Source organism: Cherax quadricarinatus, chromosome 87, assembly GCF_038502225.1.
Source record: "Cherax quadricarinatus isolate ZL_2023a chromosome 87, ASM3850222v1, whole genome shotgun sequence".
Lineage (NCBI taxonomy): Eukaryota > Metazoa > Arthropoda > Malacostraca > Decapoda > Parastacidae > Cherax > Cherax quadricarinatus.
The window spans coordinates 2,013,500-2,085,588 of record NC_091378.1 but is presented as its reverse complement, the minus strand read 5'-3'; the positions used below and the strand labels follow the sequence as shown (position 1 = coordinate 2,085,588).

The window sequence follows — 72,089 nt, the reverse complement described above, 5'->3', positions numbered from 1 at the left end:
ATACGTCAGTGTTCATCTACCCACTTACTCTGACCACTGTACGTGCATCAACAGCCGCCCGAATTGGCACACTCCAATGCCTCTTTCAACCATAATTTGACAAATATACATGGAGCCAGCCCAAACATACCCACACCCATCTCTCTCTCAACCTGGAGAAGAGTTTAGCTCCATGGACGTGAACTCTTCTCCAGGCTGAGGAACTGACCGCCTCAAATACTGTTTCTCCAAGGTTGAAGGACTGACTACATCATCTTCATTTTATTACTACTATTGTCTGTATATCTGACTGAAGAAGTCTACTGTGTAGGCGAAACGTTTCAACAATAAAGATACCCAACTGTTGCACATGTGTCTTAATCTTCAACTTGTCAGTATTTTATACCATTTTCAACAATTCTGTTTTTGTTATTCAGAAAATAACATCACTAGAGGGTCATGCTGCGAAGTATTAATCAATTCTTTCGATTGACACTCCCCACCATCAACACATAACACTCACTACACAATCTTAACTACACCTTATGTTAAACCATTAATATTGGTAGAATTAACGACAATATGTTAAGTAACAGCTTGACAAAGTTCCTGGAGAGCGAAACGTTGCCACAATAAAATGTCACATTAGTTGCACTTGTGTCCTTTTACTTCAAAATGTTAAACCATCTTATTTTTTGTATTTTTTTCCAAAGGCTAATGTTGTTCCAGCACCTGGAAGCTTCTACCGGGTAATGTACACTAAACTGGAACGCGAATTTCACAGTATTGTGATAGCAGCACACTGTAGATGAATGGTTCAAAGAACCGACACGTTGTTAAATTAGACACATGTGCAACTCTTGGGTATCTTTATTGAGGAAACGTTTCGCCACACAGTGGCTACATCAGTCCGTACAAATGATAAACTTGAAGAACAGGAGGAGAATGAGGTAATCAATCCCTCAACCTTGAGTCGATGTGGTCAGTCCATCAATCTTGAATAGAATGGAGTTGCACATGTGTCTAATTTAACAGCAACAAACTCTATAACAGCATTAATTTTTGCGAACAATTGCGGTTTTAAACCAAGTATTAATAACCGAATCACTTATTAACCCTATAAAATGAAAATTTGATCTCTCTCTCTCTCCCTCCCTCTCTCTCTCTCTCTCTCTCTCTCTCTCTCTCTCTCTCTCTCTCTCTCTCTCTCTCTCTCTCTCTCTGCAACCAGATAATTCGGATATGAACAGTTTAGGATAGAGATAAATGGTATAAAATACCAACACAACGGAAAAATAAACACAAATGCTATTCTTTATTGACTACGTTTCGCCCACACAGTGGACTTTATCAAGTCACAAACACATCTGTTTGCCAATAAAGAATCGCATTATACTGCATCTATTTATTTTTCCACTTCGGGATATCGGGATATTTATTAAAGGAAACGTTTCGCCACGAATGGCTTCAGTCCTAATTAAGAGTGAAGAAGTCACTCGTGTCGAAACGTTTCCTGTAATAAATGTCCTGAACTTGTACAAGTCTTTTTCCACATCTTGTCGGTATCACCAGAATACTTTTCGACTCAAAAGAAACGTCCCCAGACTCTTCCAAAAACGCAAAAAAAAAAAAATCCCTAAATGGCCAATACTGAGGTAAAAGGCGACAGCCTCGTGCAGTAAATAGGGCGAAACAGAGAACAATCATCTGTGCTACGGAAAGATGAAATTTTATTAATGTCGCCTCAGCATGAGACCCACACCAGTCAGCTAATGCCAGGTACCTACTTACTGTATGAATTAGTGAAGGCTCGATTCTCCGTCCACTATCTACGGGTATAACCGGAGGTAGCACACGGGAGTACGGACCCTCCACAACTTACCATGTGTTGTGCCACTGTCAATCTTTCCCCAGACTAGTCTTGCTTCTTGGAACTGACTCGAAGTTGCTGCCTGTCCCAGCGATTAGAATATGAAAGAGAGGAGTCAGTACGAAGCTCGATTCACTGACACGTGGGTTGTTTGCTTCATGTCACTGACACGTGGGTTGTTTGCTTCATGTCACTGACACGTGGGTTGTTTGCTTCATGTCACTGACACGTGGGTTGTTTGCTTCATGTCACTGACACGTGGGTTGTTTGCTTCATCTCACTGACACGTGGGTTGTTTGCTTCATGTCACTGACACGTGGGTTGCTTGCTTCATGTCACTGACACGTGGGTTGCTTGCTTCATGTCACTGACACGTGGGTTGTTTGCTTCATCTCACTGACACGTGGGTTGTTTGCTTCATGTCACTGACACGTGGGTTGTTTGCTTCATCTCACTGACACGTGGGTTGTTTGCTTCATGTCACTGACACGTGGGCTGTTTGCTTCATGTCACTGACACGTGGGTTGTTTGCTTCATGTCACTGACACGTGGGTTGTTTGCTTCATGTCACTGACACGTGGGTTGCTTGCTTCATGTCACTGACACGTGGGTTGTTTGCTTCATGTCACTGACACGTGGGTTGTTTGCTTCATGTCACTGACACGTGGGTTGCTTGCTTCATGTCACTGACACGTGGGTTGTTTGCTTCATGTCACTGACACGTGGGTTGTTTGCTTCATGTCACTGACACGTGGGTTGTTTGCTTCCTGTCACTGACACGTGGGTTGCTTGCTTCATCTCACTGACACGTGGGTTGTTTGCTTCATGTCACTGACACGTGGGTTGTTTGCTTCATGTCACTGACACGTGGGTTGCTTGCTTTATCTCACTGACACGTGGGTTGTTTGCTTCCTGTCACTGACACGTGGGTTGTTTGCTTCCTGTCACTGACACGTGGGTTGTTTGCTTCATGTCACTGACACGTGGGTTGTTTGCTTCATGTCACTGACACGTGGGTTGTTTGCTTCATGTCACTGACACGTGGGTTGCTTGCTTCATGTCACTGACACGTGGGTTGCTTGCTTCATGTCACTGACACGGGTTGTTTGCTTCATGTCACTGACACGTGGGTTGTTTGCTTCATGTCACTGACACGTGGGTTGCTTGCTTCATGTCACTGACACGTGGGTTGCTTGCTTCATGTCACTGACACGTGGGTTGTTTGCTTCATGTCACTGACACGTGGGTTGTTTGCTTCATGTCACTGACACGTGGGTTGTTTGCTTCATGTCACTGACACATGGGTTATTTGCTTCATGTCACTGACACGTGGGTTGTTTGCTTCATGTCACTGACACGTGGGTTGTTTGCTTCATGTCACTGACACGTGGGTTGTTTGCTTCATGTCACTGACACGTGGGTTGCTTGCTTCATGTCACTGACACGGGTTGTTTGCTTCATGTCACTGACACGTGGGTTGTTTGCTTCATGTCACTGACACGTGGGTTGTTTGCTTCATGTCACTGACACGTGGGTTGCTTGCTTCATGTCACTGACACGTGGGTTGCTTGCTTCATGTCACTGACACGTGGGTTGTTTGCTTCATGTCACTGACACGTGGGTTGTTTGCTTCATGTCACTGACACGTGGGTTGCTTGCTTCATGTCACTGACACGTGGGTTGCTTGCTTCATGTCACTGACACGTGGGTTGTTTGCTTCATGTCACTGACACGTGGGTTGTTTGCTTCATGTCACTGACACGTGGGTTGTTTGCTTCATGTCACTGACACGTGGGTTGTTTGCTTTCTGTCACTGACACATGGGTTATTTGCTTCATGTCACTGACACGTGGGTTGTTTGCTTCATGTCACTGACACGTGGGTTGTTTGCTTCATGTCACTGACACGTGGGTTGTTTGCTTCATGTCACTGACACGTGGGTTGTTTGCTTCATGTCACTGACACGTGGGTTGTTTGCTTCATGTCACTGACACGTGGGTTGTTTGCTTCATGTCACTGACACGTGGGTTGCTTTTTAAGTGATTCGCTAACCAACAGGCTGAATTGCATTGCAATAATAATTACATACAATAAGGACATGCAACACTAATATCTTCACGGACCAAACGTTTCGCCTACACAGTAAACCTTGTCCGTTGTTATAGTTAAGAATTTTAATATTGTTTTAATTAATATTAATATAATTTCCTTTATAATTATTAATATTAATATTTAAGAAAAATGAATTAACTAATACAAAGACATACAAACAATTAGCTTGTACCAGAATAAAAAAAATTGACTTCCAGCAAGAGTCATCAGCTAGGCTGTGATGATGCTATGTTGGCCTACCACTTGCTAGCACCCACAGCCTGGTGAATCAGGTGAACAATGAAGAATAAACAAAGGTGTGGCTGTGAAGATGGAACCCTTGAAACTGGTCACAGGTATTTCCAAGACATATTTGGTTAGGTTATATAAGCCTATCGGTAAAAATATTGAATTAACGACAGTAAAAGACAAGGATGGTGACGACATGTCTGGCAACGCTGTGGCTGAGCGTTGAACAATGAACGTTGAAATATACACGCTTGTCAGGTAGTGTTGCAGATCTGTGTTGCATCAAGTGTTCTGAATAATAGTTGAATAAGTGGTGCACAACACCTGCTACCACCACCACCACTACCACCTTTACACCACTACCACCCCCACCACCACTCTTACACGAGCACCACCACCACCACCACTCTTACACGAGCACCACCACCACCACCACTCTTACACGAGCACCACCACCACCACCACTCTTACACGAGCACCACCACCACCACCACTCTTACACGAGCACCACCACCACCACCACTCTTACACGAGCACCACCACCACCGTCACCACCACCACCACTCTTACACGAGCACCATCACCACTCTCACACGAGCACCACCACCACTCACACGAGCACCACCACCACTCACACGAGCACCACCACCACTCACACGAGCACCACCACCACTCACACGAGCACCACCACCACTCACACGAGCACCACCACCACTCACACGAGCACCACCACCACTCACACGAGCACCACCACCACTCACACGAGCACCACCACCATCACTAGTGCTTGACAAAAGGCCGGACAACTGTTCCATCATTCTTGATTCTTATGTATTGCAATACATGAAGTAAATGTTAAGTGAGGGATGAGGGAGGTAGTGGAGGAGGTAGGTTGTAGTGTTGTAGGTAGTGGTGGAGGAGGTAGGTTGTAGTGTTGTAGGTAGTGGTGGAGGAGGTAGGTTGTAGTGTTGTAGGTAGTGGTGGAGGAGGTAGGTTGTAGTGTTGTAGGTAGTGGTGGAGGAGGTAGGTTGTAGTGTTGTAGGTAGTGGTGGAGGAGGTAGGTTGTAGTGTTGTAGGTAGTGGTGGAGGAGGTAGGTTGTAGTGTTGTAGGTAGTGGTGGAGGAGGTAGGTTGTAGTGTTGTAGGTAGTGGTGGAGGAGGTAGGTTGTAGTGTTGTAGGTAGTGGTGGAGGAGGTAGGTTGTAGTGTTGTAGGTAGTGGTGGAGGAGGTAGGTTGTAGTGTTGTAGGTAGTGGTGGAGGAGGTAGGTTGTAGTGTTGTAGGTAGTGGTGGAGGAGGTAGGTTGTAGTGTTGTAGGTAGTGGTGGAGGAGGTAGGTTGTAGTGTTGTAGGTAGTGGTGGAGGAGGTACGTTGTAGTGTTGTAGGTAGTGGTGGAGGAGGTAGGTTGTAGTGTTGTAGGTAGTGGTGGAGGAGGTACGTTGTAGTGTTGTAGGTAGTGGTGGAGGAGGTAGGTTGTAGTGTTGTAGGTAGTGGTGGAGGAGGTAGGTTGTAGTGTTGTAGGTAGTGGTGGAGGAGGTAGGTTGTAGTGTTGTAGGTAGTGGTGGAGGAGGTAGGTTGTAGTGTTGTAGGTAGTGGTGGAGGAGGTAGGTTGTAGTGTTGTAGGTAGTGGTGGAGGAGGTAGGTTGTAGTGTTGTAGGTAGTGGTGGAGGAGGTAGGTTGTAGTGTTGTAGGTAGTGGTGGAGGAGGTAGGTTGTAGTGTTGTAGGTAGTGGTGGAGGAGGTAGGTTGTAGTGTTGTAGGTAGTGGTGGAGGAGGTAGGTTGTAGTGTTGTAGGTAGTGGTGGAGGAGGTAGGTTGTAGTGTTGTAGGTAGTGGTGGAGGAGGTAGGTTGTAGTGTTGTAGGTAGTGGTGGAGGAGGTAGGTTGTAGTGTTGTAGGTAGTGGTGGAGGAGGTAGGTTGTAGTGTTGTAGGTAGTGGTGGAGGAGGTAGGTTGTAGTGTTGTAGGTAGTGGTGGAGGAGGTAGGCTGAAGTGATGTACCTGTACCTAAGTACCTGTACCTGTACTGTACTTGTACCTAACTAAACTTATTACTATGCTGTAATATATATTAGAACATACTTCCCTCAGACTCTCACATGATAAAACCCTAAGGGCCAAGAAAACTCCATGGCGAGCAAGATACGTGTGCAGCGTTTTGGCACTTTCATTCCGAAACGTTTCGCCCACTCTCTAGGCTGGAATACTGCTGTACATTAACATCTCCATTCAAAGCAGGTGAAATCGCAGATCTAGAGAGTGTACAGAGATCCTTTACTGCACGTATAAGTTCTGTCAAGCACCTTAACTACTGGGAACGCTTGGAAGCACTTGACTTGTACTCGTTGGAACGCAGGAGGGAGAGATATATCATAATCTACACTTGGAAAATCTTGGAAGGAATGGTCCCAAATCTGCACACAGAAATCACTCCCTACGAAAGTAAAAGACTGGGCAGGCGATACAAAATACCCCCAATAAAAAGTAGGGGCGCCATTGGTACACTAAGGGAAAACACCATATGTGTCCGGGGCCCAAGACTGTTCAACAGCCTCCCATCAAGCATTAGGGGAATTGCCAATAAACCCCTGGCTGCCTTCAAGAGAGAGCTGGACAGATACCTAAAGTCAGTGCCGGATCAGCCGGGCTGTAGCTCGTACGTCGGACTGCGTGCGGCCAGCAGTAACAGTCTAGTTGATCAGGCCCTGATCCATCGGGAGGCCTGGTCATGGACCGGGCCGCGGGGGCGTTGATCCCCGGAATAACCTCCAGGTAACCTCCAGGTAACCCAGATGAATACAGAGGTTACTGAAGAAGTCTACTGTGTAGGCGAAACGTTTCGGAATAAAGACATCAAAACGTTGCACATGTGCTTCACTGATCAACTTGTCGCTATTGTATACCATTATTTACATAATAACTCCTCCATTTCTGACGTCCTGTACTTAGTGTTAAGTTTATTTAGGCACAGGTACACATCAGCACAATTATCATACATAGTTTAACATGTTGCAATAAGATTTTGATTCTGCCACCGAAGTGGCTAGTTTATTGTGCACCTCACATCCATCCTGTGGATGGTAGTGCAAGAACATGTGGATACACAATAGGCCTAGGAACTAGGATCCCAAATTTTGCGGTAAGATCACAGTAAACAGGTGATATCACAATATGCAGAACAAGAACTTTGAAAAATTAGTGGATTATTTCCCCTGTAGCTGCCTTTCCACTGTCTGTGTTTACTAGTAATGTCGTATAGAGGGAGCCAGGTTAGGTAACTTTGTCAGGAAACAGGACAAGTGTTTCCTGACGCGGGTCTTAGTCATACGATGACCCACATCTGGAGCTTTTGGTCATCTGACCGAGGCCTTCCACTGGCTTACCCCTCTACCCCTTTAAAAGTTATGGTTATTATAACCATTCCTTCTTTAGGGAGCCAGGAGCAGTAGCTCAACTGTGGGTGACACAGCTTGGTGTATGGACTTGTATGAAGTACATACCAGTAAGTTACCCACCCGGAGCTGTGATGGGTTACATACCAGGGCATGAGGAGGGTGACAACCAACCACCGTCAGGAAGGTCGGTACTCCCATTGAGGTACGGTGGCACTAACGACCTCCCAGCATCCAGACGTCACTCCCTCCAGGGTGCAGACGGAGATGGCCAATTGTGATAACGAGCACTCTGTCAATCACAGAACAAAACCAACCACCAGTCCCCTCTCTCTACCCGTCTCCTGTCCACCCGTTCCCCTCTCTATCCGTCCCCTCTCCACAAGTCCCTAGAACAGCCCTAGTCCTGCCCTCCTGCATCAACAAGCCTCTAAATTCATTTATATGAAACGGTAAACCTGTGTGGGTCATTCACCGCAAGGACTGGTAGAGGCTCGAACCTTCTTATACGAATCCAGACACAGACACACAACCTAGTTGCAATCACAAGTCTCTGTTGGTCTATTAGGTTCGAAGTCTCTCTACCAAACGAGGGTCATTAAGGCTGCATGTCAAACCATACCACGGACGGGGATAGAACCCGCGATCCGAGAGTCTCAAAACTCCAGACCGTCACCTACCAGACAACACTACAATCCCTAAAACGGGGACTAAACTACAGAGTATATAAACTGAGAGATACAGTTTTCGGTATACATACCTTTCTTGCAAGCCTAGTGAGTTTATTTAGACACTGACAAATTATCATACAAATTATCATACGCAAATTATCATACAAAGTAAAGTGTAAATTACGTAAGATAATCCAGAAATGTCAAAGTAACTTATTTTCAGTGTGGTAATTGTAATATCTTATTCTTTAAACCTTAATTAAAAGTTAAAATAGCTAACTACCTGGAGTCTACCTGGAGGGTATTCCGGGGATCAACGCCCCCGCGGCCCGGTCCACCACCAGGCCTCCCAGTGGATCAGGGCCTGATCAACCAGGCTGTTACTGCTGAACTCAACTGTGTGAAAATCAGCTACGATATATTCTATCCGAAGAAGTATATCATTCACACCCCGCTTACAGCCTACCAAATAAGCCCGTTATATTAACACCACTGTAGCTGGTGTTAACACCACTGTAGCTGGTGTTAACACCACTGTAGCTGGTGTTAAAACCACTGTAGCTGGTGTTAAAACCACTGTAGCTGGTGTTAACACCACTGTAGCTGGTGTTAACACCACTGTAGCTGGTGTTAAAACCACTGTAGCTGGTGTTTAAGAACATACCAGTTATAGTGAGTCATTTTACACACACAAAACCATAAAAAATACCATCACCACAACTACTAAGACAACTGAAAAACGGGAGAAATGTTGTATGACTTAAAAAAAGAGGGAATGATGATGATGATAATGATGATGATGATGATGATGATGATGATGATGATGATGATGATGATGATGATGATGATGATATCTTTATTTCTACCAGTACATGTACAAGGTATACAGACCATAGCTGACATCAGTAACATACTACTATATAGAAAGTCACTTGTTATGTTGAGCATTTCCCGCAAATTAGGTCAATTTTGTCCCAGGATGCGACCCACACCAGTCCACTAACACCCAGGTACCTATTTTACTGCTAGGTGAACAGGGACAGCAGGTGTCTTAAGGAAAGACACCCAATGTTTCCACTCGTACCGGGCATCGAACTACAGATCCTCAGTGTGGGAAGCGAGAACGTTGCCTACCAGGCCACGGAACACCAAAACCAGAGCTGTAATATCAGAGGCAGCAGCCACAGTAACCTTAACACATCCTGACACTATAATATTAATACAAATAATAATAATAATAATAATAATAATCATAATAAAAATTATGAATAAAAAAATGTTATAATATTAATAATCATAAAATAAAAATAATGATAAATATTATTAATCAAAATCATGGTAAGCGGTAATTCCGTAAGGTCATCAGGTATAATCCAAGGCAGAGGAGCACAGCCCCCACCCCCTCCCTTCCGCCAGTGTAGTAGATAGGCTTGAAACCTAACACAGCGACCATCGTCACTTCAAGACTGACAAATTTTTCGCCTCTCTATTATATTCGAGTTTTTTTTCAAATTCATATAATATCTATAATTTTTTTACTGGAGTGTATTGAGATTTGTTAGTAAAATATTCTTATCTGAGATTATTACTGGGATTATGAATTAAGATTAGAAAACGCAAACTGAATGATGACCTCTGGTGCGTCCATTACTGTGTTGTTGTGAGGTGGGAGAGGTGGTGGCAGTGTTGTTGTGAGGTGGGAGAGGTGGTGGCAGTGTTGTTGTGAGGTGGGAGAGGTGGTGGCAGTGGTGTTGTGAGGTGGGAGAGGTGGTGGCAGTGTTGTTGTGAGGTGGGAGAGGTGGTGGCAGTGGTGTTGTGAGGTGGGGGAGGTGGTGGCAGTGGTGTTGTGAGGTGGGAGAGGTGGTGGCAGTGTTGTTATAAGGTGGGAGAGGTGGTGGCAGTGTTGTTGTGAGGTGGGGGAGGTGGTGGCAGTGTTGTTATAAGGTGGGAGAGGTGGTGGCAGTGTTGTTGTGAGGTGGGGGAGGTGGTGGCAGTGGTGTTGTGAGGTGGGAGAGGTGGTGGCAGTGTTGTTGTGAGGTGGGTTAGGTGGTGGCAGTGTTGTTGTGAGGTGGGGGAGGTGGTGGCAGTGGTGTTGTGAGGTGGGAGAGGTGGTGGCAGTGGTGTTGTGAGGTGGGGGAGGTGGTGGCAGTGTTGTTATAAGGTGGGAGAGGTGGTGGCAGTGTTGTTGTGAGGTGGGAGAGGTGGTGGCAGTGGTGTTGTGAGGTGGGGGAGGTGGTGGCAGTATTGTTGTGAGGTGGGGGAGGTGGTGGCAGTGTTGTTATAAGGTGGGAGAGGTGGTGGCAGTGTTGTTGTGAGGTGGGAGAGGTGGTGGCAGTGGTGTTGTGAGGTGGGAGAGGTGGTGGCAGTGTTGTTGTGAGGTGGGGGAGGTGGTGGCAGTGTTGTTGTGAGGTGGGGGAGGTGGTGGCAGTGTTGTTATAAGGTGGGAGAGGTGGTGGCAGTGTTGTTATAAGGTGGGAGAGGTGGTGGCAGTGTTGTTGTGAGGTGGGAGAGGTGGTGGCAGTGGTGTTGTGAGGTGGGAGAGGTGGTGGCAGTGGTGTTGTGAGGTGGGGGAGGTGGTGGCAGTGTTGTTATAAGGTGGGAGAGGTGGTGGCAGTGTTGTTGTGAGGTGGGAGAGGTGGTGGCAGTGGTGTTGTGAGGTGGGGGAGGTGGTGGCAGTGTTGTTGTGAGGTGGGGGAGGTGGTGGCAGTGTTGTTATAAGGTGGGAGAGGTGGTGGCAGTGTTGTTGTGAGGTGGGAGAGGTGGTGGCAGTGGTGTTGTGAGGTGGGAGAGGTGGTGGCAGTGTTGTTGTGAGGTGGGAGAGGTGGTGGCAGTGTTGTTGTGAGGTGGGGAGTGTTGTTGTGAGGTGGGGGAGGTGGTGGCAGTGTTGTTGTGAGGTGGGGGAGGTGGTGGCAGTGGTGGTGGCAGTGTTGTTGTGAGGTGGGAGAGGTGGTGGCAGTGTTGTTATAAGGTGGGAGAGGTGGTGGCAGTGTTGTTGTGAGGTGGGGGAGGTAATGGCAGTGTTGTTATAAGGTGGGAGAGGTGGTGGCAGTGTTGTTGTGAGGTGGGAGAGGTGGTGGCAGTGTTGTTGTGAGGTGGGGGAGGTGGTGGCAGTGTTGTTATAAGGTGGGAGAGGTGGTGGCAGTGGTGTTGTGAGGCGGGAGAGGTGGTGGCAGTGTTGTTATAAGGTGGGAGAGGTGGTGGCAGTGGTGTTGTGAGGTGGGGGAGGTGGTGGCAGTGTTGTTGTGAGGTGGGAGAGGTGGTGGCAGTGTTGTTGTGAGGTGGGAGAGGTGGTGGCAGTGTTGTTGTGAGGTGGGAGAGGTGGTGGCAGTGGTGTTGTAAGGTGGGAGAGGTGGTGGCAGTGTTGTTGTAAGGTGGGAGAGGTGGTGGCAGTGTTGTTGTGAGGTGGGGGAGGTGGTGGCAGTGTTGTTGTGAGGTGGGGGAGGTGGTGGCAGTGGTGTTGTAAGGTGGGAGAGGTGGTGGCAGTGTTGTTGTGAGGTGGGGGAGGTGGTGGCAGTGGTGTTGTAAGGTGGGAGAGGTGGTGGCAGTGTTGTGGTGAGGTCGGGGAGGTGGTGGCAGTGTTGTTGTGAGGTGGGGGAGGTGGTGGCAGTGGTGTTGTAAGGTGGGAGAGGTGGTGGCAGTGTTGTTGTAAGGTGGGAGAGGTGGTGGCAGTGTTGTTGTGAGGTGGGGGAGGTGGTGGCAGTGTTGTTGTGAGGTGGGGGAGGTGGTGGCAGTGGTGTTGTAAGGTGGGAGAGGTGGTGGCAGTGGTGTTGTAAGGTGGGAGAGGTGGTGGCAGTGGTGTTGTGATGTGGGAGAGGTGGTGGCAGTGTTGTTGTGAGGTGGGGGAGGTGGTGGCAGTGTTGTTGTGAGGTGGGAGAGGTGGTGGCAGTGGTGTTGTGAGGTGGGAGAGGTGGTGGCAGTGTTGTTATAAGGTGGGAGAGGTGGTGGCAGTGGTGTTGTGAGGTGGGGGAGGTGGTGGCAGTGTTGTTGTGAGGTGGGAGAGGTGGTGGCAGTGTTGTTGTGAGGTGGGGGAGGTGGTGGCAGTGGTGTTGTGAGGTAGGAGGTGGTGGCAGTGTTGTTGTGAGGTGGGAGAGGTGGTGGCAGTGTTGTTGTAAGGTGGGGGCAGTGTTGTTGTGCGGTGGGGGAGGTGGTGGCAGTGGTGGGGTGATGTGGGGGAGGTGGTGGCAGTGTTGTTGTGATGTGGGGGAGGTGGTGGCAGTGGTGTTGTGAGGTGGGAGAGGTGGTGGCAGTGTTGTTGTGAGGTGGGGGAGGTGGTGGCAGTGTTGTTGTGAGGTGGGGGAGGTGGTGGCAGTGTTGTTGTGAGGTGGGGGAGGTGGTGGCAGTGTTGTTGTGAGGTGGGAGAGGTGGTGGCAGTGTTGTTGTGAGGTGGGGGAGGTGGTGGCAGTGTTGTTGTGAGGTGGGGGAGGTGGTGGCAGTGTTGTTGTGAGGTGGGGGAGGTGGTGGCAGTGTTGTTGTGAGGTGGGGGAGGTGGTGGCAGTGGTGTTGTGAGGTGGGGGAGGTGGTGGCAGTGTTGTTGTGAGGTGGGAGAGGTGGTGGCAGTGTTGTTGTGAGGTGGGAGAGGTGGTGGCAGTGGTGTTGTGAGGTGGGAGAGGTGGTGGCAGTGTTGTTGTAAGGTGGGAGAGGTGGTGGCAGTGGTGTTGTAAGGTGGGAGAGGTGGTGGCAGTGGTGTTGTAAGGTGGGAGAGGTGGTGGCAGTGGTGTTGTAAGGTGGGAGGGGTGGTGGCAGTGGTGTTGTAAGGTGGGAGGGGTGGTGGCAGTGGTGTTGTAAGGTGGGAGAGGTGGTGGCAGTGGTGTTGTAAGGTGGGAGGGGTGGTGGCAGTGGTGTTGTAAGGTGGGAGAGGTGGTGGCAGTGGTGTTGTAAGGTGGGAGAGGTGGTGGCAGTGGTGTTGTAAGGTGGGAGAGGTGGTGGCAGTGGTGTTGTAAGGTGGGAGAGGTGGTGGCAGTGGTGTTGTAAGGTGGGAGAGGTGGTGGCAGTGGTGTTGTAAGGTGGGAGAGGTGGTGGCAGTGGTGTTGTAAGGTGGGAGAGGTGGTGGCAGTGGTGTTGTAAGGTGGGAGGGTGGTGGCAGTTGTGTTGTAAGGTGGGAGAGGTGGTGGCAGTGGTGTTGTAAGGTGGGGGAGGGTTGTGAGGTGGGGGAGGTGGTGGCAGTGGTGTTGTAGGTGGGGGAGGTGGTGGCAGTGTTGTTGTGAGGTGGGAGAGGTGGTGGCAGTGTGGTGAGGTGGGGGAGGTGGTGGCAGTGTTGTTGTGAGGTGGGGGAGGTGGGGGGGTGGTGGCAGTGGTGTTGTGAGGTGGGGGGGTGGTGGCAGTGGTGTTGTAAGGTGGGAGAGGTGGTGGCAGTGTTGTTGTGAAGGTGGTGGCAGTGGTTGTGAGTGGGGGAGGTGGTGGCAGTGGTGTTGTAAGGTGGGGGAGGGGTGATGTTGTTGTGAGGTGGGGGAGGTGGTGGCAGTGTTGTTGTTGTAGTGTTGTTGTGAGGTGGGGGAGGTGGTGGCAGTGGTTGTGAGGTGGGGGAGGTGGTGGCAGTGGTGTTGTAAGGTGAAAGGGGTGGTAGCAGTGGTGTTGTAAGGTGGGAGGGGTGGTGGCAGTGGTGTTGTAAGGTGGGAGGGGTGGTGGCAGTGGTGTTGTAAGGTGGGAGGGGTGGTGGCAGTGGTGTTGTAAGGTGGGAGAGGTGGTGGCAGTGGTGTTGTAAGGTGGGAGAGGTGGTGGCAGTGGTGTTGTAAGGTGGGAGAGGTGGTGGCAGTGGTGTTGTAAGGTGGGAGAGGTGGTGGCAGTGGTGTTGTAAGGTGGGAGAGGTGGTGGCAGTGGTGTTGTAAGGTGGGAGGGGTGGTGGCAGTGGTGTTGTAAGGTGGGAGAGGTGGTGGCAGTGGTGTTGTAAGGTGGGAGAGGTGGTGGCAGTGGTGTTGTAAGGTGGGAGGGGTGGTGGCAGTGGTGTTGTAAGGTGGGAGAGGTGGTGGCAGTGGTGTTGTAAGGTGGGAGAGGTGGTGGCAGTGGTGTTGTAAGGTGGGAGAGGTGGTGGCAGTGGTGTTGTAAGGTGGGAGAGGTGGTGGCAGTGGTGTTGTAAGGTGGGAGAGGTGGTGGCAGTGGTGTTGTAAGGTGGGAGAGGTGGTGGCAGTGGTGTTGTAAGGTGGGAGAGGTGGTGGCAGTGGTGTTGTAAGGTGGGAGGGGTGGTGGCAGTGGTGTTGTAAGGTGGGAGAGGTGGTGGCAGTGGTGTTGTAAGGTGGGAGGGGTGGTGGCAGTGGTGTTGTAAGGTGGGAGAGGTGGTGGCAGTGGTGTTGTAAGGTGGGAGAGGTGGTGGCAGTGGTGTTGTAAGGTGGGAGAGGTGGTGGCAGTGGTGTTGTAAGGTGGGAGGGGTGGTGGCAGTGGTGTTGTAAGGTGGGAGGGGTGGTGGCAGTGGTGTTGTAAGGTGGGAGGGGTGGTGGCAGTGGTGTTGTAAGGTGGGAGGGGTGGTGGCAGTGGTGTTGTAAGGTGGGAGGGGTGATGGCAGTGGTGTTGTAAGGTGGGAGGGGTGGTGGCAGTGGTGTTGTAAGGTGGGAGGGGTGGTGGCAGTGGTGTTGTAAGGTGGGAGGGGTGGTGGCAGTGGTGTTGTAAGGTGGGAGGGGTGGTGGCAGTGGTGTTGTAAGGGGAGAGGGGTGGTGGCCGTGGTGTTGTAAGGGGGAGGGGTGGTGGCAGTGGTGTTGTAAGGGGGAAGGGTGGTGGCAGTGGTGTTGTAAGGTGGGAGGGGCGGTGGCAGTGGTGTTGTAAGGTGGGAGGGGTGGTGGCAGTGGTGTTGTAAGGTGGGAGGGGTGGTGGCAGTGGTGTTGTAAGGTGGGAGGGGTGGTGGCAGTGGTGTTGTAAGGTGGGAGGGGTGGTGGCAGTGGTGTTGTAAGGGGGGAGGGGTGGTGGCAGTGGTGTTGTAAGGTGGGAGGGGTGGTGGCAGTGGTGTTGTAAGGTGGGAGGGGTGGTGGCAGTGGTGTTGTAAGGTGGGAGGGGTGGTGGCAGTGGTGTTGTAAGGTGGGAGGGGTGGTGGCAGTGGTGTTGTAAGGTGGGAGGGGTGGTGGCAGTGGTGTTGTAAGGTGGGAGGGGTGGTGGCAGTGGTGTTGTAAGGTGGGAGAGTGGGTGGTGGGAGGGGTGCAGTGGTGTTGTAAGGGGGAGGGGTGGTGGCAGTGGTGTTGTAAGGTGGGAGGGGGTGGCAGTGGTGTTGTAGTGGTGTTGTAAGGTGGGAGGGGTGGTGGCAGTGGTGTTGTAAGGTGGGAGAGGTGGTGCCAGTGGTGTTGTAAGGTGGGAGGGGTGGTGGCAGTGGTGTTGTAAGGGGGAGGGGTGGTGGCAGTGGTGTTGTAAGGGGAGAGGGGTGGTGGCAGTGGTGTTGTAAGGTGGGAGGAGTGGTGGCAGTGGTGTTGTAAGGGGGAGGGGTGGTGGCTGTGGTGTTGTAAGGTGGGAGAGGTGGTGCCAGTGGTGTTGTAAGGTGGGAGGGGTGGTGGCAGTGGTGTTGTAAGGGGGAGGGGTGGTGGCAGTGGTGTTGTAAGGGGGAGGGGTGGTGGCAGTGGTGGCAGTGGTGTTGTAAGGTGGGAGGGGTGGTGACAGTGGTGTTGTAAGGTGGGAGAGGTGGTGGCAGTGGTGGTAAGGTGGGAGGGGTGGTGGCAGTGGTGTTGTAAGGTGGGAGGGGTGGTGGCAGTGGTGTTGTAAGGTGGATGGGTGGTGGCAGTGGTGTTGTAAGGTGGGAGGGGTGGTGGCAGTGGTGTTGTAAGGGGGAGGGGTGGTGGCAGTGGTGTTGTAAGGTGGGAGAGGTGGTGGCAGTGGTGTTGTAAGGTGGGAGGGGTGGTGGCAGTGGTGTTGTAAGGTGGGAGAGGTGGTGGCAGTGGTGTTGTAAGGTGGGAGGGGTGGTGGCAGTGGTGTTGTAAGGTGGGAGGGGTGGTGGCAGTGGTGTTGTAAGGTGGGAGGGGTGGTGGCAGTGGTGTTGTAAGGGGGAGGGGTGGTGGCAGTGGTGTTGTAAGGGGTGGTGGTGGCAGTGGTGTTGTAAGGTGGGAGGGGTGGTGGCAGTGGTGTTGTAAGGTGGGAGGAGTGGTGGCAGTGGTGTTGTAAGGTGGGAGGGGTTGTGGGGGAGGGGTGGCAGTGGTGTTGTAAGGGGGAGGGGTGGTGGCAGTGGTGTTGTAAGGGGGAGGGGTGGTGGCAATGGTGTTGTAAGGTGGGAGTGGGTTGTAAGGGGCAGTGGTGTTGTAAGGTGGGAGGGGTAACCCAAGAAAGTGGCGTCATCGTGGTGTTGTAATTGGGGGTCCCCCAGGGGACCCACACCAGCCGACTGGTGGCAGTGGTGTTGTAAGGGGGGAAGGGTGGTGGCATTGGTGTTGTAAGGGGGAGGGGTGGTGGCATTGGTGTTGTAAAGTGGGAGGGGTGGTGGCAGTGGTGTTGTAAGGGGAGAGGGGTGGTGGCAGTGGTGTTGTAAGGGGGAGGGGTGGTGGCAGTGGTGTTGTAAGGTGGGAGGGGTGGTGGCAGTGGTGTTGTAAGGGGAGAGGGGTGGTGGCAGTGGTGTCGTCAGGGGGGAGGGGTGGTGGCAGTGGTGTTGTAAGGTGGGAGGGGTGGTGGCAGTGGTGTTGTAAGGGGGAGGGGTGGTGGCAGTGGTGTTGTAAGGTGGGAGGGGTGGTGGCAGTGGTGTTGTAAGGTGGGAGGGGTGGTGGCAGTCACACCATCTAGGGGTGACACCATCTAGGGGTGACACCATCTAAGGGTGACACCATCTATGGGTGGCACCATCTAGGGGTGACACCATCTAAGGGTGACACCATCTAGGGGTGACACCATCTAAGGGTGACACCATCTAAGGGTGACACCATCTAGGGGTGACACCATCTAAGGGTGACACCATCTAAGGGTGACACCATCTAGGGGTGACACCATCTAGGGGTGATACCATCTAGGGGTGACACCATCTAGGGATGACACCATCTAGGGGTGACACCATCTAGGGGTGACACCATCTAGGGGTGACACCATCTAGGGGTGGCACCATCTAGGGGTGGCACCATCTAGGGATGACACCATCTAAGGGTGACACCATCTAAGGGTGACACCATCTAGGGGTGACACCATCTAAGGGTGACACCATCTGAGGGTGACACCATCTAGGGGTGACACCATCTAGGGGTGACACCATCTAGGGGTGACACCATCTAAGGGTGACACCATCTAGGGGTGACACCATCTAGGGGTGACACCATCTAGGGGTGACACCATCTAGGGATGACACCATCTAGGGGTGACACCATCTAGGGATGACACCATCTAAGGGTGACACCATCTAGGGATGACACCATCTAAGGGTGACACCATCTAGGGGTGACACCATCTAAGGGTGACACCATCTACGGGTGACACTATCTAGGGGTGACACCATCTAAGTGTGACACCATCTAAGGGTGGCACCATCTAAGTGTGACACCATCTAAGGGTGGCACCATCTAGGGGTGACACCATCTAGGGGTGACACCATCTAGGGGTGACACCATCTAAGGGTGACACCATCTAGGGATGACACCATCTAGGGGTGACACCATCTAGGGGTGACACCATCTAGGGGTGACACCATCTAAGGGTGACACCATCTAGGGGTGACACCATCTAGGGGTGACACCATCTAGGGTTGACACCATCTAGGGATGACACCATCTAGGGGTGACACCATCTAGGGATGACACCATCTAAGGGTGACACCATCTAGGGATGACACCATCTAAGGGTGACACCATCTAGGGGTGACACCATCTAGGGGTGACACCATCTAGGGGTGACACCATCTAGGGGTGACACTATCTAGGGGTGACACCATCTAAGTGTGACACCATCTAAGGGTGGCACCATCTAGGGGTGACACCATCTAGGGGTGACACCATCTAGGGGTGACACCATCTAAGGGTGACACCATCTAGGGATGACACCATCTAGGGGTGACACCATCTATGGGTGACACCATCTAGGGGTGACACCATCTAGGGGTGACACCATCTAAGGGTGACACCATCTAGGGGTGACACCATCTAGGGGTGACACCATTTAGGGGTGACACCATCTAGGGATGACACCATCTAGGGGTGACACCATCTAGGGATGACACCATCTAAGGGTGACACCATCTAGGGATGACACCATCTAAGGGTGACACCATCTAGGGGTGACACCATCTAGGGGTGACACCATCTAGGGGTGACACCATCTGAGGGTGACACCATCTAGGGGTGACACTATCTAGGGGTGACACCATCTAAGTGTGACACCATCTAAGGGTGGCACCATCTAGGGGTGACACCATCTAGGGGTGACACCATCTAGGGGTGACACCATCTAAGGGTGACACCATCTAGGGGTGACACCATCTAGGGGTGACACCATCTAGGGGTGACACCATATAGGGGTGACACCATCTAGGGGTGACATCATCTAGGGGTGACACCATCTAAGGGTGACACCATCTAGGGGTGACACCATCTAGGGGTGACACCATCTAGGGGTGACACCATCTAGGGGTGACACCATCTAGGGATGACACCATCTAGGGGTGACACCATCTAGGGGTGACACCATCTAGGGGTGACACCATCTAAGGGTGACACCATCTAAGGGTGACACCATCTAAGGGTGACACCATCTAGGGGTGACACCATCTAGGGGTGACACCATCTAGGGGTGACACCATCTAGGGGTGACACCATCTAAGGGTGACACCATCTAGGGGTGACACCATCTAGGGGTGACACCATCTAGGGGTGACACCATCTAGGGATGACACTATCTAGGGGTGACACCATCTAGGGATGACACCATCTAAGGGTGACACCATCTAGGGATGACACCATCTAAGGGTGACACCATCTAGGGGTGACACCATCTAGGGGTGACACCATCTAGGGGTGACACCATCTGAGGGTGACACCATCTAGGGGTGACACTATCTAGGGGTGACACCATCTAAGTTTGACACCATCTAAGGGTGGCACCATCTAGGGGTGACACCATCTAGGGGTGACACCATCTAGGGGTGACACCATCTAAGGGTGACACCATCTAGGGGTGACACCATCTAGGGGTGACACCATCTAGGGGTGACACCATATAGGGGTGACACCATCTAGGGGTGACAACATCTAGGGGTGACACCATCTAAGGGTGACACCATCTAGGGGTGACACCATCTAGGGGTGACACCATCTAGGGGTGACACCATCTAGGGATGACACCATCTAGGGGTGACACCATCTAGGGGTGACACCATCTAGGGGTGACACCATCTAAGGGTGACACCATCTAAGGGTGACACCATCTAAGGGTGACACCATCTAAGGGTGACACCATCTAGGGGTGACACCATCTAGGGGTGACACCATCTAGGGATGACACCATCTAGGGGTGACACCATCTAGGGATGACACCATCTAAGGGTGACACCATTTAGGGATGACACCAACTAAGGGTGACACCATCTAGGGGTGACACCATCTAGGGGTGACACCATCTAGGGGTGACACCATCTAAGGGTGACACCATCTAGGGGTGACACTATCTAGGGGTGACACCATCTAAGTGTGACACCATCTAAGGGTGGCACCATCTAGGGGTGACACCATCTAGGGGTGACACCATCTAGGGGTGACACCATCTAAGGGTGACACCATCTAGGGGTGACACCATCTAGGGGTGACACCATCTAGGGGTGACACCATATAGGGGTGACACCATCTAGGGGTGACACCATCTAGGGGTGACACCATCTAGGGGTGACACCATCTAGGGGTGACACCATCTAGGGGTGACACCATCTAGGGATGACACCATCTAGGGGTGACACCATCTAGGGGTGACACCATCTAGGGGTGACACCATCTAAGGGTGACACCATCTAAGGGTGACACCATCTAAGGGTGACACCATCTAAGGGTGACACCATCTAGGGGTGACACCATCTAGGGGTGACACTATCTAGGGGTGACACCATCTAAGTGTGACACCATCTAAGGGTGACACCATCTAGGGATGACACTATCTAGGGGTGACACCATCTAAGTGTGACACCATCTAAGGGTGGCACCATCTAGGGGTGACACCATCTAGGGGTGACACCATCTAGGGGTGACACCATCTAAGGGTGACACCATCTAAGGGTGACACCATCTAAGGGTGACACCATCTAGGAGTGATACCATCTAAGGGTGACACCATCTAGGAGTGACACCATCTAAGGGTGACACCATCTAAGGGTGACACCATCTAGGAGTGACACCATCTGAGGGTGACACCATCTGAGAGTGACACCATCTAGGAGTGACACCATCTGAGAGTGACACCATCTAAGGGTGACACCATCTGAGAGTGACACCATCTAAGGGTGACACCATCTAAGGGTGACACCATCTAAGGGTGACACCATCTAGGAGTGACACCATCTGAGGGTGACACCATCTAAGGGTGACACCATCTAGGAGTGACACCATCTGAGGGTGACACCATCTAGGAGTGACACCATCTGAGGGTGACACCATCTAGGAGTGACACCATCTGAGAGTGACACCATCTAAGGGTGACACCATCTGAGAGTGACACCATCTAAGGGTGACACCATCTAAGGGTGACACCATCTAAGGGTGACACCATCTAGGAGTGACACCATCTGAGGGTGACACCATCTAAGGGTGACACCATCTAGGAGTGACACCATCTGAGGGTGACACCATCTAGGAGTGACACCATCTGAGGGTGACACCATCTAGGAGTGACACCATCTAAGGGTGACACCATCTAGGAGTGACACCATCTAAGGGTGACACCATCTAGGAGTGACACCATCTGAGAGTGACACCATCTGAGGGTGACACCATCTAAGGGTGACACCATCTAGGAGTGACACCATCTAAGGGTGACACCATCTAGGAGTGACACCATCTGAGGGTGACACCATCTAGGAGTGACACCATCTAAGGGTGACACCATCTAGGAGTGACACCATCTAAGGGTGACACCATCTAGGAGTGACACCATCTGAGAGTGACACCATCTGAGGGTGACACCATCTAAGGGTGACACCATCTAGGAGTGACACCATCTAAGGGTGACACCATCTAGGAGTGACACCATCTGAGAGTGACACCATCTGAGAGTGACACCATCTGAGAGTGACACCATAGAGCCACTAAAGAAGGTGACACTAATACACAAAACACTGCTGCAGCAATCTAAGAGAAAAATCCTGCCTATTATATGATTTCAGAGTATAAATAGGCCTATTTAGGGAAAATCATTGATTTTGATTATGTGATAGATGATTTTGCAGGACTGAAGGCAAGGAAATGTAAGATCAGATTCACTGAGATGTTACCTGTACTCAAGGTCAAATGTAAGATCAGATTCACTGAGACGTTACCTGTACTCAAGGTCAAATGTTAGATCAGATTCACTGAGATGTTACCTGTACTCAAGGTCAAATGTTAGATCAGATTCACTGAGACGTTACCTGTACTCAAGGTCAAATGTAAGATCAGATTCACTGAGATGTTACCTGTACTCAAGGTCAAATGTAAGATCAGATTCACTGAGACGTTACCTGTACTCAAGGTCAAATGTAAGATCAGAGTCACTGAGATGTTACCTGTACTCAAGGTCAAATGTTAGATCAGAGTCACTGAGATGTTACCTGTACTCAAGGTCAAATGTTAGATCAGAGTCACTGAGATGTTACCTGTACTCAAGGTCCAGTGTAAGATCAGAGTCACTGAGATGTTACCTGTACTCAAGGTCCAGTGTAAGATCAGAGTCACTGAGATGTTACCTGTACTCAAGGTCCAGTGTAAGATCAGAGTCACTGAGATGTTACCTGTACTCAAGGTCCAATGTAAGATCAGATTCACTGAGATGTTACCTGTACTCAAGGTCAAATGTTAGATCAGATTCACTGAGATGTTACCTGTACTCAAGGTCAAATCGGAACTAGTGTTTCTTTGATATTGCAATGTTTTTCTTCATTTTTTTTTGTATTGTTGGAGATAAATAAATGTAGGATGTGTTGGTGTACTCAAAGTGGTATTTAAATTTGTTTCCTCAATATTACTACGATTATATATTTTATCATTAATAAAGTTGAGAAGTATTCTCCTGTACAGTTTATGGCTCTGTAACATTCTCATTGCTAAACATTAGTCATTTGTCATGCAGTAGTGACGTAACTGGTCATGCAGTAGTGACGTAACTGGTCATGCAGTAGTGACGTAACTGGTCATGCAGTAGTGACGTAACTGGTCATGCAGTAGTGACGTAACTGGTCATTCAGTAGTGACGTAACTGGTCATGCAGTAGTGACGTAACTGGTCATGCAGTAGTGACGTAACTGGTCATGCAGTAGTGACGTAACTGGTCATGCAGTAGTGACGTAACTGGTCATTCAGTAGTGACGTAACTGGTCATTCAGTAGTGACGTAACTGGTCATTCAGTAGTGACGTAACTGGTCATGCAGTAGTGGCGTAACTGGTCATGCAGTAGTGGCGTAACTGGTCATGCAGTAGTGGCGTAACTGGTCATGCAGTAGTGACGTAAATGGTCATTCAGTAGTGACGTAAATGGTCATGCAGTAGTGACGTAACTGGTCATGCAGTAGTGACGTAACTGGTCATTCAGTAGTGACGTAAATGGTCATGCAGTAGTGACGTAACTGGTCATTCAGTAGTGACGTAAATGGTCATGCAGTAGTGACGTAACTGGTCATGCAGTAGTGACGTAACTGGTCATTCAGTAGTGACGTAAATGGTCATGCAGTAGTGACGTAACTGGAGTTTACTTCCCCCATCCCCCCGCCCTTGGATTTCATGGGGGTGACACCAAAGATGCCGCCCTGGCTGACAACAACCCTAGCAACTCTACTGGGTGGCGGTGGCTGGTTGGTGGTAGTGGTGGTGGTGGCTGGTTGGCGGTAGTGGTGGTGGTGGCTGGTTGGTGGTAGTTGTGGTGGTGGTGGCTGGTTGGTGGTAGTGGTAGTGGTGGTGGTGGCTGGTTGGTGGTAGTGGTGATGCTGGTGTGGTGTTGCTGGTGGTGTGGTGCTGTTTGCTGGTTGGTAGTAGTGGTGGTGGCTGGTTGGTGGTAGTGGTGGTGTAGTGGGGGTGGTTTGGTGTTGCAGGTGGTGTGGTGGTGGTGGTGGCTGGTTGGTGATAGTGGTGGTTGGTTGGTGGTAGTGGTGGTGGTGTGGTGTGGTTTTGCTGGTGGAGCGACGGCGGTGGGGGTTGTGGTATAGTGGTGTTGGTCGCGATGGTGGTCGTGGTGTACTTATGGTGGTGGTCGTGGTGGTAGACGTGGTGTAATGATGGTCGTGGTTGTGTAGTGGCAGTCGTAGTGTGGTGGTGGTCGTGGTGTAGTGGTGGCCGTGGTAGTGTGGTTGTGGTCATGGTGTGGTTGTTTTGTAGTGGTAGTGATGGTTGTCGTGATGTGGTGGTGGAGGCTGTCGTGGTGTAGTGGTTGTCGTGGTGTAGTGGTTGTCGTGGTGTGGTGGTTGTCGTGGGGTGGTAGTGGTGTTTATACTATTGCCACAACACCAACATTACCACCACCATAAAGTTCTGTGTTGCAAGTACTACTATAACAAAGCTCTGTGTTGCAAGTACTACTATAACAAAGTTCTGTGTTGCAAGTACTACTATAACAAAGCTCTGTGTTGCAGGTACTACTATAACAAAGCTCTGTGTTGCAGGTACAACTATAACAAAGTTCTGTGTTGCAGGTACTACTATAACAAAGCTCTGTGTTGCAGGTACTACTATAACAAAGTTCTGTGTTGCAGGTACTGCCGTAATAAAGTCCTGTGCTGCAAGAAAAGCCAAAGACTCACCCTCCAAGAATTTCGCCCTGACTGCGAGCAGTTCCGAACACAACAACATGGCTCCGCTCTACGCTCGCATCTCTCCAGCAAAAAAATTAATTCCCTGCCAATGAGTGTGTCTGTAACAGTGCCATCTGAGGGGGGGGGGAAGGGTATGGCTGGCACTGGAGATGGCAGTGCCTCTTACTTCAACAGCTCATTCTTTCTACTGAGTCGGATCATTATGGCACAAAAAATTCCTTCCCTCTGCAACAGAGCACTTACTCTGCAACAAAGCTTGCGTGTCTACCAGAGCTGATGGTATGTTGAGCAATGGTCAGATGTCTTAGTGAAAGAGTGTTCGGTTCGGTTGTCCCGTAGCTGGATCACTAGCGCACTCAGCTCACACACTGAGGTTCGGGGTTCGAATCTTCTCCAGTGCGGCTGGAAAACATTAGGGACGTGTTTCCATAAGACACCTGCTGTCCCTGTCCCTGTTCACCCATCAGCTCAAAATGGGTACCTGGGTGTTAGTGGACTGGTGTGGGTCGCATCCCGGGACGAAAATGATTTAATTTACGGGAAATGCTCAGCATAACAAGGGACTTTCTATATAGTAGTATGTCATTGATGTCTGCTATGGTCTGTATACCTTGTACATGTACTGGTAACAAATAAAAATGTTATATTATTATAGAGCAGGTTAGGTAAGGTTTGTCAGGAAATAGGACAAGTGTTTCCTGACGTGGGTCTTAGACTTATGACGAACCACAACTGGAGCTTTTGATCATCTGACCGAGGCCTTCCACTGGCTTATCGGTCCACCCCTTTATAAATTATGGTTGTAACTATGAGGATTTTCATCACAGGGAACTAAGGTTTGTCAGGTCGTAAGGAGACGTCCTGGACGGCCTAATTAATATCAATACAAATCAATTATCCACACAGTGGCGAATTAATGACATGGAACACCTGGGTATCTTCAAGACTTTTCGCCATCTAGTGGCTTTCTGAAAAGCCTCTGCTAGGGCGAAACGTTCTCAAAGATGTTCACACATTGTACAGGAGAGTCCAGAACTCTTCATTCTATATATTTTTAACTACGCTATATTTTCCTTGCATTTAAATATTTGTTATACACTCCAGGTTGAGTACAGGGATGTATTATATAAACATGACACTTCGTAAAGAAGAAAATTTGTACGAGTCCAAGTTTGGGGATCATGTTTAAAGGAAATAGAGAATATTATACTTTTTCATATGTTTTATATCTGTGTTAAAACAATATAGAATCTCAATACACAGCTATTTATTATATTTTCTTTCCCCTTTCTTCGTCTTCTTCAAATACATTTATTGTACAGCAATAAAGGAATGGAATAGACTGCCTACAGAGGTCTAAGCCTGTCACAGCATGAGTCAGCGCAAGACGACAGCCAAATATGGCTACAGAAAGGGAGGAAGAGTGATATCTTCAATATTTAACATACATGTACAGTGATCTGATACTATATTTAATACCAATGTAAGTAACCGAATTTACTTTACTCCTGGTATATCTCCTTTTATTATAACTGCTTCTCACATAGTTACTATACCTGTTTTTAGCTTTTAAATATAATTAATTCCTATCACAAGAACCCCAACGGGAATGTCACTCTGATTTTTTGGGGTTATGCTAGGTAATCTACATATATACTGCTATGTATGATAATCTATGTAACTGTATTTATGTGTACCTGTGAGTAGAAGAGAAAGGTATTCTCTTCGACTCTAAGCTAATAGTATTCGTGTACAGGTACACATGTGTACCTGTACATGAATAAAGCTGACTGGTACTGTAGCATGAGTCTTGTGGTAATAAACAGTAACATGTGAACTCTCTTAAACACTGAACTTCTTATATTGAACATTATAAGGTGAAACATGGTAACACTGAAGGGACTGCACTGTATTGTATCCTCTGTAACATTGAACTCTTGTGGAGTCATTCAAGGAGTGGTAATGGCTCGATACTGTCACTTAAACTGTGACGTAGCTTCTGACCTGTAAGGCGCGAGTTCTTGAGATTTTGGACCATGCTGGTCCACAGTTATGTTTAGCCTGGGCCATGGTGAATCAAACCTGACCATGATGATACAGTGACCTGGCACCCATGATGGTTTAAAGTGTTATCAGCTGTCATCTTCACCTCCACCTGCTGCCACAATGACACACTCTAGTGTACAAATAAAATATTCTTCCATTTTTGGAATCATTCTCGGTCGTCATCAACAAATTAAAGTGTATTTTTTGCTGTTTATTTCTCAAGAAACAACTTATAAGGGACTTTGTCTCAAGATTATTTTTACAACATTAACGGAGAAGAGCTAAACTCATATGGGTCATACAGAGCCTGAGGAATGGACATAATCAGGATTGATCCAAGGACGCAGAAGGTATTTAGAGTTCATTAGCATCGGTACCATCATCACTGCTGTAATTAGTATCAATACCGGCGTTTCGTGATTTCGTAGGGAGTGATTTTTGTGTGCAGATTAGGAACTAGTTCCTCTAGGATTTTCCAGTTGTAGATTATGATGTATCTCTCTCGCCTGCACTCCAGTGAGTTCAGGTCAAGTGCTTCCAAGCGTTCCCAGTCGTTAGGTGTTTGACGGAACTTGTATGTGCATTAAAGGTTCTCTGTACATTCTCTAGATCTGCGATTTCACCTACCTTGAATATTGATGTTAATGTACAGCGGTATTCCAGCCTAGGAGAGAACAAGTGATTTAAAAAGGATCATCATTGGCTTGGTATCTCTTGTTTTGAATGTTCTCATTATCCATCCTATCATTTTATTTGCAGACGTGATAGTGGCACTGTTGTGATCCTTGAAGGTGAGATCCTCAGACATTACCACTCCCAGGTCCCCTACATTACTTTTCCGTTCTATTGTGTGATTAGAGTTAGTAAGTTTATTCAGGTATACACAAATATAGTTACACAGATTATCATACATAGCAGCATATGTGTAGAGACCTAGGATAACCCAAAAAAGTCCAAGTAACTTATTTCCATTGGAGTATACTCATTTCTAGTTATTATTTCCTCCAGTTTTCCATAACGGAGTAGCTGGAATTTATCTTTATTGAACATCATGTTGTTGCCCACTGGAAAACTTGGTTTATCTCCTTGGAGATTTGCTGTGTCCTCAGTAGCTGACAGCCTCATGCAGATCCTATTATCGTCTGCAAAGGATGATATGGTGCTATGGTTTACATCTCTGTCTGTGTCTGATATGAGGATGAGGAACAGAATGGGGGCCAGTACTGTGCCTTGTGGAACAGTGCTCTTCACCATAGTAGCTTCCGATTTAACTCTGTTTACCACTACTCTTTGTGTTTGATTCGTTACAAAGTTGACGATCCATCTGCCCACTTTGCCAGTTATCTCTTTAGCACGCATTTTGTGTGCTATTACACCATGATCGCATGAAGGCTTTTCCAAAATCTGTGTAAACTACATCTGCATTCTGTTGGTTTTCCAGTTCATCCAAGACCATATCATAGTGATCCAGTAGTTGCGAGAGCCAGGAGCGACCTGCCCTGAATCCATGTTGCCCTGGATTGTGCAACTGTTGGGAATCCAAGTGGTTTGCAACAGCCTAGCAAAACCCCAACAACAGCTTAGCAACAACCTAACAGTAGCCTAGCAACACCCTAACAAACGCGTAGCAACAATCTAACAAGTCTAGCAACAGTCTAACAGCTTAGCAACAACCTACCAACAGCTTAGCAACAATTACAACAGTCTAACAGTAGTTTAGCAACAGTCTAGGAGCTTTACATTTTAAAATCATCATTACGTTCACGAAGAAGCGGTAAAACCGTAAGGGAATCAATACCACGGGAATGGGAAGCATTCAGCTTTGATCTGAAGGAGACGGCTAGCTCTGATTTCCTGGATCAAGAGCCCTTCACATCCCCCCTTACTCATGAAGGGTAACCTGAGATAAATTATCGTCACTGTAGTTTCTGTAATTATACACTGTGGTAATTGTTTAAATAGACGAGTCATTCCTATTTTTTCAACACAACACCAACCTCCCGTTTTCTTTATCTCACTTACATTGTTGATGATTCTACAAATGTTTGTTAATGTTAATAATGTTTATGTTAATGATAGTGTTTGTTAGTAATGTTTATGTTAGTGTTAGTAATGTTTATGTTAGTGTTAGTAATGTTTAGGTTAGTGTTTGTTAGTAATGTTTATGTTAGTGTTAGTAATGTTAATGTTAGTGTTTGTTAGTAATGTTTGTTAGTGTTTGTTAATGTTTATGTTAGTGTTTGTTAGTAATGTTTATGTTAGTGTTTGTTAGTAATGTTTATGTTAGTGTTTGTTAGTAATGTTTATGTTAGTGTTTGTTAGTAATGTTTATGTTAGTGTTTGTTAGTAATGTTTATGTTAGTGTTAGTAATGTTATGTTAGTGTTTGTTAGTAATGTTTATGTTAGTGTTTGTTAGTAATGTTTATGTTAGTGTTTGTTAGTAATGTTTATGTTAGTGTTTGTTAGTAATGTTTATGTTAGTGTTTGTTAGTAATGTTAATGTTAGTGTTTGTTAGTAATGTTTATGTTAGTGTTTGTTAGTAATGTTTATGTTAGTGTTTGTTAGTAATGTTTATGTTAATAAGGTTTATTAGCATTATGTTAGTAGTGTTTATGTTTGCAATGTTTATGTTAATGTTTATTTTAGTAACGTTTGTGCTAGCATGTGTTAAGTGTGTTAGTAATGTTTGTTTGCAATGTTTATGTTATTAATGTTTATTATAATCAAGGGAGAAGCGCTAAACCCGTAGGATTACACATTGCCTATGGGGGGATGTGGAAGGTATTCATGGAACTGGAGCATTGTATACTAAGGGTATACAATGCACTGTATACCTCTGGTATATAATGAGGTAACCGGAAAAAACCCACAGAAAACATCCAGTTTTGCACGTTTTAACGTTGGTGTTACCGTCTGGAACACAACAAAAGCAAGAACAATAGGCTAGCTTTTATTTAAGTTTTGCATATATAGATATATATATATATATATATATATATATATATATATATATATATATATATATATATATATATATATAAAATTCATTTTTGTAGTGGTTTTAGGGGCGCTAGAAACCCTACATTATGTAGATTTAACCCAGAGAGAGAGATGGTGGATAACATAAACAATTTTCAATGTATATTTTGGGGAAAGAAAAAATATACGATAATATATATATATATATATATATATATATATATATATATATATATATATATATATATATATATATATATATATATATATATAATATATATATGCAATAAGATCACAGTAAACAGGTGATTTCAAAATATGCAAAACCACTCTGAAAGAATAGAGAAATTCCAAGCGCTTTCGTGACTACTCACATTATCAAGGATAATGATAATGTGAGTAGTCACGAAAGCGCTTGGAATTTCTCTATTCTTTCAGAGTGGTTGTTTTGCATATATATATATATATATATATATATATATATATATATATATATATATATATATATATATATATATATATATATATATATATATATGGGTTAGTGAGAGGGAAGCTGTTGGTTTGTGAGAGGGAAGCTGTTGGTTAGTGAGAGGGAAGCCGTGGGTTAGTGAGAGGGAAGCTGTGGGTTTGTGAGAGGGAAGCTGTGGGTTAGTGAGAGGGAAGCTGTGGGTTAGTGAGAGGGAAGCTGTGGGTTAGTGAGAGGGAAGCTGTGGGTTAGTGAGAGGGAAGCTGTGGGTTAGTGAGAGGGAAGCCGTGGGTTAGTGAGAGGGAAGCTGTGGGTTTGTGAGAGGGAAGCTGTGGGTTAGTGAGAGGGAAGCTGTGGGTTTGTGAGAGGGAAGCTGTGGGTTAGTGAGAGGGAAGCTGTGGGTTAGTGAGAGGGAAGCTGTGGGTTTGTGAGAGGGAAGCTGTGGGTTTGTGAGAGGGAAGCTGTGGGTTAGTGAGAGGGAAGCTGTGGGTTAGTGAGAGGGAAGCCGTGGGTTAGTGAGAGGGAAGCTGTGGGTTTGTGAGAGGGAAGCTGTGGGTTAGTGAGAGGGAAGCCGTGGGTTAGTGAGAGGGAAGCTGTGGGTTAGTGAGAGGGAAGCTGTGGGTTAGTGAGAGGGAAGCTGTGGGTTAGTGAGAGGGAAGCTGTGGGTTTGTGAGAGGGAAGCTGTGGGTTAGTGAGAGGGAAGCCGTGGGTTAGTGAGAGGGAAGCTGTGGGTTAGTGAGAGGGAAGCTGTGGGTTAGTGAGAGGGAAGCTGTGGGTTAGTGAGAGGGAAGCTGTGGGTTAGTGAGAGGGAAGCTGTGGGTTAGTGAGAGGGAAGCTGTGGGTTAGTGAGAGGGAAGCTGTGGGTTAGTGAGAGGGAAGCTGTTGGTTTGTGAGAGGGAAGCTGTGGGTTAGTGAGAGGGAAGCTGTGGGTTAGTGAGAGGGAAGCTGTGGGTTAGTGAGAGGGAAGCTGTTGGTTAGTGAGAGGGAAGCTGTGGGTTAGTGAGAGGGAAGCTGTGGGTTAGTGAGAGGGAAGCTGTGGGTTACAATGTTACCTTGTATAAATGCTGTGGTAGACGTGGTCGAGGGTTCTACGTAGATGATGCTAATCTGGTGTAGTCCTTGTGGAGGCCTATTGCTACCTTTGCCTTCAGCTGTCTCTTGATTTTACCTTCTACACAAACACACACGGGGCCAGGAGCTGTGTGAATCAACCTCTGCAACCACAAGTAGGTCAGTACACCACTACACTCTTGGCTGTATCGCAGCTAAGGCAGTGAAAATCCTTGTATTATGATCCATTCTTCACAATTAAGTATAGACATACCTTCCTCAAGCCTCGTTCTCCCTTATATATATATACACTAAACTAAGCCTGCAATGCCGTATATACACATTAATCGGAATATACAAATCTCCATCACATCTTTTTTTTTCATTTCGAAAATATACCACTTTTAAGGGAATTGTGTAATTTCCATGACTACCGCAATTAATTTAGAACGTTAAATCACTTAATTAAGCTCCATAATATAGTGATACACACCAGGAGCCAGGGGTTCAACCCCCACCAACGTGAGAAAGGTAATTACACAGCCACACACTACACCGTCGTCCACTACACTGGTGTTCTCAGACTGGTGGTGGTGGGCATGAGGCACTTGTGATGGGCAGTGCCACCCCACCCAGGTGGGGAGTGCCCACCACCCACATGTCTGCTTGCCCGCCCATCCACGAAATTCCCTACAAACTCACCCACTTCCTTGCTGCTCATTTCCCTCCACACCCACCCATCTACTTTCCAGCCCAATTATCCACTTCCTACCCACCCTCTTTTATACTCACTAATTCATAGGATGGGTGTGTGTGGGGTGACTACCACCCATTAGATGGGTATGGGATATCATCCACAGGATGGGTATGGGGTAATTATCATCCACAGGATGGGTATGGGGTAACCATCATCCACAAGATGGGTATGAGGTAACCATTCACGAGATGGGTATGGGGTAACCATCACTCACAGGATGGTTATGGGGTAACCATCGTCCACAGGATGGGTATGGGGTAACCATCATCCACAGGATGGGTATGGGGTAACCATCATCCACAGGATGGGTATGGGGTAACTATCATCCACAAGATGGGTATGGGGTAACCATCCACAGGATGGGTATGAGGTAACCAGCACCCACAGGATGGGTATGGGGTAACCATCACCCACAGGATGGGTATAGGATAACCATCATCCACAGGATGGGTATGGGGTAACCATCACCCACAGGATGGGTATGGGGTAACCATCACCCACAGGATGGGTATGGGGTAACCATCACCCACAGGATGGGTATGGGGTAACCATCACCCACAGGATGGGTATGGGGTAACCATCACCCACAGGATGGGTATGGGGTAACCATCACCCACAGGATGGGTATGGGGTAACCATCACCCACAGGATGGGTATGGGGTAACCATCACCCACAGGATGGGTATGGGGTAACCATCACCCACAGGATGGGTATAGGATAACCATCATCCACAGGATGGGTATGGGGTAACCATCACCCACAGGATGGGTATGGGGTAACCATCACCCACAGGATGGGTATGGGGTAACCATCACCCACAGGATGGGTATGGGGTAACCATCACCCACAGGATGGGTATGGGGTAACCATCACCCACAGGATGGGTATGGGGTAACCATCACCCACAGGATGGGTATAGGATAACCATCATCCACAGGATGGGTATGGGGTAACCATCATCCACAGGATGGGTATGGGGTAACCATCACCCACAGGATGGGTATGGGATAACCATCACCCACAGGATGGGTATAGGATAACCATCACCCACAGGATGGGTATAGGATAACCATCACCCACAGGATGGGTATAGGATAACCATCATCCACAGGATGGGTATGGGGTAACCATCACCCACAGGATGGGTATGGGGTAACCATCACCCACAGGATGGGTATGGGGTAACCATCACCCACAGGATGGGTATAGGATAACCATCATCCACAGGATGGGTATGGGGTAACCATCATCCACAGGATGGGTATAGGATAACCATCATCCACAGGATGGGTATGGGGTAACCATCATCCACAGGATGGGTATGGGTTAACCATCACCCACAGGATGGGTATAGGATAACCATCATCCACAGGATGGGTATGGGGTAACCATCACCCACAGGATGGGTATGGGGTAACCATCACCCACAGGATGGGTATGGGGTAACCATCACCCACAGGATGGGTATGGGGTAACCATCACCCACAGGATGGGTATGGGGTAACCATCACCCACAGGATGGGTTACCCCATCACCCACAGGATGGGTATGGGGGTGAACAATAAATAGCAACTTGTAGGACCTTGGGAATGGGGGGCCTGAGTAAATATTTGGTTTTCCACCCTTTGTAAATATAAGTTAGTTAAAAAACACCTGTATGGTGTACACCAGACCTAGCTTAATGATGATAATAATGATGACTTTGATGTTGATGATGATAACCTTGATGTTCATGGTGACCACCTTGATATTGATGATGATCTTGACAATTGTGGATAGATTTCCACACGACTGAAGGGGCGAGAGAAACTTTCCTGCCTTAAATTATTGTTATTATATTTAGGGAAGCAATACAACCACAGCACCTCGGGAGGACAGTTCTAAGCCCTTGAATCAAGAGCCCTTCACCAGCATCAAGTCTTGATGGGCCTGACCTTATTATGGGATGCACCAGTCTGACTCAGAGGTCATGATGACAGCCTCCATGTCAGTTTTGAGATGTAAACAATAATTTACAAGCTATTACACATGGTAACTCTTATCTGTAATTAAATAGTATAATTTAAATAAGCTACTTTGTCTGACTTCTGGGCTATCCTGGGTAATTTTTTTAATCGAAGCAGGGTGACCTCCCCCTAAAAAAAAAAAACACCATCATTCACACTATCAGTCTTTGCAGAGGTGCACTGATATGACAGTTTATATGTGACTCTAAACAGCAAATATACCAAACCCCTTCTTTAAAGTGCAGGCCTTGTACTTCCTAGGTAATTTGCACTATGTATAATTATTATTATTATAATAAAAAAGAAGCGCTAAGCCACAAGGGCTATACAGCGCTATGTATAATAATTGTACTTATATGTACCTATGCCTAAATAAACTTACTAATGATAGTAATGTTACCTGGAGTTTACCTGGAGAGAGTTTCGGGGGTCAACGCCCCCGCGGCCCGGTCTGTGACCAGGCCTCCTGGTGGATCAGCGCCTGATCAACCAGGCTGTTGCTGCTGGCTGCACGCAAACCAACGTACGAGCCACAGCCCGGCTGATCAGGAACTGACTTTAGGTGCTTGTCCAGTGCCAGCTTGAAGACTGCCAGGGGTCTGTTGGTAATCCCCCTTATGTGTGCTGGGAGGCAGTTGAACAGTCTCGGGCCCCTGACACTTATTGTATGGTCTCTTAACGTGCTAGTGACACCCCTGCTTTTCATTGGGGGGATGGTGCATCGTCTGCCAAGTCTTTTGCTTTCGTAGTGAGTGATTTTCGTGTGCAAGTTCGGTACTAGTCCCTCTAGGATTTTCCAGGTGTATATAATCATGTATCTCTCCCTCCTGCGTTCCAGGGAATACAGGTTTAGAAACCTCAAGCGCTCCCAGTAATTGAGGTGTTTTATCTCCGTTATGCGCGCCGTGAAAGTTCTCTGTACATTTTCTAGGTCGGCAATTTCACCTGCCTTGAAAGGTGCTGTTAGAGTGCAGCAATATTCCAGCCTAGATAGAACAAGTGACCTGAAGAGTGTCATCATGGGCTTGGCCTCCCTAGTTTTGAAGGTTCTCATTATCCATCCTGTCATTTTTCTAGCAGATGCGATTGATACAATGTTATGGTCCTTGAAGGTGAGATCCTCCGACATAATCACTCCCAGGTCTTTGACGTTGGTGTTTCGCTCTATTTTGTGGCCAGAATTTGTTTTGTACTCTGATGAAGATTTAATTTCCTCATGTTTACCATATCTGAGTAATTGAAATTTCTCATCGTTGAACTTCATATTGTTTTCTGCAGCCCACTGAAAGATTTGGTTGATGTCCGCCTGGAGCCTTGCAGTGTCTGCAATGGAAGACACTGTCATGCAACATCCTATAATTACAGGCTTTACATAGCCTGCAATTTTTTTTCATTAGAAATATTTTTGCTAGTACACACGTTTCACATTAATGTGGGTGTCAACATAGTGTAAATATTGATAACTTAAAACTTTCATCTTAACTTATACAATCAAACAATTTTTTTTATTTTGCTCAAGTAATTTTATAGTCTCATGAAATCGTAATAACGTGATTGCAAACAAACCACTGTATGGGCAGGGATTGAAGTCGTGTTGAGTCGTAAAATTCCCGACCAACGTGTTAGGCACTGGGCCAGCTGGGTACAATAAGATTCATCCAACTAGGTATATCTCTACACCATAGGAAGGTTATCATAAGCACCACTGTGACCACAAATGCAAGCTTTTACAGATGGATCTCCTGCCAGCCAGCCCAGTGGCTAATGCATCAGTCTGGAGTATTATGATTCACTAGACATGAGTTGAATCCCTGCCTATACCGTGGTTTAGTACTGTATCATGATTTTCTAAATACAGCACCAAATAATCCACAAGGGTTTAGTGCAATTTTGCAAGCACCATATAGATTAAAACTGTTTTAAACTTAAAACCTAAAAACATTTTATTAGTAGCTATTAATGAAAATTTATATAAAAAATTTCAAAATATCACATCTAGAATTTCATGTAATGTATAGTACAGTACTAGATTTTTATAAAATCCTTCTTATACATTTTTCTGTGATATAAACTTTTATATAAATACTGTTGGGCTAAATTTTTTTTTTTTATCCTTTGTTTAAAGCATAAAACCTCTTCAAAATTAGCATACTGATGTCATTTAAGGGTTCATGATCCAAGTAATTGAAGCTGTCCTCCTCTTCCTTGGATCTAACCTTACTATCTTCCATTCTCCATGTTCTATATTACCCTTTCAGGTTTAGTGCTTCCCAGTATAATCACAAACCATTAACCATTTTCAAGATTTAGTCACATATGTAATCACCAGTAAAAATAACTAGAGGATATTGTTCCATAACAGAGAGAAAGAATTTATTTTATTTTGCATTTCTAAAATTAAGAATATTCTGCTTAATATTTTTTTCAAAAGCTTAATAAAACATGCATAACAAAGTACATTATACAATATAGCCTGTCCTTCCTTCACAAAGACTGGCACTTTGAAATTTCTGTCATACGAACTTTTATAATGAAGCGCACAATCTCTGCTTGGTTCATCCATACACAAATTTGTTTGTCCAAAATCTCATCCTAATAAAACAAGCATGTGCAGACGAACACAATACTGCCCAGACAGTTTGGCTTAGGCTTTTGTGAGGAGCTTGTGACAGAGTTTGCTGTTTGTTCAAAATTTTGTGGTTTACAGCTGATTAATTATGGCTGTTAAGAGGAAAAGTTTAAAAAATGGTGATACTTCCACCAAAAAATTACTGGTAAGAATCGTATGACACTAAAAATAAAGACTGAAATACAGCCTCTCCTCACTTGGTGACGTACTTGCTTACTGATGACTCGGACTTACGACGGACTCTCTGACCAGTATGCATAGCTAAATAATGTATATTACAGCTGATTTCCTCTATTCTGTTTATACAATATACAGTACACTACAGTATAAACATTTAAAAATATATTAAAAAAGTTATAAATGGTGCAAAGGTGACATTAAAACAATACCAAAGATGGCTGACAAGCCCATTACCATTATAGTATGCCCTTTGCTTAGTGACGAATTTGTTTACCGACGTGGTCTTAGGAACGGAACTCCGTCGTTAAGAGAGGAGAGGCTGTAATAAAAGCATAATAGGGTCTCTAGTGGTTATAATATAATTTAATACATTTCTAATGCTTATGTTTCACTTCAAGGAGTAAAACTGGTGATTTTTTATTTTTTGAAGGAAATTTTATGTCATTCTGGAATGTCACCCAGAACTATAACACAGCACCTTGAAAAATAACTCTAGAACTCTGAACATCATGGAACAATACAAAAATTCTGTAATATAATTTAAAGTTTGGCTTTGAGTCCATCTTGCAGTAATATATTCTGCATATCTCTAAGGCTTTGTTCGAGAGCCTCACGAAAAGTGGCTGAGTCTGTTTCTGGTGAAGAGTTAAAAGCTGAGGTGCCAAAGAAAACAGCATCATCTCTAGGATTGTAGCAACAACCATAACCATCTGGCACTAGTGGCCCAAAGCACATGAAGGCATCACAGCGAGCAGGAACCTGAAACCAGAGAACCGAGTTAGTATGATATAATAATAATAATAATAATTAAAATCCCTTCAGAGCAGGTGCTTGACACTAGTGAAGGATTCTTGGTCCAAGGAACTAAAACTACGCTTCCCTTCCCTTCCTTGAGTCTTGAATACTGCCTGTTTCCCATGTGATGTATGACACTGGGTTTAGAATTTCCTCAGGAATATGATAATCAGCAAAATACTGCTATATTTTATGTCACATAAAGAAACAAGTTAATTAAGCTACAGTTCAGACTACGTAATATAAAGGGCCTCTAACTCTTTCAGCTGTAGCGAAGCAGTATGGCATCTCAGATTTCATATGTGCAGATTTAGTAGTATTTGGCTCACTGGTGCATATGGCAACATCAAAAGTGTTTTTTGGTGGGAAACGGCCATGTTAAAAAAAAAAAAGTATGTGTTTATCACTGAGCCTATTTTAAAATTGGGCAACAGCATATGCAGACATACAGTGAATTGAACTTGGAAATGAGCAACAGCATAATGAATACAAAGGTACCATATATAAGCGTGCATTCTGCTTACCTGGCTTGTGGAGAGACGCATATGAGAACTGCGTAAATACCCCACATCCATAAAGAGTGTGGGTACATCCATTCCAGCTTCAATAGCAGCAAGTTTCAATCCAAGAAGGTGACGGTCAACCCCATGTGCATTCACAGCCTAAGAAGAAAATTTTTAATTACCATAAGTGGTTCATGTAAGTGTTTATAGAGGTGAGGATATATGCTGTTTGGAGGGACATCTGAACTGTCGTATCTGTGTGCCTCTGGCAAGACAGTGATAGTGTGAATGACGAAAGTGTTTCTTCTCTTGGGTCACCCTGCCTCAGTGAGAGACAGCCAGCATGTTAAAAAAATATATTTGATATGTACGTATATTCAATCTAGTAACCCCTTCTCCAGTATAAACTACTAAATGTAAAAAGAAAATCTTTTGTTTCTTCTTTTTCAGGTTACCCAGCCTTGGTGGGAGACAGCAAGAGTATTAAAAAAATTTACATTATATTCAGTTTTTTTCAACAGTATTTTAGAAGATAAGGGAGATAGAGAACTTTTGGAATCTTCTGGTAGAGAGAGATCCACATTCCTTTTCTATATCTTTGATGCCATGTGCTATCCTAAGACTTTTCAAAAACCTTCAAGTATTAAATTTAGCACTTATGAAGAAGCAGCCAAATATTCGTACTGAGACTTCTGCACATAGGTCTAGCTATTATAAGTGATAAGCACTCACTGTTTGTACAGAAATGCAAATGTGGGGGTAAAAAAAGGACATACAAATAAGTTTGTTGAAAAAAAAAAAAGGGAAGGAAAGAGAAACAAAAATTAAATGCATTAAGGGTATGGCAAAAGAATACAAATAGTGCACAAATTGGAGATGAAACTTGGTAGTTGTTTTGGTCCATCCTGGATCATTAACAAACCTTGGGAAAATAGAAGAGTTTTCTAAATCTCAAGACAAATTTGTGAGCTGAATGCAAACTGTTGCAGCCAGGGTATTTAGACTTTTATTTTTCAAGACTACAGAAGATAAAAAAAAACAGGGTTTAATGAAAAGGTAATGTAGAGTTGGAGAAAATGGACCAGTGTCAACTGGACCGTCAGTTAGACCAATATGTACAATATTACATGTACTTTCATATGCACCAAAACTTTGATTCCATAAGCAACCAAAGACAACACACTGAAAATGGGATGAAATACCAACAAGTTGATGAGTAAGATACTCAACTGGTATGCATGTACCTTACTCGCCAAGAACAACATATCTGATCTATCTGGGAGAACTACACTCAAAGATTATATTAAGAGAATAATACATACGTGTTTGGCATATGACTTGTGTGCTTCAATTGCAGCTCGCAGAGCTGCTACCTTTTCTGCATTTGGGGTCTCCTTGTTGAGCATAGCTTTAGCAAAGTTAACAGATTCAACTGAACAGGAACGGATAGTCTCTGTGCGACCATAAAGAAATTTCCTTGTTGAAGCTGATTCATAATGGGCACCTGGCTCATGATGAATTCTATAAAAAAATAAATATAGTATAAGTTACTCTCTTGAAATATTACAATCAATAAATATTAATGAAGTTAGACTGGTTTAATTTCAAAATTTTAATTCTTTACCACAAAATGTAAATTGAAAGAGGTAACAAACTCAATTATGACTACTGTAACAGTTCATCAAGCAATATATGCCAGTAATTTTTTCATGACTAGAAAACAATCAGCTAATTCCCACCTATAGAAAGCTAGCTGAATGGCCATCTGCAAAAAACTGTCTGGACTTAGTTTCTGAGACTTGATGAAGTTCTTGCCAAATTCTGAGAATTTGAAGCAGGTCATCTCAAGGTCGCCAACCAAACTACAGAAAAGATCATTGTTTAACTTATATAATGCACTGTTTATCAAGTTTAAGATAATATATAGAAATTACATTTTTATTCTTCAGAAGAGGGCTTCAATGGTGGGCCGAAGTACACAGAACTTGTCATATTTTTGGCACTTATATATTTTCTAGCACTGATATTTTTCCTGGCTTGAAATCTATTCACAATCTGTGCTAGGCTAAAAATTGTAATATGAAGCATCTGTGTTATGTCTACACCAAAGAAATCATGAGAATACAATAGAAAAAGTCCAAAGACATTATACAAAAATGACTGAAAATACTAAAAAGATTCATGAGAATCAGTCCCATATATGGGTTAAATCCCATATAATTCTTCCCTCAGATAAATATGAAAATACCTCTCATCAAGGGTTTCTAAAATACTGCTGTAAGGATTTTTCGATTACCTTACCTTTCTAAAGCAACTTTGGCATCTTCGATGTCTTGCTTAATATCAGCACCTACGTTAAACATCAAGCGATGGGGCCGAGAAAGCTCCTCTGCAGGGGGCTGTGAACCATTTTTCTTTTCACTAAAATGAATAAAAACAATCCTCCTTCATTATCATAAAGTGTGAGTCATGTTCAAATTAACAGTATTTTTTCTTTCATCCTCAACAACCAACAAGTGAGTAAATAATTTTTTTTAAAACTGACCCATATATATTTTTTTTAACACATCAGCCATTTCCCACCGAGGCAGGGTGTCCCAAAAAAGAAACACTTTCATCATCACTCATTCCATTACTGTCTTTCAAGAGGCATGCTGGTACTGCAGTTCAAAAACTCCAACATATCTTCACCCCTCCTTTGGAGTACAAGAACTGTACTTCCCACCTCCAGGACTCAGATTTGTCTAACCGGTTTCCCTGAATCCCTTAATAAATGATACTTTGCTCACACTACAACAACACACCAAGTTATAAAAGCCATTTGCCTCCACCCGCTCCTATCTAACATGCCCATATATGTGCATTCTTAAATAAATTATCCTGCCAAGCTGCATCATTGTACAGTGTACTGAATTTCATAAAACACTAAATCCATAGAGGTAAGAACAAAGAGTGGAGCAGGCACAATTTTACGTCCACTAACTCTGATCTGGTCACTTTATACACTTACTACAGTAAGTGTATAAAGTGACACAGTTGTTTAGAAAGAGAAAAATAAAAATACATTCCTTTACTGAATAAGATACTCCATTTTTGATGCACCATTCCTGGGAAATAAAGTATATGGGAGAGAGAAGAATAACTAATAAGTCTATCACTACTTACTACTTTTATGATGGATGAGTTCATTAAAAACTTACTCTGACACATCTCTTCCAGATATTCTGCAAAAAAAATTTAACATGCTCAAAACAACCATAAAAATAACACTACAAAAAAAAAAAAATTAAAAGGTGAAGCAGCAGTTATGCTGTATTATAAAAGCCTTCATGCAGTTACATAATATAATTAATGCCACATAAGCTGCACCAGTACATCTGAACCACCCTAATATTTGTTTTGTGAAAAAATCTTTAGTATACTTTCATCGTGACATTTTCTGGCTTTTTGGGGGGGAAGGAATTGTGTCTTACCTAATGGAAAATATGGTAATTCTCATAACCGCATAAAATCTTTAAATTTTTAAATCATTACTGTATAGTGAGCCTTCTGAGTCACCTCAGTGTTTCCCCTGAAAATAAATGAAGAAAACTTTGGAGGAATATATTCTGAAGAGGTTCTGATGGTGAATCAATAATATAAGTAAAGTAAATTTTCCATAAATTATTTAAAGCACAAGTAACCTCTTTCCTATTATATAAAAAAATGTAATACATTAACTGTTCTACAACCTGACTTGGCACTGTGTGATTCTGTTGCAGCACAAATGAAAAGGTGCAATCAAAAATTTAATAGAAAGATAATCTTGACATTATGCACCATAAAGCATTAAAGAATCAACATAAAAAATACTGGTAGTACATCCCATAGCATTAATAGGCACAAAATTAAGATACTGTATGCTGTGGTACACAACTCCTTCCAGTCTACTGACTAACTAACACCATGTACAGTTGCACTCTGGAAGCATCTTGTGCCTCACTCAATCTGTGTTTGTTAAGCTATTTTGAATATTTTTATCACTCTATCTGGTAGAGCTCTGAATATTAACCATGGCATCAAACAGTAAACCTGCTCAATTGAAAGGATTTCTGCTGGGTCAAATGATGCAAAAATAACAGACAAAGTTGTTGGTTACAGAAGTCTATTATTGTTAGGATCATAACAAAACAACCTCATCTCTAGCTAAAACAATCATCACTACCAATTGCCTGTTTTCCCTATTAAACCATTATGATAAAAATAATATGCATAAATCTATGACTTTGCTTTATGTGACTGAAACACTCATACCTGCAATAAGAAATGCTGAGAAGTATTAGAATAAAAAAACATACAGCAAGGTAGGATAACTGTACAGTGGAACCTCGACTTACGAGTTTAATCCGTTCCATGACCTAGCTCGTAACTCAATTTGCTCATATATCAAATCAATTTTCCTCATTTAAATTAACTGAGATGCCATTAATCCGTTCTAGCGGAATTCCTGCTCTCAGGAGGCAAGACAAAATGTCTCAATATAACACTAATATCAACTCTATGGCTTATTTATCTATCACTCCATGGGGAAGTGGAACAGAATTCTTCCTCCGTAAGCCATGCGTGTTGTAAGAGGCGACTAAAATGCTGGGAGCAAGGGGCTAGTAACCCCTTCTCCTGTATATATTACTAAATTTGAAAGGAGAAACTTTCGTTTTTCCTTTTGGGCCACCCCGCCTCGGTGGGATGCGGCTGGTGTGTTGAAAGAATAAAGAACTGATCTGACATAATAAACAACATAAATTACACAGAAACATGATATATACTCTAGAATGAATAAAATAGGCCATAATATGGCGAGCGGTGACAGCGCCTCCCGCTCCCGCACTGACCATATCTTCCCATTCTTCCCCTTCTGGAAATGGAGTGTTTGTGAGGCTAATTGCACTAGATCACTAGTTTCATAAGGAAAACACTGAAATAATGTATCTATAAATAAGAAATATTGTATAAAAACATAGTGTACATACGCTGGCGGAGGTGGAGGTTGGAAAAGATAGGCTACTTATTACACTCTTAATGCTACTCATTTTCACTGAGCTTAACTGCTACACTCTTAATGCTACACTGAATCACTGAACTTAATAGGTACACTCTTAATGCTTAATGTGAGGCAGTACCGGCGTAGCAGAAGTACAGCCTCTTCTCACTTGACGACGTACTCATTTACCGACACCTCGGACTTACAACAGGCTCTTTGACTAGTATTCATACCTAAATAATGTATATTAGAGCTAATTTCCTCTATTTTGTTTATTTCAATATACAGTACACTACTGTATAAACATTTAAAAATACCAGAAGTATTATAAATGGTGCAAAGGTGACATTAAAACAATATCAAAGATGGTTGACACAAACTCACTACCATTATAGTATGCTCCTCACTTAGCAACGAATTCATTTAACAATGTGGTCTTAGGAACGGAACTCTGTTGTTAAGTGAGGAGAGGCTGTACTACACTCATACTGCCTGGCAAACTCCACAATACAACCCACACACCTCACTCATGTTTATCTATGATTTTATGCTTTAATTCAATGGACATGATCCTCTTTTTCTTCTTAGCACTGTCCTTTGCACTTACTTTCTTAGGACCCATGGTTAGAAAAAAGAAATTTGGCAAAATAACTGTACAAAATGCAAGCAAAACACGAGAAATGCTTCCACGGCGAGGTAAACAGTGCACTGCACCAACTAGTGGCGGCATTCTGAAGCTCCTCGTTATTATTATTATAATAATAATTATTATAATAATAATTATTATAATAATAATTATTATTATTATTGTTATTAATTTAGGGAACTGGAGCACAGATCCAATTCCTTAGATCAAGAGCCCCTCACTAGCATCAAGGTTCCTTGACACTGGTGAGGGGCTCTTGATCTAGGGAACTGGATCTGTGCACCAGTTCCCTAAATTAATAATAATAATAATAATAATTCTCCATGGGGAAGTGGAACAGAATTCTTCCTCCGTAAGCCATGCGTGTTGTAAGAGGCGACTAAAATGCTGGGAGCAAGGGGCTAGTAACCCCTTCTCCCGTATAAATTACTAAATTTAAGAGAAACTTTCGTTTTTCTTTTTGGGCCACCCTGCCTTGGTGGGATACGGCCGGTGTGTTGAAAGAAAGAAGAATAATAATAATAATAATGACGAGCTTCAGAACGCCACCACTAGATGGCGCAGTGCACTGTTTACCTCACCATGGAAGCATTTCTCATGTTTTGCTTGCATTTTGTACAGTTATTTTGCCAAATTTCTTTTCTTCTAACCATGGGTCCTAAGAAAGTATGTGCAAAGGACAGTGTTGAGAAGGAAAACAGGATGATGCCCATAGATAAACACATAGATAAACACAAATGAGGTATGCGGGTTGTGGGTTGAGAGGGAAGCTCATTTGTAACTTGGATTTTGGCTCGTAACTCAGAGCAAATTATCGACCGAGCGACGGCTCGTATCTTGAAAAACTTGTATGTTGGGGCACTCGTAAGTCAAGGTTCCACTGTATTCCAAATGAAGGTAGAATTTGTAAGATGTACTTGCCATTTGACAGGTTAATGAGACAGAAAGAAAGCAGCTATATGCAGTATATCAACAGAGGTGTATTGAGAGATATCTCATTATTTGCTTCACCCAGCCTTATCCTAGTTAACTTTGGTGCCCATACTTATGCATCCACAGTATAGCCCACTCAGTGTTAAGTAAAACCTGGTGCTTAAAAAAATAAAATTTTGCATGAGTAACACCATATATAATGTGACCCTTCAAAGCAAGGAAGTGCGTATAAATAATGGAACACTATACACCTGAGACTAAGTAAAATTTAATAGAGGACTCACATATAATCCATAATGTGATCCATAAGATTAGCAACTGGAGGTCCTTCAGCTGGTGTATGCTCATAGGTCAATCCAACTGCACCCTTCTTCCCAACAATGAACTGTTGAATAAATTGTTAAATTATTTCTGGAAAAAATTACTAACATTTTGATGTGTAAATAAAATAGCACATTTATTAAGAAACATAAGAGACCAGGGTGTAAAGCACCCACCAAATCCTAGGCTCAAAGATTTCAGAGGAAGGCAGCTAGGGTTTACCCTCAAAACTGCTGAGAAAAAGGTTGCCTGAGGCTTGACAGACAGATGCTTTCCTTATCTTCACCGGCCCCTATCTAGCACAGGTCTGCTGCATGTTAAAGCCACTACAACTCAAAGCCTCCTTTACCCACTACCTCCAACCATTACTGGGTGAATTCCTAACCCTCTTACTTTGCACCCCAGATTTATACATCCTCTTTGTCATGCTATCTCTCTCTGTCATCTACATGTAGAAACCACCTCAACCACCCCTTCTCATCCTTCTGAATTATATTCTTGGTAACCCAGCATCATTTCTTTATTTTAACACGTCAGCTGTTTCCCACAGAGGCAGGGTGACCCAGAAAAGAAAAACCCAAAAAGAAAGAAAAAAACTTTCATCATTCAACACTTTCACCATCACTCACACATAATCAGTGTCTTTTCGGAGGTGCTCAGATACTGTCATATCTGAGCACCTCCTTTAAAGTGCAGGCACTGTACTTCCCATTTCCAGGACTCAAGTTATATGATATAAATAAGTAAATGCAACAAGAGCACAAGTAATATGTTCATACACATTTAAAAGGAAAGTTGATTTCCAAGCACTTTCATAATCTCTGTCACATTCTCCAGAAAAAGAGAATGTGATCGAGAAATGACGAAAAATGCTTGAAAATTAACTTACTTTTGAAGTGGTTAAATTGCATAAATAAAGAAATATCTTACCTGAATGGTTTTATCATACCATCTATTGCCTGCATATCCTTGAGGACCATTACCATGCACACAGTTTAGAGCTGCATCAGTCATTATGTTACCAGTAGGGTTGACAATAGGTCCATCTAATGCCACCAAAAATATGCACCGCTGTATCTCGTCAATAGAAGCTCTGTTTGTCTTATCTGTTGGAGGTATGATTTATCACAAAATTTGCTCAATAAGCAGAAACACTGCCTGAAGAAAGTGCAATAGAATAATAGTTACTATACCTTGTCTGGAACAATTCATGATTAAATTTGTAAATGAAACTTGTTAATAATAATAATAATAATAATAATAATAATAATAATAATAATAATAATAATAATAATAATAATTTTTTTTTATTAGCACACTGGCCGATTCCCACCAAGGCAGGGTGGCCCGAAAAAGAAAAACTTTCACCATCATTCATTCTATCACTGTCTTGCCAGAAGGGTGTTTTACACTACAGTTATTAAACTGCAACATACAGGAAATGTAGTTATATGTAATAAAATACTGTTAAGCACAAAAGAAACCCACTAGAATGTGGCGCATTTCAGGTAATTGATAATGGCCCAGAGTGGACTAAAATAACTTGTAAGTTATATCTCCAATTTCTGGGTTAGCTGTGAAAAGATTACCAAATTATATAGAAGGTATGAACTGTCTTCAAAATTTAAAGGGTAACTTAGATGTGCAAGTTTAATAACTAAATTAGAAAACTGGAAAAATTGCACCTACAAATCCTAAACTTATTGAGTACCATCCTGTCCATAAAATGCATCAGACAAAGATCTAAGTCATTCAGAAGAAGAATGATAGTTATTTAATCCCAGGAAGGGGAAGGTAACTCTAATTCCTTGGACGAAGAAACCTTCACCAGCATCAAGGCACCCCTGTTGAAGGGTTTAAGCAGTAAATAAGTCAGTCATGGTTACTCATGGAAGCAATTCTATGTGAAATTTAATGAAGGCTATTCATTTCCTACAATACTGGTTCTTTTAATTCCTCCCACTCTTCCCAGGAACCCTTTTAGAAAGCCCTGAAGTGCATTTACCTATCTCTATGCAGTATTCATATTTACTTAAAGTAAACATGTCCTGTAGCTTCATTGCTAGCACACTCAGCTGGCTCACACCTTGAGGTCTGTGGTTCTATCTCCAGTATGGACAGAAACATTAGGAGGGGTTTTCCTGAGACACCTGCTGTCTATGTTCCTTAGCAGTAAAATAGGTACCTGGGTGTTAATTGACTGGCGTGGATTGCATCCTGAGGACAAAACTGACCTAATTTGCCCAAAATGCTCTGCTAAACAAGGGACTTTCTACATAGTAGCATGTCATTGATGTCAGCTAAGCCAGTATACATTGTTGTACCTTGGAGATAGGTCATCCTGTAATATTTAACTGTTGTCTGAGAATGTGATTATCACTTAATATTATAGCGCGAAAGTCTCCGTTTATAGCTAAAATAGAGATTTTCAGCGTTATATTATTATCTGTCAATATATAAAATATACCATGGTATTATCATTATTATTATTATTACTATTATTATTATTATCAATATCGATGATTTTTAGTTATTATTATTGCTAGGTAGGATTTCTTATATGCATGTAGAACATACAAAAAGTCAGGAAACCATCAGGTAAATTGTTCACTTGTTTAAGTCCGGCTTACTGACCTTCGGGTCACGTGATCCAACCTGATGACGGGTCAACAGACTGGCAGTGAGTCAGTCTGCTTCCTGATCTAGCCCTGACTACTGATCATATATTGGTTCTCTCTTAGATTCACTCAGTTTGAATATTCTTGAGACTTAGACTTAAGAGCTGGCTCATAGTTCATTCAGTATTGTTTCGAAGATTGATTTGTATATATTCTAGGGCATTCCAGCAATCTTTAGAGATTTGTATATATTCTAGGGCATTCCAGCAATCTTTAGAGATATGTCTTTTCAGACAAATTCTTGCTGTCTGTTTTCTTTATGACAGAATTCAGAGGTCTTGTTAAATTTTGTACATTTATGCAGTTGGGTTTAACACAGTCTTGTTGAGGCAAAGACTTTGATGCTTGTAAAGACTTAAATTTTAAAGAGTTAAAGATTAGTGTTCATTGTTAATGTGATATTTCCATGTGTTTGAACTTTATATATATATATATTTCTGTAAATACATAAAACTATTGCACATACAGTATTAAGTCATAATATTATGTACAAAGAGAAGATAAAGTATTGTATTCAAATACACCTACCATCCGGCTTACGACCGAGTTCGGTTCCGAGAAACCAGTCGTAAGTCGAAATGGTCGTAAATAGAACCTTACTACTGAATATCAACAAAACATTTTTGTAATGACTTTATTTTATTGTTTTATTTTGGTATTTCATGTTTTACTTTACTTTTAAGCTGTTAGTACTGTATTTTATACTGTAAGGTTTAGGATAAACACTGTGTACAACACAAATACTGTAGTTGTTTATTTCCCAAAAATTTGGCATAAAAAACACGGTCGTAAGTCGAGTGGTCGTAAGTCGAGCAGGTCGTAAGTTGGATGGTAGGTGTACTTTAAAATTAAACATAATAAGATTTTAATATTATTGTATTGAGTTTCCTAGTTGAAATTACCCCTAGACTCTAAAATATATTATTTTTTTTTATTATCACACTGGCCGATTCCCACCAAGGCAGGGTGGCCCGAAAAAGAAAAACTTTCATCATCATTCACTCCATCACTGTCTTAAACTATATTAAACTAGCTTTAATTCAATACCTTGTTGCCTGAGAGGGAAAATTTTGTAACAGGTCAAATTCTGAAGTTCTTTATAAACTTCCAAGGAATAAAAAATTCCTCTAAATCTCTTACTCGCAACAACATTGTACATGTACTTGTAGAAATTGGTATGGTGATACTGACAAGATGTGGAAAAAGACACTTTTGTACAGTTCAGAACATTTATTAGAGAAAACATTTCACCACTAGTGGCTTCTTCAGTCCTGAAGAAGCCTCGTGGCAAAACATTTCCTCTAATAAATGTCCTGAGCGATATGTAAATGTCTTTTTCCACACCCCTGTTCAGGACTTTCTTCCACTAACTTTCTCTTCATCACACGGTACCTAATGATGATCTACAGAAATATTAACAATACATATGTTTGCAAAAAAAATTTTTTTTTTTTGATACACTCTTGAAGTCACTCTGTTTCGCTCCATTCTCTCCACATGTCCGAACCACCTCAACAACCCTTCCTCAGCCCTCTGGACAACAGTTTTGGTAATCCCGCACCTCCTCCTAACTTCCAAACTATGAATTCTCTGCATTATATTCACTGCCTCCAGCCTTCTCCTCGCTGCATTCCACCCATGCTTCACAGTGTGTTGGTAAAACTATACTCTCATACATTCCCCTCTTTGCCTCCAAGGACAAAGTGTCTCCACAGACTCCTAAGTGCCGATTCAATCTTTCATAGACCCATCCGCTGACACGTCCACTCCCAAATACATGTATCTGAATACATTCACCTCCTCCATACTCTCTCCCTCCAATCTGATATCCAATCTTTCATCACCTAATATTTTTGTTATCCTCATAACCTTACTCTTTCCTGTATTCACTTTTAATTTTCTTCTTTTGCACACCCTTCCAAATTCATCCACCAATCTCTGCAACTTCTCTTCAGAATCTCACAAGAGCACATTGTCATCAGCAAAGAGCAACTGTGACAACTCCCACTTTATGTGTGATTCTTTATCTTTTAACTCCACGCCTCTTGTCAAGACCCTCGCATTTACTTCTCTTACAACCCCATCTATAAATATATTAAACAACCACGGTGACATCACACATCCTTGTCTAAGGCCTACTTTTACTGGGAAATAATTTCCCTCTTTCCTATGTACTCTAACTTGAGCCTCACTATCCTCGTAAAAACTCTTCACTGCTTTCAGTAACCTACCTCCTACACCATACACCTGCAACATCTACCACATTGCCCCCCTATCCACCCTGTCATACGCCTTTTCCAAATCCATAAATGCCACAAAGACCTCTTTAGCCTTATCTAAATACTGTTCACTTATATGTTTCACTGTAAACACCTGGTCCACACACCCCCTACCTTTCCTAAAGCCTCCTTGTTCATCTGCTATCCTATTCTCCGTCTTACTCTTAATTCTTATTAAAAATTGCACCAACCACTCAAAACTATATCCCCACCTGCTTTTTTCTATCTTTATCCCATCAATCCCGGCTGCCTTACCCCCTTTCATTTTACCTACTGCCTCACGAACTTCCCCCACACTCACAACTGGCTCTTCCTCACTCCTACAAGATTTTTAAACTGCAACATTAACACCCAAAATATTCCCTCCATCTTCCTTCAGAGTGCAGGCAATGTACTTCCCATCTCCAGGACTCAAGTCCGGCCTGCCCTCTTCCCTCCCGCAGACCGATTTCCCTGAACCCCTTCATAAATGTTACTTTGCTCACACTCCAACAGCACGTCAAGTATTAAAAACCATTTGTCTCCATTCACTCCTATCAAACACGCTCACGCATGCCTGCTGGAAGTCCAAGCCCCTCGCACACAAAACCTCCTTTACCCCCTCCCTCCAACCTTTCCTAGGCTGACCCCTAGTATATAAAGTATTTAAGATGACTAAAATTTTAACAGGATTTAGATAAACTGATCACATGGAGTAAATAATAGAACATAGATTTATGCTGAGAAATGACACAATAGAGATAAGTGAAAGAACAAATAAAGATTATAATTGTGTCAGAAACTTAACCCGTAAACGGTCCAAGCAGATCTACGTTCACATGCGTAGTGCTCCAAAAGCAGATCTACGTTTTTTTTTACATATTTTCAAATATAACAAAATAAAAACATAGATCAAAGTTTTTTACATGTTTTCAAATGTAAAAAAAAAAAAAGATCTACTTTTTTTACATACTATCAAATGTTGAAAAAACGTATATATACGTTTGGACTGTTTATGGGTTAACCCTTAAATGGTCCAAACAGATCGACATTCAAATTTGTATTGCTACAAAAGTAGATCTACTTTTTTTTACATATTTTCAAATATAACAAAAAAAAATGTAGATAAAAGTTTTTTTACACATTTTCAAATGTAAAACAAAAAAGAAGATCTACATTTTTTTATATACTTTCAGATGTTGAAAAAACATATATATACGTTTGGACCATTTAAGGGTTAAAAGATCATCAGTTGTATAGAAAGACCTTGGGTGATTATATGTACACAAAAATATTAAAGAAGCTCTCACTGATTGATATAAAGATAAAAGGAGATATGATAATTTTTTTTAGGTTCATAAAATGATCTGCAAGGATGAAGAATTCTTAGCACATTACCTTCAACATGAAAAACAAAAAAGCACAGTCATAAACTGAGAAGGGGAGCTAAAAGGATAATGGAAATTTTTTCTTAAAAAATGATGGAACAATGGAGGTATTGTTACAACCACTGGAAATTTGAAAAGTACATAAATTAATTTCTATAAATCAGACACTACAAGCTGTTTCTGCATGACTCACAAAATCGTAATGACACAAGTGCAAACAAACCATACCATGGGCAGGGATAGAACCTGTGATCAGAGTGATAAAACTCCAGGTCAACATGCTAACCACTGGGCCAGCTGGCTACAATAAGTTTCGTCCAACTAGGAATATTTATACACCATAGGAAGGTTACCATAGGCACCACTATGACCACAAATGCAAGTTTTTACAAACGAATCTCCCGCCAGGGTAGCTGTGACTAGCTCTAGCTCAAGTCCCCCTCAAAGCCATGTATAAATTTTTTTTTTTTTTTTTTAACAAGTCGGCCTTCTCCCACCAAGGCAGGGTGACCCAAAAAGAAAGAAAATCCCCCCCCAAAAAATACTTTCATCATCATTCAACACTTTCACCTCACTCACACATAATCACTGTTTTTGCAGAGGTGCTCAGGATACAACAGTTTAGAAGTATATACGTATAAAGATACACAACATATCCCTCCAAACTGTCAATATCCCAAAACCCCTCCTTTAAAGTGCAGGCATTGTACTTCCCATTTCCAGGACTCAAGTCTGGCTATATAAAATAACCGGTTTCCCTGAATCCCTTCACTAAATATTACCCTGCTCACACCTAGTTGGACAAATCTTATTGTAGTCAGCTGGCCAAGTGGTTAGCGCATCGGTCTGGAGTTTTAAGACTATGATCGCGGGTTCTATTCCCACCCATGGCATGGTCTGTTTCTGCAGCTATGCACAGGTAATTACACACAAAATTATTATGGTCATAAATGGCATAACTCACCTTTTCTAAGCTGTTTATATGCTTTACCCCATACATTGCGGTTCTGTGTGGTGAGAATGCCAACCGGAATAGTTGGATGAGTAGAACGCTCTACTACATTACGCAGCTGATGAACCAACTGTTTTACATTCAGTGCTTTTCCGTCTTTCCCATACACATCAATCTTGAAGAACTGAAAGAGTAATGAGAGCTCAGGATACAGTTTATGTCCATACTACCACTAACACTCTTTCAATTAAAATTATTATGCTTGTGCAAATTTTTACTCTAAGTGATTAGTCGACAATTGTAACACAAAGATAATTTTTACACTTTATGCAATGGAAAATAATTGAACACTCTTGAACAATGGAAGTCAGAAATGCTAAATTTTACCTTTATTTATTCATTAATTCTGAAGTACAGTGTTACTATTTAAAAAGTGAATAGATGTTTGTATACCTGGAAGGTGTTTTGGGGGTCAACGCCCCCGCAACTCAGTCTATGACCAGACCTCGCTTGTAATTCTGTATTTTTTACAAGATTGAATTTACAGGCTACAAGCTGTTATTCTACCACAGCACATTTTGAAGCGCAGCCCTAAGGTATACTACTAGCCCCCAGAATGCCATCTACAACAGTCAACTAACACCCAGGTATCTATTTACAGCTAGATGAACAGTGCCCATACCCCACCTGGGAATCAAACTTAGGTTACTTCAGTTTTGAGCTGAGCACTATCATTCATTCATTCATTAGAGGTTCGCCGGTACTTCCGGCCCGGGTCTTCTCCATATGGTGACCCGGCTAGCACTATCATTTAAATTACAAGTCACTTTTATGGAGTAACGTGACAATTTTTATTTTCTCTATAAAACATTCACTTTTTCTAAAGAACTTTTATTAATAGTTATATAAATACAGTTCAGAAAACTGTTTTAGTGACACCAATAATACTACCATCAATGAATGCTCATAAAACACTAAACAGGAGTCAATTAATGACAAAGCAACTGTGTATCTCTGTCTGATTCTGAAGGGGGCTACAAAAAAATAAGTATGACCTTTGTATATGAGTACTTAAAGAAAAAATGGCACAATGCCATGACTAGAACAATACTTAAAGAGTTTAAGAATTGATTAATTTACTTCTTGGAAATCTTACTTGGAAATCTTACTTGGAAATCTTACTTGGAAATCTTACTTGGAAATCTTACTTGGAAATCTTACTTGGAAATCTTACTATGGAAATCTTACAATGGAAATCTTACTATTCAGGATCACTCGCTTCAATATCTATATTGCAAGGCTAGTATTTGATGAAATTAAAATTTTTTCAAGGAAAACCAATATAGTAAATAAGGCAGAAAACTTGTTTGAAACTTAAGAAAATGGTTCATAAAAAGTAATGCAAAACTAACATTTGATCATGAATACCAAACCAAAATATGTACAGTCTTAGTTAGGCAAATAGATAGGTTAAGAAACTATTAATAAAAGAGAAAGTCAAAACCATTTTCATAACTGCTAATGCTTCTTCTTCTTTCAACAAACCGGCTGCATCCCACCAAAGCAGGGTGGCCCACCAAAGCGGGGCGGCCCACCAAGGCGGGGTGGCCCACCAAGGCAGGGTGGCCCACCAAGGCAGGGCGGCCCAAAAGGAAAAACGAAAGTTTCTCCTTTTAAATTTAGTAATATATACAGGAGAAGGGATTACTAGCCCCTTGCTCCCGGCATTTTAGTCGCTTCTTATGACATGCATGACTTACAGAGGAAGAATTCTGTTCCACTTCCCCATCAAGAACTGCTAAATGCTATTATAGTATAAGTACTGTATTACAAACCAAGGCCAACTCGATTACAATTTGAAGAACAAAAACTTATATACAATTAATCGATAAGCAAACAACAAGGTAAGAAACATGGATGAAATAGGGCATTACAAAATGCGCAAAGAAAAAGAAGCAAGTTGCAGAGAATTTTTTTTAGGACAATGTTTTGATCACATTGAACCTTGTCATGTCATTACTAATACAGCTGTATACAGAGCAAAATCTGTCCCAATAAATGCTCATTCTGCAACTCAGTCATGGAACATATACTTACATGATTGTTATGGGCTACTACTATGTGCTTTGGCAGATTTGGCTCTTGCCCATAGAATCGAATTGTATCTCTTGTCACTCCAGGAATGCGACAAGTACCAAGAATCTTGAAGTACTGAGACATATCTAAAATATCCTTTCCCATGCGATCCAGTGGTACAGTTTTCCTTAAAAAAAAAAATTAAATTCAGAATAAGCTACGAGAGGAATACCCATTAGCATTAAAACTGTTAAGGTAACAAAATTAAAATTAATTATAAAAAATTATCATTTTCACATCATCACCATCTCTAGAGATGAACTTCACAAGTTCCTCCTAACACTGACTGATCAACGCAGCTCAAATTCCTCAATTTAACCGTATGCAGTGAGCACCAATACTATAAATGACCTTCCTTGAGGCCTGGTAAGAGTCCAGGCCACAGGGAAGGGGCATTGATCCTTGGAACTACTGCATTAACAGGTATATAATCACAGGCCTTTTGTGTAACCATATGCTCTTGTGCTACTGTTCACAGGGTGGATGTTGGGTGTACAATAAACTAGCCATTTTGGAAGCAAAATCTAATCTACAACCAAAAACAGAAAATCAAAAATTCTTCCAATAACTTTTTTCATTCCTACCTTCGTAATACCAGAGAGATTACTGTACAACAATCACACCTAAGCAATACACATCAGGGTGTTCCAAGGAACATTATGGTAAACCCTCAATTTACTGGACTTAGGAAATAGAGGACAAAATTTAGTGGGTCAATTCATTCAGAAACAATGGACAGAGTCAGCTGGTTACAGAATTATCCTTTATTGTTTCAGTTATGGCAAAACAATCTCATCTCTGTCCAGTGCAATTGCCAATACAAACCACCAGCTCCCTCCTTATCAGTCAGTTGCATAAGCTTAGCCCTAGTTAAAGTCTGCCCAAAATGCTGTGTGTACTGTTAGCTTTCAACTTATTCTACCATACATGTATAATGAATTGAAATAAATTATTATTATACTTTTTAATATGCCCATCTCCCCCAGAGGTAGGGTGACCAAGTGAAAGGATGGAGACACATTCACTGCTATTCACTCCATCTGTCTTGCCAGAAATATGCTAACATCATAGTTCAGATCACCCTCTGAACTGCAATATCCTTCAGAGTGCAGACACTACTTCCTACCTCCAGGACTCAAGTTCACCTACCAGTTTTCCCTAAATCCCTTCTTAACCCTTAAACTGTCCAAACGTAGATCTACATTCGCGTGCGTAGTGCTCCGACCTTGATTTTCCCCATTTGAAAGCATGTAAAAAAAAGTAGATCTACGTTCGGAGCCCCCCGCACGTGGACACAGATCTACGTTTGGACAGTTTAAGGGTTAAATGTTACCTTCCTCACACTCCAACACGATGTTAGGTCATAAATCATACCTGTCTCCATTCATTCTGATCTAACACACTCACACAAGCCTTTTGAATGTTCAACCCCCAAAAACTCAAAACCTCCTTTACTTCTATACATACAAATATTCTTAATTTTATCACAAAACTTCATCAAACAATGTAGTACTTTACAATGACAACTTACAAGAATTTACTGTACTTACTGGTCTACCATAGTTTTGTAATCAAGAGTTCCAGAAATAACTTTAGCTGCAAAATTCAGTTGATCGTCCAATGTTTTAAATTCCTGCAAGGGAAAGACAAGCCCTGGAGAAGACCAAACCACCACTGGTCCCCGGCAATCTAGGTATGCTGCATTTAGCCACCAATCAGAGAGCTGAAATCAAGTGTATAAAGAAAAATACAAGAATTAAGCAAACAGTAAAAACACAGAAATGAAAGATAAAGTGTGCGAGATACACTATTAACCACTAAATATTTAGTCCTAGAGTATCTGTGGAAGGGGGCACTTTAGATGTAATAGATTTAAATCCTAAAACTTCAATTCATAAAATTTTAAGTTGCTCAAGAAAATTATAGAGGGAAAAAAAGAGAGTAAGACTATAAATGATAGCACTATCATAGGTCTTAGAAAAATGTGCAGATGAACTAAGTTTTCCCCATGGAAAATTTTTGGTATTTCACTACAATAAAGTAAAATTACTTTCTTTTTTGGGTCACCCTGCCTCAGTGGGAAATGGCCGACATGTTAAAAAAAAATGTAAACCAGCAGACAAATGAAAAATGGAACATATTATGTTAGTATTTAAAAGTTTAGGGGTTTGGGATATTGGCTGTTTGGAGTGACATCTAAACTATCATATCTGAGCACCTCTGCAAAGACAGTGATTATGTGTGAATGATGGCAAAATTGATGAATGATGGTGAAAGTGCTTCATTCTTTTTTTGGTCACCCTGCCTCAGTGGGAGATGGCCGGCATGTTAAAAAAAAAAATTAAAAGTGGTAACAGAGAAAATGTATTATAATGTAGGCATGTCTCCTTGAAGAAATAAAGTATTTGAAAAAAGCCATTAGAAAAGGAGATGAAACACTTGGAGAGAAAATAATTGTTAACTAGCTAACAGTTTAGTTTTCAATCAGCAAATTCCTGTATATCAACTCTGTTAAGTTGCTTTGACAGTTACAGAAATGCTTCAATAAAGATATAGATTGGAAGACTGCATTTACAGTACAGTGTTCCAAGAAATCTGTACTTTAAATTAGCCATTTTGTTTGTTAAATGCTTTTTCAAGAATCTGTGGAGCTTAAAGTAGAAATAATTTGAATTCAAAGCAAATTTCATAGTACATATTTTATATTTCAGATAATGCACAAATGATATTATGTCACATATTTTTAAATGTAAAAAGAAGATAAACTTCATAGTTTTCTTCTTTCTCGGGTCACCATGCCTCGGCGGGAAATGCCAATGTTAAAAAAACAAAAAGGACAAAATAAACACTGAAGCAGAGGATACCATGAGCAAAGTTCTACTTCTATAACTACAAATAAGTAATCACAGTAATGCCAGTTTTGCAAGCATGGGAAATCCCAACATTTATAAAAGACATAAATAAAAATCAGTGTGAAATGTTTGCATATTACTACTAACCCAGTTTTCTGTGTTTCTTGCTCTCTCTAGCAGTTTCTTCTGCAAAGTTGCTCCAATTGCATCTGGAGCACTAAATTTCTTCACAATCTCTTCAGTAACTGCAAATTCTTCATCTGTTACCAGAGGTTTCACTGTTCTGTAAAAGAAATATATCTTCTTATTAACAAGTAAAGATAAATGTTATGATGTATACTGTGTAGTCTTGTGATGTACATTTTATAGTTTTTTGAGATGTTGTATAGTGTTGTGATGTATATGGTTTAATGCTGTACATACTTTAGCATGTAATAACTTTTTAATAAACTGTTTGTTGTAGAATAAAATAATTATATTTAGCTAAATTAAAAGAGTAATATCCCAAGCATGTTCAGCCTCCTAGGAATACAAGTAGAATAAATTTGGTAATGCAGCAGAACTCCCCCATCCATAGATTCAGTATTCAAAGTTTCAGTTATCCACGGTTTACTGTGGCCCAAAAATAACCCTTAATTTTTCTTAACAATGGCCCCAAAGTGCAAAAGTAGTGATGCTGGCAGTTCTTCAAAGCCTAAGAGAAGCAGTGAGATGCTTCCCATCAGTTAAAAAGTGGTAATTCTAGACTTATTTTGCATAAAGTATCAATTAAACTTTATCATAAGTATGTACATTAACAAAAAATGACTTACATACAGGGTTTGCTACTATCCATACTATTCAGGTATTCACAGTAGGTCTTGCAAGGTATCCCCTGCAGATACAGGGTAACTCCTATATATTATGCTAACAAAACTTTTATTTAAAGATATTTTGCCCACAAGAGCTTTTTCAAGTCAATACTTCGCACACACAACATACATACAATATCCAGTACACTGAAAAGGAAGGTGAGATGAAAGTAGGTGTAGTTAGACAATGGATGATGAAGTTGTCTGGTTGCTGGGTGACCTATGCAGTGTTATGGAGAGGTTTTTAAAGATGAATCTAATCTAGCTAGAGAGTTCACAATGCTAGATGCCCCATGGCTCTGTATGATGGCATTAAAAGTCTACACATGTGCAACCTCTGAACACAACCTTCTTGTCCTATTTTCTTTTGTGATAATTAATGATTTCAGTCTCTGTTCAGTCATTTAGATCTATCTGTTTTACCCTAAGAATGATGCACACATTGTTCTGCACATGTATTTTTCAGGTACATTTGTGTTCCAGGACTCGTGTGTGTACTTACCTATTTGTGGTTGCAGGGGTCGAGTCATAGCTCCTGGCACTGCCTCTTCACTGATTGCTACTGGGTCCTCTCTCTCCCTGCTCCATGAGCTTTATCAAACCTCGTCTTAAAACTATGTATGGTTCCCACCTCCACTACATCACTTTCTAGGCTATTCCACTGCCTGACAACTCTATGACTGAAGAAATACTTCCTAACATCCCTCTGACTCATCTGAGTCTTCAACTTCCAATTGTGACTCCTTGTTTCTGTGCCCCATCTCTGGAACATCCTGTCTTTGCCCACTTTGTCTATTCCATGCAGCGTTTTATATGTTGTTATCATGTCTTTCCTGACCCTCCTGTCCTCCTGTCACCTTGTCATAAAACTCCAGTAGGTTTGTGACACAGGATTTTCCTTCCCTGAAACCGTGTTAATTATACGGTTGTTTCTTTCCAGGTGCTCCACCACTTTCCTCCTGATGATCTTCTCCATGACTTTGCATAGTATACACATTAGTGACAGAGGTCTGTAGTTTAATGCCTCGTGTCTGTCTCCTTTTATAAAAACTGGGACTACAGTTGCCATCTTCCATACCTCAGGTAGCTACCCAGTGTGTGTATGTGTGTGAGGATTCTATGCAGTCTTACCAATGTGTACTCTCACACCCACCACAGGGACTTCTGTAGACACCTGCTTCAGTACTGGTATGGCTACAGGTTGTGACAACTGCAATGATGTCACCCTGGTGAAGTGTGGGGAAAATTTGACTGGCCATGTTACCAGTTGGAAGATGAGTTGTGTTGTCAGTTTTGGGGTCTGGGAGAATGCTTTGTGTTTGAGTTGAAGTTAAATAGGTAGGGGATTTTTGTTTTGTGAAGCTATTGCATTGCATTCCAAATTGAGAAATTTGGAACTGCAAATGCTATAGGTACATGCAAAAAATTCATTAACAACCCCACATTTAGTAAGTAATAATTATTCAAGTTTTTGTTTTAGGGGATATGAAACTTCAGGGTGTATTTGATTTTAAGGGAGAGAGTTGTCTAGTTTATTCTCCAGAGTTGGATTGAGGATACTAAACAGTGGCAGCTCGTCCATATGAGCTGCAGAGTTGCAGTCATCCTCAGATGCTCACTGCCAGATGTATGACTTCATCAACCTTACATTAAAATAATTTGCAAACTGACAAATATATTACAGGAAAAATCTGTTGTATGTTGTTTTCAATGTATTTATATGCTAATTCTTTTTTTTTGTTGTTGAAACAAGATAAAAAATTATTAAAAATAGAAGTTTGATGCAGTATGATAGTATAGGTATTACTGGCGTTATGAGCAGCCACTGGTACTAAAGAATTTAGTTGTGTTTAGTTTCAAGGAGGGGTGTTAATGTTGCAGTTTAAAAACTGTAGTGTAAAGCACCCTTCTGGCAAGACAGTGATGGTGAATGATGGTGAAAGTTTTTCTTTTTCGGGCCACCCTGCCTTGGTGGGAATTGGCCAGTGTGTTAATAAAAAAATAATAATAATAATGATGAGGATGCCATTGACATAATGTAGTCACCTTATGGAAGACAAAGCACACAATTTCGAGGAATTCTAAGCATGCATTGGCAAGGGTAGCAGTGAGAGGTGAGCCCTCTGCCATTTGTAATTTCTGGTGGTAGGTGATATCAAAGGAAAAAAATAATTAAACTGGATACAAATTCTGGCAAGATTCTGCCAGAGTCATGTTATAGCAAAGCAAGTATGAACCTTGGTTAGAGGGAACCCAACTAAAGAGAGAAGTGATGTGCAAACTGGATAGCTTTTAGTTTATATTCATACCTGGAGAGGAACAATCATGGATTAATATACTGTATGAAAAAAACTTCTAAATATAGTGCTGGAAAAATGAACACAAAAGCAAACCATACCATGGGCAGGATAGAATCTGTGGTCAGAGAGTCATAAAACTCCAGACCGATGCATCAGCCACTGGGCCAGCTGGCTAACGCATCGGTCTGGAGTTTCATGACTCTCTGACTGTGGGTTCTAACTCCGCCTATGGTATGGTTTGTCTGCAATCGTGTCGTTACAATTTCGTGAAACACAAAAGCAGTATAATGTGATCTTTTATTGACAGCATTTTGCCCACACAGTGGGCTCTATCAAGTCACGTGAAAGAGTATTTTATACCATTTAGTGTATTTCCAAATACAGTATTTTCATCCAAATAAGCTACTCACTTTAAATATTTCTCAAGTGTGTCTTCAAGTGCAGGGACAGGAAGCCGAGGCAAAACTGCCTTGTTATCATGAAGCCTTCTTAACTGGACAACCATCGCTGCATTACTTGCTTGAATAATTCTTCCACACCTCAGTCCCTGTCAATGTGAAAATTTAAGCATAATAGGACCTAAAACAAGAGTACTGTAGCCCATTTCTCATAAACACCATATAATCAGTCTTTTACACAAAACTAACGGCAATTACAGCATCTAACACAGCAGGACCCCACTTACATAGTGGGTTAGGTTCCAGGCTACCACTGCAAACTGAAACAGTCTTGTTTTTCACTTTCCAATGCATATAAAAAGCATAATAACATATTTACACTATCATATATTAAGTAAGCAATATAACTAGGCCTAAAAAAATGCATATACAGTACACACATTACTTAAAATATTTTCATCCTTAGCTTATAGTGAGTGGTTAATCAAACCATACCACGGGCAGGGATAGAACCCGCGATCAGAGAGTCTCAAAACTCCAGACCGTCGTGTAACCCACTGGACCAGCTAGCCAGTGGTTAACGTGATGGTCTGGAGTTCTGAGACTCTCTGATCGCGGGTTCTATCCCTGCCCGTGGTATGGTTTGTTTGCAATCGTGTCATTATGATTTCGTGAGTCGGGTGGTTAATATATTTATTGTAGAAAGTCTGAATAAATGAAGACTGGGTATAATTGTAAACTCCTGTATTACTAAGCAGTAAACTACATCATTGTGCTGAACTAAGATTCACATTTTTGCATTTAATTTCTGGGGAAGTGCAAAACCTGTAGGAGTCATATAGTGCCTGGGGGAGAGGGGTGGGCAATGAGGTCCAATCCAAGAAAGTGGAGGTCACATCAGCTTCCTTGCATCAAGAGCCTCTCACTAGCATCAAAGATCCTCCCCTGAGGGGTTTCAGGGGTTAAATCAAGGGTCCTCAATGGAAATACATAGGTCACTGACTTTTTTGAGTCATCGTAAGCAATTTAAACTATATATTATATGAATGATAACTATTATACTTAAGTAAAGATACCCAGCCAAGCATCTGACACCATGATTCCATTATTCTACCATAACTCATTAAGTCAGTGACTAACAACTCTACCAGATAAACCAATGATCTTTAATGTCCTAACATAATTAACATTAACATGTGACAACTCATAATTACACGTCAATGTCACTACAATTTTACAATGGTAGCCAGAGTGAGGATGATCATCTCAACTCTCATGTCAACTCTTGCAGGTTCCTCAGAGTGCAACACTCACCTGGCGGATGAGGAAGGAGGCTGATAATGCCATCTTGTGCCAGGATGGTTGTAATATACAGAGAGATGAGGTGTGTCACGGTTATCACGATCTGTCGAGGTGCAAAGTCCACAGCTCAGTGCCAGTCAGCTGTTTACCCGAGACAAGTCAGCATCATTACACACACACATACACAGGAGCTATGACTCAACCCCTGACACCACAATTAGGTGAGTACAAGCACACATACACAGGAGCTATGACTCAACCCCTGACACCACAATTAGATGAGTACAAGCACACACACACAGGAGCTATGACTCAACCCCTGACACCACAATTAGGTGAGTACAAGCACACACACACAGGAGCTATGACTCAACCCCTGACACCACAATTAGGTGAGTACAAGCACCCACACAGGAGCTATGACTCAACCCCTGACACCAAAATTAGGTGAGTACAAGCACACACACACAGGAGCTATGAATCAACCCCTGACACCAAAATTAGGTGAGTACAAGCACACATACACAGGAGCTATGACTCAACCCCTGATACCACAATTAGGTGAGTACAAGCACACATACACAGGAGCTATGACTCAACCCCTGACACCACAATTAGGTGAGTACAAGCACACACACACAGGAGCTACGACTCAACCCCTGACACCAAAATTAGGTAAGTACAAGCACACACACACACAGGAGCTATGACTCAACCCCTGACACCAAAATTAGGTGAGTACAAGCACACACACACAGGAGCTATGACTCAACCCCTGACACCACAATTAGGTGAGTACAAGCACACACACACACAGGAGCTATGAATCAACCCCTGACACCACAATTAGGTGAGTACAAGCACACACACAGGAGCTATGATTCAACCCCTGACACCACAATTAGGTGAGTACAAGCACACATACACAGGAGCTATGACTCAACCCCTGACACAACAATTAGGTGAGTACAAGCACACACACAGGAGCTATGACTCAACCCATGACACCACAATTAGGTGAGTACAAGCACACACACACACACACACACACACACACACTACCCATGACACCACAATTAGGTGAGTACAAGCACACACACACACACACACACACACACACACACACACTGACTATATAGTAGAGTTACAAGTGGAGAAGGTAACAGGAACTGAAGGGGACAGGCCAAACTATAAAAGGGGGGACTACACAGGTATGAGAAACTTCCTGCAGGAGGTTCAGTGGGACAGAGAAATGGTAGGAAAATCAGTAAGTGAGATGATGGAATATGTGGCAACAAAGTGCAAGGAGGCAGAGGAAAGTTTTGTTCCCAAGGGAAACAGAAATAATAGGAAGACCAAGACGAATCCTTGGTTTACCCGAAGGTGTAGGGAGGCAAAAGCTAAGTGCAACAGAGAATGGAAAAGGTACAGGAGGCATAGGACCCAGGAAAACAAGGAGATTAGTAGAAGAGCCAGAAACGAGTATGCGCAGATAAGGAGGGAGGCCCAGAGACAGTATGAAAACGACATAGCATCGAAAGTCAAATCTGACCCGAAACTGCTGTATAGCCACATTAGGAAGAAGACAACAGTCAAGGACCAGGTGATAAGGCTGAGGAAAGAAGGTGGGGAACTCACAAGAAACGATCAAGAGGTATGTGAGGAGCTCAACACGAGATTTAAGGAAGTATTTACAGTAGAGACAGGAAGGACTCTGGGGGGACAGACCAGATGGGGACACCAACAAGGAATACACCAACAAGCGTTGGACGACATACATACAGATGAGGAGGAGGTGAAGAAACTGCTAAGGGACATCGATACCTCAAAGGCAATGGGACCGGACAACATCTCTCCATGGGACCTTAGAGAGGGAGCAGATATGTTGTGCGTACCACTTACCACAATCTTCAACACATCCCTGGAAACTGGGCAACTACCTGAGGTATGGAAGACAGCAAATGTAGTTCCCATTTTCAAAAAAGGAGACAGAAAAGAGGCACTAAACTATAGACCTGTGTCATTGACGTGTATAGTATGCAAAATTATGGAGAAGATTATCAGGAGGAGAGTGGTGGAGCACCTGGAACGGAACAGGAGTATAAATGCCAACCAGCACGGATTCACGGAAGGCAAATCCTGTGTCACAAACCTTCTGGAGTTTTATGATAAAATAACAGAAGTAAGACAAGAGAGAGAGGGGTGGGTTGATTGCATCTTCTTGGACTGCAAGAAGGCCTTTGACACAGTTCCTCACAAGAGATTAGTGCAGAAGCTAGAGCATCAGGCGCATATAACAGGAAGGGCACTGCAATGGATCAGAGAATACCTGACAGGGAGGCAACAACGAGTCATGGTACGTAATGATGTATCACAGTGGGCACCTGTGACGAGCGGGGTCCCACAGGGGTCGGTCCTAGGACCAGTGCTATTTTTGGTATATGTGAACGACATGACGGAAGGGTTAGACTCAGAAGTGTCCCTGTTTGCAGATGATGTGAAGTTAATGAGGAGAATTAAATCTGATGAGGACCAGGCAGGACTTCAAAGAGACCTGGACAGACTGGACACCTGGTCCAGCAAATGGCTTCTCGAATTTAATCCTGCCAAATGCAAAGTCATGAAGATAGGGGAAGGGCACAGAAGACCACAGACAGAGTATAGGCTAGGTGGCCAAAGACTGCAAACCTCACTCAAGGAGAAAGATCTTGGGGTGAGTATAACACCGAGCATGTCTCCGGAAGCACACATCAATCAGATAACTGCTGCAGCATATGGGCGCCTGGCAAACCTGAGAACAGCATTCCGACACCTTAGTAAGGAATCATTCAAGACACTGTACACCGTGTATGTCAGGCCCATACTGGAGTATGCAGCACCTGTTTGGAACCCGCACTTGATAAAGCACGTCAAGAAACTAGAGAAAGTACAAAGGTTTGCAACAAGGTTAGTTCCAGAGCTAAGGGGAATGTCCTATGAAGAAAGATTAAGGGAAATCGGCCTGACGACACTGGAGGACAGGAGGGTCAGGGGAGACATGATAACGACATATAAAATACTGCGTGGAATAGACAAGGTGGACAAGGACAGGATGTTCCAGGGAGGGGACACAGAAACAAGAGGCCACAATTGGAAGTTGAAGACACAAATGAGTCAGAGAGATAGTAGGAAGTATTTCTTCAGTCATAGAGTTGTAAGGCAGTGGAATAGCCTAGAAAATGACGTAGTGGAGGCAGGAACCATACACAGTTTTAAGACGAGGTTTGATAAAGCTCATGGAGCGGGGAGAGAGAGGGTCTAGTAGCAACCGGTGAAGAGGCGGGGCCAGGAGCTAGGACTCGACCCCTGCAACCACAAATAGGTGAGTACAAATAGGTGAGTACACACACACACACACGGGGCCAGGAGCTGTGAATCAACCCCTGCAACCGGAATTAGGTGAGTACAACAAAGGTTTGCAACAAGACTAGTCCTGGAACTAAGGACATGTCCTACGAAGAGAGGTTAAGGGAACTCGACCTGACGACACTAGAGGACAGGGTAGACATGATAACGACATATAAAATACTGAGAGAAATCGACAAGGTGGACAGAGCCAGGATGTTCCAGAGATGTGACACAGCAACAAGGGGTCACAGTTGGAAATTGAAGACTCAGATGAGTCACAGGGATGTTAGGAAGTATTTCTTCAGTCATAGAGTTGTCAAGAAGTGGAATAATTTGGAAAGTGATGTAGAGGAGGCAGGATCCATACATAGCTTTAAGAAGAGGTATGATAAAGCTCACGGAGCAGGAAGAGTGACCTAGTAGCGATCATCGAAGAGCCGGGCCCAAGAGCTATGAATCAACCCCTGCAACAACAATTAAGTGGTTGCAGGTACACATAAATACAATCACATAAATTATCATACATAGCAGCATATGTGTTAATTAACTAAGATTACCTAACAAAAAGTCAAAGTGACTTATATTAACTGAGGTCCTTATAATATTTTATTATTTAAATCTTATAGGTTAAAGTATGGAAACCAATTACTGACTACAAACTTTACATGCCCATGACAAATATAAACTAACAATTTCCAGGTAGCGCCATTGACTCCAGAATTTTGAGTAACTCACTACGAAAGCAAAAGACTTGGCAGACGATGCACCATCCCCCCAATGAAAAGCAGGGGTGTCACTAGCACGTTAAGAGACCATACAATAAGTGTCAGGGGCCCCGAGACTTCAACTGCCTCCCAGCACACATAAGGGGGATTACCAACAGACCCTGGCAGTCTTCAAGCTGGCACTGGACAAGCACCTAAAGTCAGTTCCGGATCAGCCGGGCTGTGGCTCGTACGTTGGTTTGCGTGCAGCCAGCAGCAACAGCCTGGTTGATCAGGCTCTGATCCACCAGGAGGCCTGGTCACAGACCGGGCCGCGGGGGCGTTGACCCCCGGAACTCTCTCCAGGTAAACTCCAGGAACTCCAGGTAAACTTTAAACACCTATCTCAGAAAAAAATATTTCTTTTATTTACCATATGTGGTACATAGATTATCCATGTATGAGGCTGACATGCACTCCAACACCTTAACACGACTTTCTTACCGCACCACAAAAACAAAACTATGTTAATAATAATATCTTTATTTCTACATGTACAAGGTATACAGACCATAGCTGACATCAATGACATACTACTATATAGAAAGACCCTTGTTATGCTAAGGATTTCCCGCAAATTAGGTCAGTTTTGTCCCAGGATGCAACCCACACCAGTCCACTAACACTCAGGTACCTATTTTACTGATGGATGAACATGGACAAAAGGTGTTAAGAAACACGTCCGATGTTTCAACCCTCGCTGGGAATCGAACTCAGATCCTCGCCGTGTAAAGCGAGAGCTTTAGCCACCAGGCCAGGGGGCTACTCCTGGGCATGGGTGATAACATTGGGCATGTTTATTTACACTCGTTGACCTAACGGTAAGTAGGTGTACTTGGGTGTTAGTGGACTGGTGTGGGGGGCATCCTGGGGGACAAAATTAAGATAAGAGTTTGTTCGTATTTTTAACCCCGGAGGGTTAGCTACCCAGGATAACCCAAGAAATAAGTCAGTGCGTCATCGAGGAACTGGCTGTCTTATATTTCCATTGTGGTCCTCAGTTATGTCCCCCAGGATACGACCCACACCAGTCCACAAACACTCAGGTACCTACTTGCTTGTTAGGTGAACGGGGATAGGAGGTGTAAGGAAACACATCCAATGTCGTTACCCTTGCCTGGGATCGAACCCGGACATCAATGTGTGAGGCGAGTGTTGGCTACCAGGACCACAACGGAAATAAGACAATCCTTGATGATACACTATTGGATGATCCTGGGTGGACAAACCTCCGGGTTAAAAATCCCAACAAATCTTATCTCATCTAGGGAGGCCAAGCCCATGATGACACTCTTCAGGTCACTTGTTCTATCTAGGCTGGAATATTGCTGCACACTAACAGCACCTTTCAAGGCAGGTGAAATTGCCGACCTAGAAAATGTACAGAGAACCTTCACGGCGCGCATAAAGGAGATAAAACACCTCAATTACTGGGAGCGCTTGAGGTTCCTGAACCTGTATTCCCTGGAACGCAGGAGGGAGAGATACATGATTATATACACCTGGAAAATCCTAGAGGGACTAGTACCGAACTTGCACACGAAAATCACTCACTACGAAAGCAAAAGACTTGGCAGACGATGCACCATCCCCCAATGAAAAGCAGGGGTGTCACTAGCACGTTAAGAGACCATACAATAAGTGTCAGGGGCCCGAGACTGTTCAACTGCCTCCCAGCACACATAAGGGGGATTACCAACAGACCCCTGGCAGTCTTCAAGCTGGCACTGGACAAGCACCTAAAGTCAGTTCCGGATCAGCCGGGCTGTGGCTCGTACGTTGGTTTGCGTGCAGCCAGCAGCAACAGCCTGGTTGATCAGGCTCTGATCCACCAGGAGGCCTGGTCACAGACCGGGCCGCGGGGGCGTTGACCCCCGGAACTCTCTCCAGGTAAACTCCAGGTAATAAGGATTACAATGCTGAGTTTACAGAATTTGGTTATTGTGTGGTTTACATGTAGTAAAATAATAATTACAGAGTGTACCACTAGAACACCTAGCATGACTAGTTTCAGTATTGGAGTATCACAGGCCAACTTATGACTAGTTAAGATTCATTATTTTGAGATTGAGATTGATATTTCTGTTTATGGTCAAATGGGTGAGTGAGTGTAAGTGTTAACCACCAGGTGGTATTCGTGTAATTAGTTGACAGGGTGTATCAGGGAGATAAGATGTTTTCTGATGGTAGTTTTGAAGGTGATGAATGTGTCTGCAGTTTTAGAATTTTCAGGTAGGGTGTTCCAGATTTTAGGGCCTTTGACATACATTGAATTTTTGTAAAGGTTTAGTCTGACACGGGGAATGTCATAGAGATGTTTGTGTCTGGTGTTGTGCCTGTGGGTTCTGTCGCAACTATCAAGAAAGCGTTTTAGGTCAAGGTTAATATTGGAATTTAAGGTCCTGTAGATGTAGATTGCACAGTAGTAAGTGTGGATGTACTGAACAGGGAGTAAGTTTAGATCTATGAAGAGTGGGGGGGGGGTGTTGCCAGGGATGGAATTTAGTGATTATTCTTACTGCGGCTTTTTGTTGGGTTATTATTGGCTTTAGGTGTGTTGCTGCAGTTGAACCCCAAACACAGATAGCATAGGTGAGGTATGGATATATAAGTGAATGGTATAGTGTGAGAAGGGCAGTTTGCGGCACGTAGTATCGTATCTTGGAGAGGATCCCAACCGTTTTGGATACTTTTTTGGTTATGTGTTGGATATGGGTGCTGAAGTTCAGGTTGTTGTCGAGGTATAGGCCTAGGAATTTGCCCTCATTATGCCTGGCAATTAGAGTGTTGTCGATCTTAATGTTAATTTGCGCATCTCTTGCTCTGCTACCAAACATAATGTAGTAGGTTTTGTCAGTGTTAAGCGTAAGTTTATTGGCTGTCATCTAAGTCGATATTTTGATCAGCTCCTCATTAACAATGGTGTTGAGGGTGGCAAGATTAGGGTGAGAGATGACATAAGTCGTGTCGTCAGCAAAGAGAATGGGGTTCAGGTGTTGAGATACGTTTGGAAGATCATTGATGTATATGAGGAAGAGCAGGGGACCAAGGACACTTCCCTGCGGAACTCCAGTATCAAGTGGCTGTGTTGTTGATGCTGTGTCTTTAATGGTGACATACTGATACCTATTAGTAAGGTAAGATTTGAAATATGCAAGCGCATGGCCTCTTATACCATAATGGTCAAGTTTGTGGAGTAGGATGCCGTGGTCTACTGTGTCAAAAGCTTTTCTTAGGTCAATAAAAATTCCTAGTGGATATTCCTTATTTTCCAATGCTGTGTAAAGTAGATCTAGCATTTTTATGATTGCATCGTTAGTGCTTTTATTTTTCCTGAATCCAAATTGGCAGGGGTTGAGTATGTTTTGTGCCGTTATAAATGAATATAGTCTCCTGTGCACGAGTTTCTCAAAGATTTTGGATAGCAATGGTAAGTTTGATATTGACCTATAGTTGTTTAAATCTGTAGGGTCACCACCTTTATGTATTGGTGTAACCCTTGCCGTCTTGAGTAGTTTCGGGAAGGTGCTAGTTTCTAGTGACTTGTTAAAAAGTAATGAGATAGCATGCGAGAGGACATGGGCCGCTCTCTTGTACAATAATGGTGGGACATGAGACAGATTCCCTGAGTTATTTTTAAGTGACTTTATAATCTCAGTGACTTCCATGGGCTCATTTGGAGCAAGATAGAAGGAATTTGGGAAATTCCCATCTAGGTAGTCCCCGGCATGGGCATTGGTGCGTGGGATTTTATTGGCGAGATTAGAACCTATGGTTGAGAAGAAGTCGTTTATCTTGTTAGCTGTGTCAATGGGATACAGTGGTGTTTCATTAGGTTTAGTTAGGGCAATATTCTTGGTTTTTTTCAGTTTGTGGGTCCCTAGAATCTGAGAGAGTGTTTTCCAGGTCTTTGTTATATCTCCTCTTGTGTCAGTGAATCTACTGGAGTAGTATAGTTGTTTGGCTTTCTTTATTACTTTGGTGAGGACTGATGAATAGTGTTTAAGAATATCTTTGTGTATTAAGCCCTGCCTATATTGCTTTTCATATTGGTGTTTCTTATCAATGGATTTCAGAATGATGCTGGTTAGCCATGGGCAACCAAGCCGTTTGTTTGTGATCTGTTTCGTTTTTATAGGACAATGTTTGTTGTATAGTCTAAGTAATTTGTTAAGAAAAATGTCTGTCCAGTCATCAATACCATTGGCCTTGGAGAATTCTGTAGGCCAGTCAACAGTCTCTAGGTCAGCTGTGAACTTCCTTATTGAGGCCTCATCATGGAGTCTAAATGAAACTTTGTTGTATTCAAGTGGTGGTTTACTAATGTTTGTCAAGAGGAAGGTAGGGTAGTGGTCTGTAGTGATATCTGTGATTATCCCTGATTTAAGGGGGGCTAGTATATTGGTCCATATGTGGCCTATTATGGTTGCACTTGTTTCAGTGAGCCTGGTTGGTTTAGTTATTGTTGGTATGAGAAGTGTGTTGTTCATATTATTGATGAAATCAGTTACAGGCTGATCATCTAGTAGGCCAAGGTTGATGTTGAAGTCTCCAGCTAAGAGAAGGTGGTGCTTATTCATTTGTCTGTTTGTTATTAGTGCCTTTAGTTTCTCACTGAAATTTGGGATGTTTGTGTGGGGTATCCGGTAAATGGCACCGATTGTTATAGGCGTCTTAAGGTTTTTTACAGTAAAATTAGCAAAAATGTATTCTCCATATTCATCACTAATGCAAGTGGTGCTAATACAAGATAATTGGTTAGAGTAATAGATTGCAATACCACCCCCAACTTGGTATGGTCTGCAGATGTGGATTGCTGTGTATCCTGGTAGAGGGTAGATATCTATTATGTCCTGCTTATGCCAGGTCTCAGTAAGAATAATGCAGGAGAAGGGTGTCTTTAGTGATTCAAGGAGTGCCAGGAGGTCATCATAGTGTTTGCTTAAGGACCTAATGTTGTAGTTAAGTACTGATAGACTTTTAGCATTGTTTAGGATAGTGCTGGGTTGTGATGCTGTGTAGTAAAGGCAGTTACTTTCCAATAGGTTTTGATTGTGTGTCAGATTATGGAGGTTTAGATCAGGGTCAACGTGATCAATCATCTTCTAGGTTTAAATTATGGTTATTTATATCCTGAGTTGTGTGTTGAGTTTTAGTACTGATATCTGTAGTGGTGGGAAGTTTGGACAAGTGTATAGCTATAGCATTTTGGTCATGTAGAGTATAGTCACTAATACACATAATGGAGTTGGTGTTGTCTATGTGTTGTGCTGGAATGAGCTAAAGTACAACTAGGTATAAACTAATAATATAAAAATACAAATTAAAAATAGCACAAGACTCTCACTTGTAATTGCACTAAGGTCTAATGTAATGACTTTGGTATAGTCTATGTATTGAGCTAGAATGATCTATAGTACAACAAGGTTTAATCTAATAATATAAAAATACAAATTAAAAATAGCACCATCATGGGGCTAGCCATGATAACCTTCATGGGGCTAGCTATGATAACGTTCATGGGGCTAGCCATGATAACCTTCATGGGGCTAGCTATGATAACCTTCATGGGGATAGCCATGATAACGTTCATGGGGCTAGCCATGATAACCTTCATGGGGCTAGCTATGATAACCTTCATGGGGCTAGCCATGATAACGTTCATGGGGCTAGCCATGATAACCTTCATGGGGCTAGCCATGATAACCTTCATGGGGATAGCCATGATAACCTTCATGGGGATAGCCATGATAACCTTCATGGGGATAGCCATGATAACCTTCATGGGGCTAGCTATGATAACCTTCATGGGGCTAGCCATGATAACCTTCATGGGGCTAGCCATGATAACCTTCATGGGGATAGCCATGATAACCTTCATGGGGCTAGCTATGATAACCTTCATGGGGCTAGCTATGATAACCTTCCTTGAAAATAGACGGTATAACGATACCAACAATATGGATGAAAGGAATGCATCATACACCCAGGGCCCCAGTGACAATAAGTCAGTTTGTCTTTTTTGGTTATCCCGGGTAATTTACAATATGTGTGATAAATGTACTTATGTGTGCCTGTACCGATATCGACTTGAGGTGCCCCGTGGCTCGGTCGCTAGCGCACACGGTTTACACACTGAGATCCGAAGTTCGGATCCCCGTACGGCTGGATAACATTAGGACGTGTTTCCATAAAACACCTGTTGTCCATGTTCACCTATCGGTATAAAATAGGTACCTGGGTGTTAGTGGACTGGTGTGGGCCGCATCCTGGGACAAAACTGATCTAATTTGCCCGAAATGCTCTGCATAACAAGCGACTTTCTATATAGTAGTATGTCATTGATGTCAGCTATGGTTTGTATACCTTGTACATGTACTTGTAGAA

At 43.2% G+C, this 72,089-nt stretch overlaps 1 protein-coding gene across 2 annotated transcripts; it reads right to left on the bottom strand.

Annotated features, from left to right (window-relative positions):
• Window positions 1-36,398: 36,398 nt before the first annotated feature.
• Window positions 36,399-61,721, bottom strand: LOC128703770 (carnitine O-acetyltransferase). 2 transcript variants are annotated; one of them, XM_053798570.2, is made up of 14 exons: window positions 61,564-61,721; window positions 60,262-60,398; window positions 56,848-56,983; window positions 55,399-55,571; window positions 53,810-53,975; window positions 51,725-51,896; window positions 45,367-45,542; window positions 44,400-44,500; window positions 40,717-40,740; window positions 39,818-39,937; window positions 39,256-39,378; window positions 38,839-39,037; window positions 37,538-37,675; window positions 36,399-36,977 (listed from the first exon to the last, which is right to left on the bottom strand). In XM_053798570.2, the coding sequence occupies exons 1-14, from the start codon at window positions 61,594-61,596 to the stop codon at window positions 36,759-36,761; spliced, it is 1,917 nt and encodes a 638-aa protein (XP_053654545.2). In that variant the 5' UTR covers window positions 61,597-61,721; the 3' UTR covers window positions 36,399-36,758. The 2 variants fall into 2 exon arrangements, with proteins under 2 accessions (XP_053654545.2, XP_053654546.2); XM_053798571.2 differs by lacking the exon at window positions 40,717-40,740 and having other exon boundaries at window positions 36,611-36,977.
• Window positions 61,722-72,089: the final 10,368 nt, after the last annotated feature.

What these genes read in the sequence shown, in the direction of transcription:
- LOC128703770 (XM_053798570.2), bottom strand. Translation starts at nt 61,596, where the DNA reads ATGGCATTATCAGCCTCCTTCCTCATCCGCCAG. An exon ending in GGTATGATAAAACCATTCAG is followed by an intron (nt 44,501 to 45,366) that starts GTAAGATATTTC and finishes TTTATTCAACAG; the next exon opens with TTCATTGTTGGGAAGAAGGG. An exon ending in GATCACATTATGGATTATAT is followed by an intron (nt 40,741 to 44,399) that starts GTGAGTCCTCTA and finishes TTTTTTTTGCAG; the next exon opens with AATATCTGGAAGAGATGTGT.